The 71,131-nt window shown below is 53.4% G+C and overlaps 1 protein-coding gene across 2 annotated transcripts; it reads left to right on the top strand.

The window, feature by feature from the left end:
• Positions 1 to 19,540: 19,540 nt before the first annotated feature.
• LOC147086560 (Golgi phosphoprotein 3-like) lies at positions 19,541 to 65,734 on the top strand. Of its 2 annotated transcripts, XM_085978680.1 has the most exons (5): positions 19,541 to 19,884; positions 44,113 to 44,244; positions 46,123 to 46,237; positions 56,351 to 56,771; positions 63,953 to 65,734. In XM_085978680.1, the coding sequence occupies exons 1-5, from the start codon at positions 19,696 to 19,698 to the stop codon at positions 63,960 to 63,962; spliced, it is 867 nt and encodes a 288-aa protein (XP_085834806.1). In that variant the 5' UTR covers positions 19,541 to 19,695; the 3' UTR covers positions 63,963 to 65,734. The 2 variants fall into 2 exon arrangements, with proteins under 2 accessions (XP_085834806.1, XP_085834807.1); XM_085978681.1 differs by lacking the exon at positions 63,953 to 65,734 and having other exon boundaries at positions 19,545 to 19,884; positions 56,351 to 58,330.
• The last annotated feature ends 5,397 nt before the right edge of the window (positions 65,735 to 71,131 follow it).

Below are 71,131 nucleotides of genomic sequence, written 5' to 3'. Positions count from 1 at the left end.
GTGTAGAGGGAGCTTTACTCTGTATCTAAACCTGTGCTGTATCTGCCCTGGGAGTGTTTGATGGGATAGTGTAGAGGGAGCTTTACTCTGTATCTAACCCGTGCTGTACCTGCCCTGGGAGTGTTTGATGGGACAGTGTAGAGGGAGCTTTACTCTGTATCTAACCCGTGCTGTACCTGCCCTGGGAGTGTTTGATGGGACAGTGTAGAGGGAGCTTTACTCTGTATTTAACCCGTGCTGTACCTGCCCTGGGAGTGTTTGACGGGGACAGTGTAGAGGGAGCTTTACTCTGTATCTAACCCCTGCTGTACCTGCCCTGGGAGTGTTTGACAGGACAGTGTAGAGGTGTTCCTTTCCTCTGCACTATCATCCTTTACCTTGACGAGCACATAATTCACACAGGGTTTTTATAAAGAAGATTGGCTCAGTGAGGAGAGAGTTAAGCACTAAACCACGGCCTGTAATTTTACTTGTGCTGGTGGGGGCTGCATTTCCTATTTAATTACAACCCGGACCAAACCCTTTCCTTCAATTGTGCAAAGGCACTGGGTGGGAGGCACATGAGGGACGAGCCAAATCCAGATCAACAAAACACAGCCTGAGTGATGGATGGAGCGGTCTTGTTTTTCTCAGTTCAGCCAAGGCCCTTGCAGGTTAATGGAGCGGCAAGATCAGTAGCAACAACAACCTGCATTTATACAGCACCAGTACAGTAGTAAAACGTCCCAAGATGCTTCACGGGAGCGAATATCAGACAAAATTTTGACCCCGAGCCACATCAGGAGATATTCGGACAGGTGACCAAAAGCTTGGTCAAAGAGGTTGGTTTTAAGGAGCATCTTAAAGGAGGAGAGAGAGGCGGAGAGGTTTAGGGAGGGAATTCCAGAGCTCGGGGCCCAGGCGGCTGAAGGCACGGCCGCCAATGGTGGAGCGATGGAAATCGGGGGATGCTCAAGAGGCCAGAATTGGAGAAGCGCAGAGATCGCGGAGGGTTGTGGGGCTGGAGGAGGTTACAGAGATAGGGAGGGGGGCGAGGAGGACATGGAGGGGATTTGAAGACAAGGATAGAGAATTTTAAAATTGAGGCGTTGCCGGACTGGGAGCCAATGTAGGTCAGCGAGCACAGGGGGTGATGGGTGAACGGGACTGGGTGTGAGTTAGGACACGGGGCAGTGAGCACAGGGGGGGTGATGGGTGAACGGGACTCGGTGTGAGTTAGGACACGGGGCAGTGAGCACAGGGGGTGATGGGTGAACGGGACTGGGTGCGAGTTAGGACACGGGGCAGTGAGCACAGGGGGGTGATGGGTGAACGGGACTGGGTGTGAGTTAGGACACGGGGCAGCGAGCACAGGGGGTGATGGGTGAACGGGACTGGGTGTGAGTTAGGACACGGGGCAGTGAGCACAGGGGGTGATGGGTGAACGGGACTGGGTGTGAGTTAGGACACGGGGCAGGGAGCACAGGGGGTGATGGGTGAACGGGACTGGGTGTGAGTTAGGACACGGGGCAGTGAGCACGGGGTGATGGGTGAACGGGACTTGGTGCGAGTTAGGACACGGGGCAGTGAGCACAGGGGGGGTGATGGGTGAACGGGACTCGGTGCGAGTTAGGACACGGGGCAGTGAGCACAGGGGGTGATGGATGAACGGGACTTGGTGTGAGTTAGGACACGGGGCAGTGAGCACAGGGGGTGATGGGTGAACGGGACTGGGTGTGAGTTAGGACACGGGGCAGTGAGCACAGGGGGTGATGGGTGAACGGGACTGGGTGTGAGTTAGGACACGGGGCAGCGAGCACAGGGTGATGGGTGAACGGGACTGGGTGTGAGTTAGGACACGGGGCAGTGAGCACAGGGGGTGATGGGTGAACGGGACTGGGTGCGAGTTAGGACACGGGGCAGTGAGCACAGTGGGTGATGGGTGAACGGGACTGGGTGTGAGTTAGGACACGGGGCAGTGAGCACAGGGGGTGATGGGTGAACGGGACTGGGTGCGAGTTAGGACACAGGGCAGTAAGCACAGGGGGGTGATGGGTGAACGGGACTGGGTGTGAGTTAGGACACGGGGCAGTGAGCACAGGGGGTGATGGGTGAACGGGACTGGGTGTGAGTTAGGACACGGGGCAGTGAGCACGGGGTGATGGGTGAACGGGACTGGGTGTGAGTTAGGACATGGGGCAGCGAGCACAGGGGTGATGGGTGAACGGGACTGGGTGTGAGTTAGGACACGGGGCAGTGAGCACGGGGTGATGGGTGAACGGGACTGGGTGTGAGTTAGGACACGGGGCAGCGAGCACAGGGGGTGATGGGTGAACGGAACTCGGTGCGAGTTAGGACACGGGGCAGTGAGCACAGGGGGTGATGGGTGAACGGGACTGGGTGTGAGTTAGGACACGGGGCAGTGAGCACAGGGGGTGATGGGTGAACGGGACTCGGTGTGAGTTAGGACACGGGGCAGTGAGCACAGGGTGTGATGGGTGAACGGGACTGGGTGTGAGTTAGGACACGGGGCATGGAGCACAGGGGGTGATGGGTGAACGGGACTGGGTGTGAGTTAGGACACGGGGCAGTGAGCACAGAGGGTGATGGCTGAACGGGACTCGGTGCGAGTTAGGACACGGGGCAGTGAGCACAGGGGGGGTGATGGGTGAACGGGACTCGGTGCGAGTTAGGACACGGGGCAGTGAGCACGGGGTGATGGGTGAACGGGACTTGGTGTGAGTTAGGACACGGGGCAGTGAGCACAGGGGGTGATGGGTGAACGGGACTGGGTGTGAGTTAGGACACGGGGCAGCGAGCACAGGGGGTGATGGGTGAACGGGACTCGGTGTGAGTTAGGACACGGGGCAGTGAGCACAGTGGGTGATGGGTGAACGGGACTGGGTGTGAGTTAGGACACGGGGCAGTGAGCACAGGGGGTGATGGGTGAACGGGACTGGGTGTGAGTTAGGACACGGGGCAGTGAGCACAGGGGGTGATGGGTGAACGGGACTGGGTGCGAGTTAGGACACAGGGCAGTAAGCACAGGGGGGTGATGGGTGAACGGGACTGGGTGTGAGTTAGGACACGGGGCAGTGAGCACAGGGGGTGATGGGTGAACGGGACTGGGTGTGAGTTAGGACACGGGGCAGTGAGCACGGGGTGATGGGTGAACGGGACTGGGTGTGAGTTAGGACATGGGGCAGCGAGCACAGGGGGTGATGGGTGAACGGGACTCGGTGCGAGTTAGGACACGGGGCAGTGAGCACAGGGGGTGATGGGTGAACGGGACTGGGTGTGAGTTAGGACACGGGGCAGTGAGCACAGGGGGTGATGGGTGAACGGGACTGGGTGTGAGTTAGGACACGGGGCAGTGAGCACAGGGGGTGATGGGTGAACGGGACTCGGTGTGAGTTAGGACACGGGGCAGTGAGCACAGGGTGTGATGGGTGAACGGGACTGGGTGTGAGTTAGGACACGGGGCAGTGAGCACGGGGTGATGGCTGAACGGGACTCGGTGCGAGTTAGGACACGGGGCAGTGAGCACAGGGGGTGATGGGTGAACGGGACTGGGTGTGAGTTAGGACACGGGGCAGTGAGCACAGGGGGTGATGGGTGAACGGGACTGGGTGTGAGTTAGGACACGGGGCAGTGAGCACAGGGGGTGATGGGTGAACGGGACTGGGTGTGATTTAGGACACGGGGCAGTGAGCACAGGGGGCGATGGGTGAACGGGACTGGGTGTGAGTTAGGACACGGGGCAGTGAGCACAGGGGGCGATGGGTGAACGGGACTGGGTGTGAGTTAGGACACGGGGCAGTGAGCACAGGGGGTGATGGGTGAACGGGACTGGGTGCGAGTTAGGACACGGGGCAGTGAGCACAGGGGGTGATGGGTGAACGGGACTGGGTGTGAGTTAGGACACGGGGCAGTGAGCACTGGGGGTGATGGGTGAACGGGACTGGGTGTGAGTTAGGACACGGGGCAGTGAGCACAGGGGGTGATGGGTGAACGGGACTGGGTGTGAGTTAGGACACGGGGTAGTGAGCACGGGGTGATGGGTGAACGGGACTGGGTGTGAGTCAGGACACGGGGCAGTGAGCACAGGGTGCGATGGGTGAACGGGACGGTGTGAGTTAGGACACGGGGCAGTGAGCACAGGGGGTGATGGGTGAACGGGACTGGGTGTGAGTTAGGACACGGGGCAGTGAGCACAGGGGGTGATGGGTGAACGGGACTGGGTGTGAGTTAGGACACGGGGCAGTGAGCACAGTGGGTGATGGGTGAACGGGACTTGGTGCGAGTCAGGACACGGGGCAGCCGGAGTTTGGGATGAGCTGAAATTTACCGAGGCTGGAAGGTGGGAGGCCGGGCCGGGAGAGAATTGGAATAGTCAAGTCTGGAGGTAACAAAGGCATGGATAAGGGTTTCAGCCGCAGCATATCTACGTATCAACGCAATAAGGTCCTTGCTGCTGATACTGTAGTCAATTTAGTAAATGTGGTTTCTTGAGATGCCTAATCGTATTTGTCAGTCGCATCGAACACTACTTATCTCTCGAGGTTATAGTCCAACAGCTTTATTTGAAATCACAGGCTTTCGGAGCGCTGCTCCTTCGTCAGGTGAAGGTCAGGTCCTTCACCTGATGAAGGAGCAGCGCTCCAAAAGCTTGTGATTTCAGATAAAGCTGTTGGACTATAACCTGGTGTTGTGTGACTTCTCACATTTGTCCACCCCAGTCCAACACCGGCATCTCCACATCATATCTCTCAAGGGACAGCCTCTCCTAAACCCCGCGACCTCTTCCACCTAGAAGGACAAGGGCAGCAGGCGCGCGGGAACACCACCACCTCCCAAGTTCCCCTCCGAGTCACACATCATCCTGACTTGGAAATATTTTGGCCGTTCCTTCATCGTCGCTCGGTCAAAATCCTGGAACTCCCTCCCTAACAGCACTGTGGGAGCACCTTCGCCTCACGGACTGCAGCGGTTCAAGAAGGCGGCTCACCGCCACCTTCTCGAGGGCAATTAGGGATGGGCAATAAATGCTGGGCCTTGCCAGCGACGCCCACATCCCGAGAATGAATTTTTTTTAAATTATATTAATTTGCTGCGTGTGTCACATGGGCCTGATCACACTGACATGGTACTGCCTGCAGCTGCACACGTCTGCCACTAGATGGCGGTCAAAGGCTGCCGAGTCCCACCGTTATCCCGACAGCATCACCAGTGCTTACTCCTGACTTAGAATATCGGTGGAGCCTGTGCGTACAGTTTCCATGCTGTATGGTGTCAGCCGGGGGTAGCACTCTGTCTCTCGCTTCCGAGTCAGAAGGTCGTGGGTTCGAGTCCCACTCCAGAGGCTCGAGCACAAAATCCACGCCGACACTCCCAGTGCATTACTGAGGGAGCGCCGCACTGTCGGAGGGGCAGTACTGAGGGAGCGCCGCACTGTCGGAGGGGCAGTACTGAGGGAGTGCCGCACTGTCGGAGGGGCAGTACAGAGGGAGCGCCGCACTGTCGGAGGGGCAGTACTGAGGGAGCGCCGCACTGTCGGAGGGGCGGTACTGAGGGAGCGCCGCACCGTCAGAGGGGCAGTACTGAGGGAGCGCTGCACTGTCGGAGGGGCGGTACTGAGGGAGCGCCGCACTGTCGGAGGGGCAGTACTGAGGGAGCGCAGTACTGAGGGAGCGCCGCACTGTCGGAGGGGCGGTACTGAGGGAGCGCCACACTGTCGGAGGGGCGGTACTGGGAGCGCCGCACTGTCGGAGGGGCGGTACTGAGGGAGCGTCGGAGGGGCGGTACTGAGGGAGCGCCGCACTGTCGGAGGGGCGGTACTGAGGGAGCGCCGCACTGTCGGAGGGGCGGTACTGAGGGAGCGCCGCACTGTCGGAGGGGCGGTACCGAGGGAGCGCCGCACTGTCGGAGGGGCGGTACCGAGGGAGCGCCGCACTGTCGGAGGGGCGGTACTGAGGGAGCGCCGCACTGTCGGAGGGGCGGTACTGAGGGAGCGCCGCACTGTCGGAGGGGCGGTACTGAGGGAGCGCCGCACTGTCGGAGGGGCGGTACTGAGGGAGCGCCGCACTGTCGGAGGGGCGGTACTGAGGGAGCGCCACACTGTCGGAGGTGCCGTCTTTCGGATGAGACATTAAACCGAGGTTCTGGCTGCCACCTCAGATGGACGTAAAGGATCGCCACGGCCACAATTGGAAGAAGAGCAGGGGGAGTTCTCCCCGGTGTCCTGGGGCCAATATTTATCCCTCAACCAACATCACTAAAAAACAGATGATCTGGTCATTATCACATTGCTGTTTGTGGGAGCTTGCTGTGAGCAAATTGGCTGCTGCGTTTCCCACATTACAACAGTGACCACACTTTAAAGAAGTACTTCATTGGCTGTAAAGCGCTTTGGGACGTCCTGAGGTTATGAAATGCGCTGGAGAAATGCGAGTCTTTTTAAACGCTGGCCTTGCCTGCATTTCCTCACTCTCTAATTGATCGATTGTTACTTAATATGTTTTGAAAGACTTTCCGTCAGACCTTGCGAAGGTCGTCTACAGTGGGAGAGTTCGGGAGAGCGATGCCAGTCGTAAGCAGAGATGGCTCGTCGCAACCGGATCGAGAAATTGTTATGCTTTGGTATCTTAATGCTTCAATAAAATGTCTCAACCTCCAGCTCACCAACTTTCAGCCCATCGAGCCAAGCTTCACTGAGCCAGCAGCCCAGATGTTCCGGTAAGCCTTGGCCAGACCCCACCTGGAATACCGTACTTCAAGCGCTTTGGGAAGTCCCGGGGTCGTGCAAGGCCCGGTAGAAATGCGAGATCTTTATTTTACTGGGTTCAGTTCTGGGCCCCGCCCCTCAGGAAGGAGATCTTGTCCTCGGAGGGGGGGAGCAGCGCAGATTTACCAGAATGATACCCGGGGGGGGGGGGCTAAAAGGGTTAAACTCAGAGGACAGGTTGCACAGACTGGGCTTGTATTCCCTCGAGTTTAGAAGATTAAGGGGTGATCTAATCGAGGTGTTGAAGATGATTAAAGGAGTTGATTGGGTCGAGAGAGAGAGAAACTATTTCCTCTGGTGGGGGGAGTCCAGAACAAGGGGGGGCGTCACCTTAAAATTAGAGCCAGGCCGTTCAGGGGTGATGTCGGGAAGCACTTCTTCACACAAAGGGGGGTGGAAATCTGGAACTCTTCCCCCCCCCCCCCCAAAAAAAAAGCTGTTGATTCTGGGGGTCAATTGGAGCTTTGAAGATTGAGATCGACAGATTTTTGTTGGGTGAGGGGATTAAGGAATCATCGAATGGTACAGCACCGAAGGAGGCCATTTCAAAGAGCCAGCACAAGCACGATGGGCCGAATGGACTCCCATCTGTGCTGGGATTGATCTCCAGACTGAGGTCGATGGATTTTCGTTGGGTGAGGCTATTAAGGGATATGGGGCCAAGGCGGGTGGATGGAGTTAGGTCACAGATCAGCCGTGATCTCGTTGAATGGCGGAACGGGCTGAGAGGGGCTGAACGGCCTCCTCCTGTTCCTATGTGACCCCACCAAACACTAGAGCAAGCCAGTGTTCGGAACAGGAGGAGGCCGTTCAGCCCCTCGAGCCTGTTCTGCCATTCAATGAGATCAAGGCTGATCTGCCACCCAACTCCGCCCCAAAGCCCTTTGGCCAATAGGAATGGAGAGCAACAGTTGTAACTATGGCAACAGTGCTTTAGCCCCAGCCAATCATTTCAGTAGAAACCCCACCTTAAACGCGCTCACATAATACAGGCCAATGTTACTGGACTGGTAATCCAGAGAACGTGGGGGAAAAATTCCGTTGTTTGCGCCTCCCGTTAGCGCCGTAAGAGGGCGCTAATGTGGCGCAAAGCAACTAGCGCCCGGGCGCGGTGATGTTTGCGCCGCTCACGAAATTAACTAGACATTTTGCGGCGGCGCTAAACACTACCGTCACGATCTCCTGCGCTGGCAGATCGTGACGTCAGTCGAGTGCGCAACGCCCTGGACCGGATATTGAGTGGCGCTCCCTGCCTTACCGCCTGCCGCTAGCAACGACGGGTTGAGGGGAGCGTTATGCTGTCAGAAAGGGACTGGGGGAGCGCTATTTAAAGGCAACTGCTTCCTGCCTTTTTTTGTTGGAAACATTTTTGCACCACGCATTCTGAGAGAGAGAGAGAGAGACTTCTGGAGAGATTCAATGCTGTGTGAAGGAGTTTTGAGTACTGAGCAGCACTTTGCAGGTTCATTTTGATTTGACCTTCCTCGTTTCACCAGCGCTCTGAGGTAGCGCCTCGCTCCTCGGCCTTTGCGCCTTAAGACAGGTGTGAAGCGCCTGATTTAGCGCTCCAATCACCTCCAGGGGCGATAAAAGCCAAGTTTGCCGTTGGAGGCGATAATTAGCGCCAGGCGCTAAACTTTGCGCACGGCCGATAATGAATTTCTCCCCCCCCCCCCCCCCATGAGTTACAATCCCACCCTGGGCAGTTTGAGAATTTTAACTCCGTTTATAAAACCTGGAAATCAAAACCTGGTCTCAGTAAATAGTGACCCTGAAGCTGTTGGGTTGTCCCAACGGGGATCACTGATCTCCCTTTAGTGAAGGAAATCTGCCCTCCTTACCCGGTCCTGGGGCCTACACTCATTGAAACGTATAAAATTCTGACAGGGCGAGACAGACTGGATGCAGGGAGGATGTGTCCCCCTGGCTTTGGGGGGGGGGGGTCTAGAACGAGGGGTCACAGTCTCGGGATACAGGGCCTCGGTGAGACCACACCTTGAGTGTTGTGTGCAGTTTTGGTCGCCTTATCTGAGGAAGGATGTTCTTGCCATGGAGGGAGTGCAGCGAAGATTCACCAGACTGATACCTGGGATGGCAGGAATGACGTACGAGGAGAGATTGGGTCAATTGGGCTGATACTCGCTGGAGTTTAGAAGAATGAGAGGGGATCTCATTGAAACTTATAAAATTCTAACAGGACTAGACAGACTAGATGCAGGAAGGATGTTCCCGATGGTCGGGGAGTCCAGAACCAGGGGTTACAGTCTAAGGATAAGGGGTAAGCCATTTAGGACTGAGATGAGGAATTTCTTCACCCAGAGAGTGGTGAACCTGTGGAATTCTCTACCACAGAAGGCAGTGGAGGCCAATTCATTAAATATATTCAAGAAGGAGTTGGATATATTTCTTAAGGCTAAAGGGATCAAGGGATATGGGGAGAAAGCAGGGACAGGGTACTGAATTTGGATGATCAGCCATGATCGCATTGAATGGCGGAGCAGGCTCGAGGGGCCGAATGGCTACTCCTGCTCCTATCTTCTATGTTTCTATGATACGAGGTAGGACATTTAGGACTGAGATGAGGAGAAATTTCTTCACTCAGAGGGTGGTGAACCTGTGGAATTCTCTACCACAGAAGGCTGTGGAGGCCAAGTCACTGAATATATTTAACAAGGAGATAGATAGATTTCTAGACACCAAAGGCATCAAGGGGTATGGGGAGAGAGCGGGAATATGGTATTGAGAGAGAGGATCAGCCGCGATCGTGTTGAATGGTGGAGCAGGCTCGAGTGGCCGACTCCTGCTCCGATTTTTCTATGTTCTTATGTTTCTACACGTGACTCCAGTCCAGCACCAGACGCGGTTGACCCTTTAACGGCCGCTCCGAAGTGGGCCTAGCGAGCCGCACGGTCGTGTCAAACCCAAGAAGAAGACGGCCCACCACCACCGCCTTCTTGAGGTGGGCCGCTATGGGATGGGTGATGAGTGCCGGCCCTGTCAGCGAGGCCCACATCCCCAGAATGATCTCGCTCGTTGATGGTACAAGGACTAGGGGCACACAGATTTAAGGTTTTGGGCAAGAGATACAAGGGGGGGACGTGAGGAAAAACTTTTCTTTACGCAGCGAGCGGTGAGGACCTGGAACTCGCTGCCGACGGAAGCAGAGACACTCCATGTTTTCAAGGGGAGACTGGATAGGCAACTGAGGGAAATAAACTTACAGGGCTACGGGGATAGAGCGAGGGAATGGGACTGACTGGATCGCTCTACAGAGAGCCGGCACGGACTCGATGGGCCGAACGGCCTCCTTCTGTGCCGTTCTGACTCTGTGACATTCTACAAAACCCCACGTGACATATTTACTGAACAAACCTCTCGGAGCGCTCAGCGCGGAACTTTGCCATCTTTCTCAACGATTGGAATCCTGGCATGAATTTATCAAACATCTGAGTGTGGCTCATGAGCCAGCACGATCGTAGTGTCACACGGCACAGAAGGAGGCCGTTCGGCCCATCGTGCCTGTGCCGGCTCTTTGAACGAGCTCTCCAATTAGTCCCACTCCCCCCTGCTCTTTCCCCACAGCCCTGTGAATGTTTCCTTTACAAGTATTTATCCAATTCCCTTTTGAAAGTCACTATTGAATCTGCTTCCGCCGCCCTTTCAGGCAGCGCGTTCCAGATCACAACAACTCGCTGCGTAAAAAACATTCTCCTCATCTGCCCCCCGCTCCGACCCCGGTTCTGTTACCAATCACCTTCACTCTGCCTAGTTCGCTTATGAGTATCACCTGTCGCTCAGTAGGTAGCACACTCGCCTCTGAGTCAGAAGGTTGTGGGTTCAAGTCTCACTCCAGGGACTTGAGCACATAAAGCTAGACTGACACTCCCAGTGCAGTACTGAGGGAACGCCGCACTGTCGGAGGGGCGGCACTGAGGGAGCGCCGCACTGTCGTAGGGGCAGTACTGAGGGAACGCCGCACTGTCGGAGGAGCGGTACTGAGGGAGCGCCGCACTGTCGTAGGGGCAGTACTGAGGGAGCGCCGCACTGTCGGAGAGGCAGTACTGAGGGAGTGCCGCACTGTCGGGGAGACAGTACTGAGGGAGCGCCGCACTGTCGGAGGGGCGGTACTGAGGGAGCGCCGCACTGTCGTAGGGGCAGTACTGAGGGAGCGCCGCACTGTCGGAGGGGCAATACTGAGGGAGCGCCGCACTGTCGTAGGGGCAGTACTGAGGGAGCGCCGCACTGTCGGAGGGGCAGTACTGAGGGAGCGCCGTACTGTCGGAGGGGCAGTACTGAGGGAGCGCCACACTGTCGGAGAGGCAGTACTGAGGGAGTGCTGTACTGAGGGAGCGCCACACTGTCGGAGAGGCAGTACTGAGGGAGTGCCGCACTGTCGGGGAGGCAGTACTGAGGGAGAGCCGCACTGTCGGAGGGGCAGTACTGAGGGAGCGCCGCACTGTCGGAGGGGCAGTACTGAGGGGACGCCGCACTGTCGAAGTAACGGTACTGAGGGAGCGCCACACTGTCGGAGAGACAGTACTGAGGGAGCGCCGCACTGTCAGAGGGTCAGTACTGAGGGAGCGCCGCACTGGAAATATATCGGGCCGTTCCTTCATCGTCGCTGGGTCAAAATCCTGGAACTCCCTCCCTAACAGCACTGTGGGAGCACCTTCACCACACGGACTGCAATGGTTCAAGAAGGCGGCTCACCGCCACCTTCTCAAGGGCGATTAGGGATGGGCAATAAATGCCAGCCTTGCCAGCAACGCCTACTTCCCATAAACGAATTTAAAAAAAGGACTGTGCACCGTACTCCAGATATGGTCTAACCAGTGCTTTGTATAGCTGTAGCAAAACCACACCTTTTATATTCTAGCCCTCTAGATATACAGGCTGGAGTGCTGCGTACAGTTTTGGTCTCCATATTTAAGGAAGGATATACTTGCATTGGAGACAGTGCAGAGAAGGTTCACTAGATTGATTCCTGGGATGAAGGGGTTGACGTATGATGAAAGGTTGAGCAGGTTGGGCCTGATGTGGAGTATTTTAAACCAACACTCGACACAAGGTTTTCAGATCGATAGTCAAGTTGTCTTTATTACACCGGTGGGGAGACAGTCTGCTCTGTCTTTAGCCAGACTTCTCCGAATTGTTACAGCAAACGCTACATTTTTATACATTCAAATAAGCACGGCAGCCTCATGCACAATTCATTCCCGCAACCTGATTGGATCTTGGCCCACATGCACCTTCACGGATTGGTTACATGTCCTAAGGTAAACATGTGTAAGCTGCATACTCAATTATTAGCCCAAACTGATGAATGCTGATTAAAAGATAACTTGGAAGTATTGTGACCCAGATAATAAAACCATAAGGGCAGCTGAAGTGCCAGACATCATGGGCTGGATTTTCATTGAGGAGGCGGGTCGGAGGCGGGACTACAACTTTCGGGGTTGTAGTCCCGCCTCCATCGAGTTGTGGCCAACCCACGCGATTTTCCCTTGATTGACCTTGTTGAGCCAGCCCAGCAGGCTCAGCAGGCCAATTAAGGGCCACCCGGCAACAGGTGACGTCACAGATTGATATTTCATCTGTCAAGACCTTTTGACAGATGAAATATCAGCGTTTCACAGCTGTTTGAAGCTGTCAAACACTGACAATCTGTACTCCAGGTTAATTCCTTCTTCTCAGGATGATTTAGAGATCTCTCCAGAACAGAAAGCTGAATGCTGCAACTTTTGACAGATCGCAGTCATTCTGCTTTCTGTGCCGGTGAGATGAGGGACTCCTGAGACCTGAAGGAAGGAAAGCTGTAAAGGTAAGTAAAACTTCTTTAAACACTTTACACACACCAAACACACTTACCTCTGCACTCATGCACCCAGCACTCACCTGAACACCGGACATCGCGAACCCTTCATCCCAACGGCCCGCCTCGCTAACTTGGCGTGGTTTGGAGCCGTCGGGAATCCCACACTTCAGGGATAAAAATAGGGATTAGGCTAAAAACTGCCTGTTAACTACCTGTTAACAGGCAGCTAATTGGCACTAATCCCCTTCCCGCCTCGGGGACTCGGGTCCCAGTGCGGGGCGGGTACCCGCCTCCTTTGAAACTGGCATGGAGGCGGGTTGGGTGCGGGATGGGGTCGGCACACCCGATTTCGGGATTTTAACCCCCCACACGCCTCCAGTCCCGCCTCCACGGCCCGATGAAAATCCTGCCCCATGTCTCAACCGAGTTGTTTTTAGTCTCAAAGGTCGGTTATCTTGACCACACCTTATGGGTGTGGTCTTTCATGTTAGCAACTGTCTCTCTTGCACCATTCTGTGAGCGGCCGGAAATCTCTGTTAACCGGCAAAATCCAGGAGTAGGTTCAGGTTAAGTTTTACTTCATATTAGTGGCCGTTCCTGGATCTGTGGCCATGTAACCGGGGCTCCTACACTTGTTGCTAAGCAACAGGGACGCTTGGTCTGTGGCCGGAGTTCCTGCAGCTGTTGCTAAGCAACAGGGAAGCCTGGATTTGTTGCTGTGTACGGGGCTCTCGTACCTTTTACTATACCGCTCTGTAATCCGGACTTTTTGATAAACCGGCACCACGCCGGTCCCGTCGGTGCTGGATAAAAAAAGAGTTTCCTGTATTTTAACTCTTTCCCCACTTCAGGCCTATACTCATTGGAGTTTAGAAGAATGAGAGGTGATCTTATTGAAACATATAAGATTCTGAGGGGGATTGACAGGGTGGATGCAGAGAGGATGTTTCCCCCTCGTGGGGGAATCTAGAACGAGGGGCATAGTTTCAGAATAAGGGGGTCGCCCATTTAGGACTGAGATGAGGAGGAATTTCTTCTCTCGGGGTTGTGAACCTGTGGAATTCTCTTCCCCAGAGAGCTGTGGAGGCGGGGTCATTGAACATATTCAAGGCGGAAATAACAACAGAAAATGCTGGAAAAACTCAGCAGGTCAGGCAACATCCGTGGAGAGAAATTTGAGTTGACGTTTCGGGTCGAACCCTTCTTCAAAACTGGAAAGAAAAGAAAATAGATCGAAGGCAGGGCTGCGATCGGACAAAAGAAGTGAAAGAAACAAAAGGAGTAAAAGAGACGATGAAAGGTATTAGAAGCCAGACGAGATGGTAATAGGCTGAGATTAGGTGTGAAGTGTGCTGGCAGGGCAAGAGATAGCTGCCAGGTGTGAGAGAGAAATGAAAGGAAAGGGGGGTGGGGGGGGGGGGGAAAGGAGTGGAAAAATGACAAGAAAAAATGTAATAGGGGCCGAGGTTCTGATTTGAAATTGTTGAACTCGATATTGAGTCCGGAAGGCTGCAGAGTGCCTAATCGGAAGATGAGGTGCTGTTCCTCGAGTTTACGTTGAGCTTCCGTGGAACGATACAAGAGGCCAAGGACGGTGAGGTCCGAGTGGGAATGGAGCGGTGAATTAAAGTGACAGGCGACCGGAAGCTCGGGGTGGAGATTGGCGGACATTTGAACTACAAGGTGAGTCAAGGGGTATGGGGAGAGAGCGGGAAAGTGGCCAAAATCGGATCAGCCATGATCTTATTGAAATGGCGGAGCAGGCCCTGTTCTAAGATTCCATTTGCCCTTTGGGATTATATTTTTGTACCAGGCCGCTGCATTTTAGTGAACCTTGCCACTGTTCCCCTGGGGGAGAGGGTGGAGCTACGACAAACAACCGTCACGCCACCCTGTCAGACCGTCAATCAAACCCGCCAATCCGTCGACTACTGCAACACAATTCTCTAAGGGGGAAGAAAGGGGGCGAAGATGCGAAAACAACAACATTAGGGCCCAGGTTATTTCTGGATGAACCCAGGCAGGTTTTAGCAGTGACCTGGGGTTGCCAGGCAATGGTTGAACCCTTGGGCACCTGATGCTGCACCGTGTGGGTACGGAAACAATAATAATAAACCACACAACCCCGATTGGGAGTAAGCGCCCGTACCGAAAGCCAAATTGGAGCCATACCTTCTCCAGAAAATGGCGTCCGTGTCGTTGGTGTTGCAATGACAGAAAGACTTGCATTTCTCCAGCGCCTTTCACGACCTCAGGACGTCCCAAAGCGTAGTCAGCTGAGGCGCAGTTAGTAGCACTCTTGAGTCAGAAGGCTGTGGGTTCAAGTCTCACTCCCGGGACTTGAGCACATAATCCAGGCCGACACTCCCAGTGCCAGTGCTGAGGGAGCGCCGCACTGTCGGAGGGGCGGTACTGAGGGAGCGCCGCACTGTCGGAGGGGCGGTACTGAGGGAGCGCCGCACTGTCGGAGGGGCGGTACTGAGGGAGCGCCGCACTGTCGGAGGGGCGGTACTGAGGGAGCGCTGCACTGTCGGAGGGGCGGTACTGAGGGAGCGCCGCACTGTCGGAGGGGCAGTATTGAGGGAGCGCCGCAGTGTCGGAGGGGCGGTACTGAGGGAGCGCTGCGCTGTCGGAGGGGCAGTACTGAGGGAGCGCCGCACTGTCGGAGGGGCGGTACTGAGGGAGCGCCGCACTGTCGGAGGGGCAGTACTGAGGGAGCACCGCACTGTCGGAGGGGCGGTACTGAGGGAGCGCTGCACTGTTGGAGGGGCACTGTTGCAATGTGGAAACGCAGCAGCCAATTTGCGCATGGCAAGCTCCCACAAACAGCAATGTGATAATGACCAGATCAGCTGTTTTTGTTGGCTGAGCGATAAATATTGGCCCCAGGACACCGGGGAGAACTCCCCCTGCTCTTCTTCCAGTAGTGGCCGTGGGATCTTTTACGTCCATCTGAGGGGGCAGATGGGGCCTTGGTTTAACGTCTCATCCAAAAGACGGCACCTCCAACAGTGTGGCGCTCCCTCAGTACCGCCCCTCCGACAGTGCGGCGCTCCCTCAGTACCGCCCCTCCGACAGTGCGGCGCTCCCTCAGTACCGCCCCTCCGACAGTGCGGCGCTCCCTCAGTACCGCCCCTCCGACAGTGCGGCGCTCCCTCAGTACCGCCCCTCCGACAGTGCGGCGCTCCCTCAGTACCGCCCCTCCGACAGTGAGGCGCTCCCTCAGTACCGCCCCTCCGACAGTGCGGCGCTCCCTCAGTACCGCCCCTCCGACAGTGCGGCGCTCCCTCAGTACCGCCCCTCCGACAGTGCGGCGCTCCCTCAGTACCGCCCCTCCGACAGTGCGGCGCTCATTCAGTCCTGCCCCTCCGACAGTACGGCGCTCCCTCAGTGCCGCCCCTCCGACAGTGCGGTGCCCCCTCAGTACTGCCTCACCGACAGTGCGGCGCTCCCTCAGTACCGCCCCTCCGACAGTGCGGCGCTCCCTCAGTAATGCCCCTCCGACTGTGCGGCGCTCCCTCAGTACCGCCCCTCCGACAGTGCGGCGCTCCCTCAGTGCCGCCCCTCCGACAGTGCGGCGCTCCCTCAGTGCCGCCCCTCCGACAGTGCGGCGCCCCCTCAGTACTGCCCCACCGACAGTGCGGCGCTCCCTCAGTACTGCCCCTCCGACAGTGCGGCGCTCCCTCAGTACTCCCCCTCCGACAGTGCGGCGCTCCCTCAGTACCGCCCCTCCGACAGTGCGGCGCTCCCTCAGTACCGCCCCTCCGACACTGCGGCGCTCCCTCAGTACCGCCCCTCCGACACTGCGGCGCTCCCTCAGTACCGCCCCTCCGACAGTGCGGCGCTCCCTCAGTACCGCCCCTCCGACAGTGCGGCGCTCCCTCAGTACCGCCCCTCCGACAGTGCGGCGCTCCCTCGGTACTGCCCCTCCGACTGTGCGGCGCTCCCTCAGTACTGCCCCTCCGACAGTGCAGCGCTCCCTCAGTACTGCACTGGAATCGTCGGCCTGGATTATGGGCTCGAGTCTCGGGAGTGGGACTTGAACCCATGTCCTTCTGACTCAGAGGCGAGAGTGCTAGTGGAGGGGAGGCAAAACATGGCCAGAGAAATAGGGTTTTAAGGGGACTGAGAGCTTATACCTATCAGGAAAGACTGAACAGGCTGGGGCTCTTTTCTCTGGAAAAGAGAAGGCTGAGGGGCGACCTGATTGAGGTCTTTAAGATTATGAAGGTGTTTCGATAGGATAGACGTAGAGAAGATGTTTCCACTTGTGGGGGTGACCAGAACTAGGGGCCGTCAATATAAGAGAGTCTATAATATTTCTTTTCAACCCAACTCATCGAATCACACAGCACAGGAGGAGGCCATTCGGCCTGTCGTGCCTGTGCCGGCTCTTTGAAAGAGCTCTCCAATTGAGTTCCACGTCTCAAGCATCACAATTGGATAGACACTTGAAAAGTAAACGTCAGCGGGACTAAATTGGAGAGCTCTCTCAAAAGAGACGGCACTGGCCCGACTGGCTGAATGGCCTCCTCCCACGCTGTCAGATGAATTGGATTGGAATGAAATACTGAAGGGATTGGGGACTGGGGATCGAGCGGGAGCGTGGGAGTAGACGGGTTGGAATGCAGACATATATATTGAGCAACACCAATTTGTAAATGTCTCAAAGGAAGAACTTGCATTTCTGTAGCACCTCAGCATGTCCCAAAGCGCTTTACAGCCAATAAAGTACATTTTTGAAGTGTGGTCACTGTTGTAATGTAGGAAACGCGGCAGCTCAATTTGTGCACAGCAAGCTCCCACAAACAGCAATGTGATAAATGACCCAGATCGTCTGTTTTAGTGATGTCGGTTCAGAGGTTAACATGCTTCTCTCTAACATCTGTCTGAGGCTGAACCACACTGTTCGCAACCTTGGTGTCATATTTGACCCTGAAATGAGCTTCCGACCACATATCCGCAGCATAACTAAGACCGCCAGTTCCACCTCCGTAACATCGCCCGTCTCCGCCCCTGCCTCAGCTCATCCGCTGTTGAAACCCTCATCCATGCCTTTGTTACCTCTAGACTTGACTATTTCAACACACCCCTGGCTGGCCTCCCACATTCTACCCTACATAAACTTGAGGTCATCCAAAACTCAGCCGCCCCGTGTCCTAACTCGCACCAAGTCCCGTTCACCCATCTCTCCCTGTGCTCGCTGACCTACATTTGCTCCCGGACCAGCAATGCCTCGATTTCAAAATTCTCACCCTTGTGTTCAAATCCCTCCGTGGCCTCCTCGGCCCCTCTCCCTATCTCTGTAACCTCCTCCATCCCCACAAACCCCCTCCGAGATCTCTGCGCTCCTCCAATTCCGGCCTCTCGCGCATCCCCCGATTTCCATCGCTCCACCATTGGCGGCCGTGCCTTCAGCCGCCTGGGCCCCGAGCTCTGGAATTCCCTCCCTAAACCTCTCTGCCTCTCTCTCTCCTTTAAGACGCTCCTTAAAACCGACCTCTTTGACCAAGCTTTTTGTCACCTGCCCTAATTTATCCTTATGTGGCTCGGTGTCAAATTGTTTTTCTTACAATACTCCTGTGAAGCACCTTGTGACGTTTTATTGCGTAAAAGGCGCTATATAATTACACGTTGTTGTTGTTATGGTAATTTACCGGCACTAGGACCCTGCGGAAGCCGCTGTTCTTGGTCACGTGCCGCGCTCAGCGAATGCCCGCCCCCTTGCCCCGAGGCGATTGGCTGCCATGTTCGCCGGCTTGCTCACACTCGATTGGTTCTGGCGGCCGTCAGTCACCTATAGGCACGCTCCTACCCCCCCGCGCGCTCGGCGCACACAGCTGCGCGAGGCGATTGGCGGAGAGCGCGGTGGGGGGGCGGGACCCTCGTGTCTGATTGGTTGAAACGGTTTGTCAGTCATACAAAGCCGCCTGGCGCAGCAGTCCCGCCCAGCTCGAGTTGCGATTGGCGGAGCGGGCGGGAACCACGGTTATGATTGGTTGAAACGATTTGTCAGTCATGCAATGCCTGCGTTGCAGGCGTCGGAGTCCCGCCTTCCTCATGATATGATTGGCGAAAGAAGCAGCTACCCCGATTCTGATTAGTTAAAGTGCATGTTCAGTCATACTGAGCTGCCTTATATCACAAGTGTTGGAGTCCCGCCCCCCTGGCGATGTGATTGGCGGAGTGTGCGGAACGCACGGTTGTGATTGGTTAATTCGGAGTGTTTGTCGTATAAAGCTGCTTTGAGTGCAACCGTTGGAGTCCCGCCCCTTCGGGAATGGGATTGGCAGAGGGGGCGGGCCTCGCGGTTATTATTGGTTAAGTCGGAGTGTCAGTCAAAATAAGGTACCTTACGTCGCGATCGTTGGAGTCCCGCCCCCCTCGGGTTGCAATTGGCGGACTTGGCGAAATTCTCAGTTCTGATTGGTTAGAGCGGGTTGTCAGTCAGACAAAGGCTGCCGTGTGCCGCCTGCTGTCGTCCCGCCCACCTCGAGTGGTGATTGGTGGAGTGAACGGGATACCACGATTCTGATTGGTTAAGATGAAGTGTCAGTCATCCAAATCTGCCTGGCACCGCCGCGCTGTCGTCCCGCCCCCCCATTCTGGATGTGATTGGCGGAGCGGGCGGCAGCTGCGGCTGTGATTGGTTGAAGCGGAGTGTCAGTCAGACGAAAGTTAGCTTGCGCCGCGCTGTCGTCCCGCCCCCCCTCTGGATGTGATTGGCGGAGCGGGCGGCAGCCGCGGCTGTGATTGGCTGAAGCCCAGTGTCAGTCAGACGGAAGGTGGCTTGCGCCGCGTTGGTGTCCCGCCCCCCTTCCTCTAGATGTGATTGGCGGAGTGAGCGGAACGCCCGGCTGTGATTGGCTGAAGCCCAGTGTCAGTCAAACAAAAGCTGCCTTACGTCGCGTTGGTGTCCCGCTTCCTTCCGTCCTCGGGACGTGATTGGCGGAGGGGGCGGGAGGCGCGGCTGTGATTGGTTAAGGGAGCTGTCAGTCAGTTAGTCAGGAGCGGCGCAGCGGGGTTGGCGGAGTGAGTGAGTGAGCGAGCGAACGGCGTGTTGTCCGTCCGTGCGGAGGCAGGAGGCGGGAGGCCGGAGGAGGCCGGCGGAGGAGGAATGTCCACTCTCACCCACAGGGCCCGGCGGGCCGGGGCCGAGGCGGAGCGGCAGCGCCAGGAGCCCGGGCCCGAGGAGGAGGAAGAGGAGGAGCGGCGGCGGGAGGAGGAGGAGGCCGAGGGAGACGCCAAGGAGCTGCGGCTGACCCTGATGGAGGAGGTGCTGCTGCTCGGCATCAAGGACCGGGAGGTCAGGCCGGGCCCGGGGGGGCAGGTTATATAGAGCACCCTATAGTCCCCAAAAACCACCCCATCGATCACCCTATAGACTGCCCTATAGACCTGAAAGATCACCCTATAGACCCCAAAGATCACCCCATAGACTACCCTATAGATCACCCTATAGACCCCAAAGATCACCCATAGACTACCCTATAGATCACCCTATAGACCCCAAAGATCACCCCATAGACTACCCTATAGATCACCCTATAGACCCCAAAGACCGCCCTATAGATCACCCCATAGACTACCCTATAGACCCCAAAGGCCGCCCTATAGATCACCCTATAGACCCCAAAGACCACCCCATAGACTACCCTATAGACCACCCTATAGACCCCAAAGACCGCCCTATAGACCCCAAAGATCACCCCATAGACTACCCTATAGATCACCCCATAGACCCCAAAGACCGCCCTATAGATCGCCGCATAGACTGCCATATAGATCGCTGTATAGACTGCCCTATAGGTCACTGTATAGACAGCCCTATAGGTCACCGTATAGACAGCCCTATAGGTCACCGTATAGACAGCCCTATAGGTCACCGTATAGACAGCCCTATAGGTCACCGTATAGACCACCCTATAGATCACCGCATAGAGCGCACTATAGACCTCAAAGACTGCCCTATAGCTCGCCCTATAGACCACCTATAGCTCACCCTATAGACACCAAAGACAGCCTTATAGATCACCCTATAGACCTCAAAGACCACCTTATAGATCACCCCATAGACCACCCTATAGACCCCAAAGACCGCCCCATAGACCACCCTATAGCCCCCAAAGACCGCCCCACAGATCACCCTGTAGACCCCAAAGACCACCCCACAGATCGCTCTATAGACCGCCCTACAGATCACCTATAGACTCCATACATTGCCCCGTAGGCCGCCCCATAGATCATCCCGTAGGCTGCCCATAGATCACCCCATAGACCCCATAGATTGCCCTATAGGTCACCCCATAGTGCACCCTATAGATCACACTCTAGACCCTATTGATCACCCCCATAGATCACCCTGTAGAGCACCCCATAGAGTGTCCTACAGATCGCCCCATAGACCACCCTGTAGGATTTACGTATAAGAGTTAAGACGTCTTACTGCAATTATATAGGGCCTTGGTGAGACGACACCTGGAGTATTGTGTACAGCTTTGGTCTCCTTACCCAAGGAAGGATATACTTGTCACAGAGGGAGTGCAACGAAGGTTCACCAGACTGGTTCCTGGGATGGGGGGATTGTCCTATGAGGAGAGATTGAGTAGACTCTAACAGGACTAGACAGACTAGATGCAGGAAGGATGTTCCCGATGGTCGGGGAGTCCAGAACCAGGGGTCACAGTCTAAGGATAAGGGGTAAGCCATTTAGGACAGAGATGAAGAGGAATTTCTTCACCCAGGGAGTGGTGAACCTGTGGAATTCTCTACCACAGAAGGCAGTAGAGGCCAATTCATTAAATATATTCAAGAAGGAGTTAGATATATTTCTTAAGGCTAAAGGGATATGGGGAGAAGGCAGGGACAGGGTGCTGAGTTTGGATGATCAGCCATGATCGCATTGAATGGCGGAGCAGGCTCGAGGGGCCGAATGGCCTAATCTCGCTCCTATCTTCTATGTATCTATGTACTAGGCCTATATTCTCTCGAGTTTAGAAGAATGAGAGGTGATCTCATTGATTCATGCAAAATTCTTACAGGGTTTGACAGGGTAGCTGCTGAGAGGCTGTTTTCCCCTGGCTGGAGAGGAATTTCTTCACTCCGAGGGCGGTGAATCTTTGGAATTCTCTACCCCAGTGGGCTGTGGAGGCTCAGTCGTTGAGTATATTCAAGGCTGAGATCGAGAGATTTTTGGATACTAAGGGAATCGAGGGATATGGGGATCGGGCGGGAAAGTGGAGTTGAGGTCGATGATCAGCCATGATCTTACTGAATGGTGGAGCAGGCTCGAGGGGCCGAATGGCCGACTCCTGCTCCTAATTCTTATGTTCTTATTGACCACCCTATAGAGTTGGCCCGTGGATCAGCGTCTATAGGGGCCTGTAGATCACCGTGTCTGTATACAGTGGACATAAAGGTACAGCATATAAATACAAACACTATGGCCCATAATTTCCGATAGGGGGCTTCCTGCGTGCGGAGGACTCCTAGCGGGGAAAAAAATCTGCGCTCTTACCCGAGGGCTCCCGAGGTCCGGGCACTTCCGTTCTTGGGCCTCTCCCCAGTCGAAATGCGCAGGGCCCAGGTATCCCAGAGGCGCAGGCGGTTTGCAAGCGTCCCTGGGATCACGTGGGCTGGGCCGGGCCAGCCAATGAAAGAAGGGAATCTCCCTTCATACCTTTGACAGATAGACCTGTCAAAAGTATCAATGGAGATCACCCCAAAAAGACACTAAAACATTAAATACATTAAAAAAAAAACCATCAACAGTTTTTTAAGGGGCTAAAAATAAACTTACAATTTTAAAATTATAAATTAGTTTTTTTTTAACTTTTTTAAACTCTTACACTGGTAACAGCAGGCCTTGCGCCTGCTTTTGCCAGGCGTACGATTTCTAAGGGCTTTCAGCGGGCGGAGGGTTCTCCAGAAAGTGGAATTCCCCCCCCTCTTCCCCCTGCAGAGGCCCTTCTCCAGGGCAGGTGTGCGATCTGTCAAGAGTTCTTGACAGATCGGAAATGCCGGTTTTCAGCGCCTGCGCTCCGCGTGCCTGAAACCGGCATTTCCGATGTCCCTACGGGTGTGTACACAGCTCGTACCCACCTGTAGGCATCGGAATACCTGGGCCAATGTCTACATACAGTGGGCCTATAGATACTATAATGTCACTGTTTATTTGTCTACATAGTGTTTATATAATTAAGATATATAGATATAATCACTGCCTATATAATTATCTATATAAACACTATTTAATACCTAATATAATGAGCATAAATTGATAGAATATGGTCATTACTTATATTCATAAACATTACATTTTCTATAATACATAATTAATTAATACATGAACAGATAAATGTATGGATAGGTTTCATCTACTGGGAGCAGTTCTGGGCCCCACACCTTAGGAAGGATAGATTGGCCCTGGAGGGAGTGCAGCGCAGGTTTACCAGAATGATACCCGGACTCCAAGGGTTAAGTTACGAGGAGAGATTACACAAACTAGGATTGCAGTCCCTGGAATTTAGAAGGTTAAGGGGTGATCTGATCGAAGTTTTCAGGATATTAAGGGGAACAGATAGGATAGAGAGAGAGAAACTATTTCCGCTGGTTGGGGAGTCTAGGACTAGGGGGCAGAGTCTAAAAATTAGAGCCAGACCTTTCAGGAGTGAAGTTAGGAAACACTTCTACACACAAAGGGTGGTAGAAGTTTGGAACTCTCTTCCGCAAACATGCTCGATCAGTTGTTAATTTTAAATCTGAGATTGATAGATTTTTGTTAACCAATGGTATTGAGGGATATGGGCCAAAGGCGGGTAGATGGAGTTAGGTCGCAGACCAGCCATGATCTCATTGAATGGTGGAGCAGGCTCGAGGGGCTGAATGGCCGACTCCTGCTCCTATTGCTCATGTTCTTGCATATATCTAACGCACATATGCATATATTAATGTACTATACTTTTCTGGCTACAATCTACATGTATATTAACATTATATTTGAACTATTTATCCATATAGGAGAAAGCCATATAGATAACATTTATATAAAGTAATAGGGAAACAATTTAAATAATTGATTTATATAGTTCTCGACGACAGAAATGTCACATTCTTTATCTGTTAATGGATTCCCAGATCGTTAGCACAGATTTATATTCACTTGATCTGGCTCAGTGGGCAGCTCGGAGTCAGAAGGTTGTGGGTTCGCACCAGAGACTCGAGCCCCTTTCATTTTTAAAAAATTCGCTTATGGGATGTGGGCGTCACTGGCAACGCCAGCATTTATTGCCCATCCCCTAGTTTCCCTTGAGAAGGTGGTGGTGAGCCGCCTTCTTGAACCGCTGCAGTCCCGTGTGGTGAAGGTGCTCCCACAGTGCTGTTAGGGAGGGAGTTCCAGGATTTTGACCCAGCGACGATGAAGGATCGGCCGATATATTTCCAAGTCAGGATGGTGTGTGTGACTCGGAGGGGAACTTGGAGGTGGTGGTGTTCCCACGCGCCTGCTGCCCTTGTCCTTCTAGGTGGAAGAGGTCGCGGGTTTGGGAGGTGCTGCCGAAGAAGCCTTGGCGAGTTGCTGCAGTGCATCTTGTAGGTGGTACACACTGCAGCCACGGTGCGCCGGTGGTGGAGGGAGTGAATGTTTAAGGCGGTGGATGGGGTGCCAATCAAGCGGGCTGCTTTGTCCTGGATGGTGTCGAGCTTCTTGAGTGTTGTTGGAGCTGCACTCATCCAGGCAAGTGGAGAGTATTCCATCACACGCCTGACTGGTGCCTTGTAGATGGTGGAAAGGCTTTGGGGGAGTCAGGAGGTGAGACACTCGCTGCAGAATACCCAGCCTGTGACCTGTTCTTGTTGCCACAGTATTTACGTTACAGTATTTAATCTTACTGAGAAAGTGTATAATAGAGGAAGCAAATAAATCGAGGTCTTTTTAAAAAAACTACGAAAGGGTTTGATAGGGTAGACGTAGAGGAGATGGTTTCCCTTGTGGGAGAGACCAGAACTAGGGGCCGTCAATATAAGATAGTCACCAATAAATCCAATGGGGAATTCAGGAGAAACTTCTTTACCCAGAGAGTGGTGAGAATGTGGAACTCGCTACCACAGGGAGTGGTTGAGGCGAAGAGCGTCGATGCATTTAAGGGGAAGCTGGATAAACACATGAGGGAGAAAGGAATAGAAGGATATGTTAAATAACAACAGAAAACGCTGGAAAAACTCAGCAGGACAGGCAGCACCTGTGGAGAGAGAAACCGAGTTAACGTTATGTGTATTATATGTATACGTATCTTTCGATTAGGCACTCTACAGCCCTCTGGACTCAACATAGAGTTCAACAATTTCAGACCATAACCTCGGCCTCTATCATATCGGGGAAAATCGATTTGCCGGCACCTAAATAACCAGAAACCTCTGTTAACCGGCAAAATTCAGGAGTAGGTTCAGGTAAGTTTTACTTCATATTAGTGGCCGTTCCTGGACCTGTGGCCGTGTAACCGGGGTTCCTGCACCTGTTGCTAAGCAACAGGGACGCTCGGTCTGTGGCCGGAGTTGCTGCAGCTGTTGCTAAGCAACAGGGAAGCCTGGATCTGTTGCTGTGTACGGAGCTCTCGTACCTTTTTACTGTACCTCTCTGTAATCCGGACTTTTTGATAAACCGGCACCACGCCGGTCCCAGATAATAGAGTTTCCTGTATATATCTGCCAGCACAATTCACACCCCATCTAGAGCCAGCCTTTGTTCCTTGACCTGTTTCATTACCACCTCCTCTCGCCTTGAATATCTCTTAATGTCTCTTTAACCTCTCCTGCTTTCTCTCCTATCACTGACCTTCCCTTTTTGTTCTTTCATCCCCCTCCCCCTTTTCCCAGCCCCTAAACCTGCTTTCCATTTCCTGCTTTTTTTCTCAGTTCTGACGAAAGGTCTTCGACCCGAAACGTTGACCCTGTTTCTCTCTCCGCGGATGATGCCCCCTGGCCTGCTGAGTTTTCCCAGCGTATTCTGTTGTTATATGGTGATGTGGTGAGATGAAGAGGGGTGGGAGGAGGCTGGTGTGGAACTTAAACATGAGCAGGTGGGCTGTGTCCAAATTCTATGCAAATTCAAAAGTGCTTTTGCATTTATTTTATATTTAAATAGATCGTGAGTAGATAAAATATCTTTAAAAAAAATATATAGACATCAAGGAAAAATGAATATTTTTGTATCCATTTTATTCATCTGCATGTTCGAGGGGGGTCTGTTCTGTTTGGGAGTTTGTCCCAAATTATTATTTGCCCCACCATCCCACTCCTCCCGCATTTCAGGTTAGAAAGAAGTAACTTAAAGACTCGCATTTCTCCAGCACCTTTCACAACCTCAGGACGTCCCAAAGCGCTTTACTGCCAATGAAGTACTTTTTGAAGTGTAGTCTCCTGCTCTTCTTCCAATAGTGGCCGTGGGATCTTTACGTCGACCTGAGAGGGCAGACGGGGCCTTGGTTTAATGTCTCATCCAAAAGTCGGCCCCTCCGACGGTGCGGCGCTCCCTCGGTACCGCCCCTCCGACGGTGCGGCGCTCCCTCGGTACCGCCCCTCCGACGGTGCGGCGCTCCCTCGGTACCGCCCCTCCGACGGTGCGGCGCTCCCTCGGTACCGCCCCTCCGACGGTGCGGCGCTCCCTCGGTACCGCCCCTCCGACGGTGCGGCGCTCCCTCGGTACCGCCCCTCCGACGGTGCGGCGCTCCCTCGGTACCGCCCCTCCGACGGTGCGGCGCTCCCTCGGTACCGCCCCTCCGACGGTGCGGCGCTCCCTCGGTACCGCCCCTCCGACGGTGCGGCGCTCCCTCGGTACCGCCCCTCCGACGGTGCGGCGCTCCCTCGGTACCGCCCTGGGAGTGTTGACCTGGATTATGGGCTCGAATCTCTGGAGTGGGACTCGAACCCACGACCTTCTGACTGAAATAGCGAGAGTGCTTGAGCCACGACTGACCGAACCAGTTAAATCTGCATCTTCTGCAGTTTCCCTGAACCCTGTCGTCGAACCTCCGCTCTCTTCCCCTCCACACCTCCTATTTCTTGAAGGCGTCGTTGCTGTGTGCTTTCAAATACCCCTCCGTGGCCTCGCTCCCCTCCCTGTCTCTCTAACATCCCCCAGTCCTACAACCCTCTGACCTCAGGATGTCCCAAAGCTCTTTACAGCCAATGACATATGATGGCCTCGTCCCCCTCTCCCTATCTCTGTAACCTCCTCCAGCTCTGCAACCCTCCGAGATCTCGGCGCTCCTCCAATTCTGGCCTCTTGAGCATCCCCCGATTTCCATTGCTCCACCTTTGGTGGCTGTGCCTTCAGCCGCCTGGGCCCCGAGCTCTGGAATTCCCTCCCTAAACCTCCCCACCTCTCTCTTCCTTTTAAGCCACTGCTTAAAACCGACCTCTTTGACCAAGCTTTTGGTCACCTGGCCTCATACAAGAAACTTCGCGATATCCGGCATCGACGGGACCGAGCTGCTGCCGATCTATCAAAACTTCCGGATAGACCAGCGCTAATGTTGTCGGATACGGAGGTTTTCATCTCCGTATCTGACAACAAACACGGCTGCTTAGCAACAGCTTGTAAACACTCGGCCCGTACCTTGGAAGCGTCTCTGAAGCTGTTGCTAAGCTACAGAGATGCTTTCCAGAGCCTGAATGCTTTTTTAAAAAAAATGCTGGGAGAAGAAAAAAAACCTAACCAAAACGGCTGCTGATTTCTGCCGTTAGATCGAGGTTTACGGACATACAACCTCCGGATAAACCAAAGTTTCCTGTATCTCCTTCTGTGACCCGGTGTCAAATGATGTCTGATTGCGCGCCTGTGAAGCACCTTGGGACGTTTTACTACATTAACAGCGCTGTATAAATGCACGTTGTGTTTTTCGACCCTCTCCTGAGACCCGGTCAAGCAGGAAATGCTGAAAATAATAAACTGGAGGTCAGATGTTTGCAGGAGTGAGGCGTTTGGTGGGGGGGGAGAGAGGACAGTCGCAGTGAGAGTGAGCTCGATTCACTCTCCGGGGCTCGCAAAGTAGAATCCTAGAAATTTTACGGCCGGCCGACAAAGTGATATGGCAGATGCAGTATAATGTGGATAAATGCGAGGTTATCCGCTTTGGTGGCAAAAACAGGAAGGCAGGTTATTATCTGAACGGTAATAGATTGGGTGAAGGGGAAGTGCAACGAGACCTGGGTGTCCTTGTGCACCAGTCGCTGAAGGTAAGCATGCAGGTGCAGCAGGCGGCTAAGAAGGCAAATGGTATGTTGGCCATCGTAGCGAGAGGGTTCGAGTACAGGAACAAGGATGTCTTGCTGCAGTTGTACAGGGCCTTGGTGAAACCACACCTTGAGTATTGTGTGCAGTTTTGGTCGCCTTATCTGAGGAAGGATGTTCTTGCCATGGAGGGAGTGCAGCGAAGATTCACCAGGCTGATACCTGGGATGGCAGGAATGGCGTATGAGGAGAGATTGGGTCGATTGGGCTTATACTCACTGGAGTTTAGAAGAATGAGAGGGGATCTCATTGAAACTTATAAAATTCTAACAGGACTAGACAGACTAGATGCAGGAAGGATGTTCCCGATGGTCGGGGAGTCCAGAACCAGGGGTCACAGTCTAAGGATAAGGGGTAAGCCATTTAGGACAGAGATGAGGAGGAATTTCTTCACCCAGAGAGTGGTGAACCTGTGGAATTCTCTACCACAGAAGGCGGTGGAGGCCAATTCATTAAATATATTCAAGAAAGAGTTGGATATATTTCTTGAGGCTAAGGGGATCAAGGGATATGGGGAGAAAGCAGGGACAGGGTACTGAATTTGGATGATCAGCCATGATCTCATTGAATGGCGGAGCAGGCTAGAGGGGCCGAATGGCCGACTCCTGCCCCCATCGTCTGTTTCTAATCCCACTTTCCAGCTCTTGGTCCATAGCCCTGGAGGTTACGGCACTTCAAGTGCATATCCAAGTACTTTTTAAATGTGATGAGGGTTTCTGCCTCGACCACCCTTTCAGGCAGTGAGTTCCAGACCCCCACCACCCTCTGGGTGGAAAAAGTTCTCCTCAACTCCCCTCTAATCCTTCTCCCAATTACTTTCAATCTCTGCCCCCCTGGTTATTGACCCCTCTGTTAAGGGAAATAAGTCCTTCCTATCCGCTCTATCCAGGCCCCCTCATAATTTTATGCACCTCAATTAAATCTCCTCTCCGCCTCCTCTGTTCCAAAGAAAACAACCCCAGCCTCTCCAATCTTTCCTCATCGCTAAAATTCTCCCGTCCTGGGGAGCAACATCCTGGTAAATCTCCTCTGTACCCTCTCCAGTGCGACCACCTTTTCCCTGCAATGTGGCGAGCAGAACTGCACGCCGTGCTCGAGCTGTGGCCTCACTCGTGTTTTATACCGTTCGAGCAACAGAGGCCCCCGAGCAGGCCGCATTGGGGCAAATAAACGTTACCCTCTTAAACATGGCGGGGGGCAAACGCCACTGAGAAGCTGGAACCACCTGCTTCCTGTAAGCAGATGCCTTCTCGGCCTCTCCTGGCCGTAGGTATGCCTGTAATTCTCCCCAGGAAGGTGTACACACACTGCTTTAACTATCCGCTTCTGCTTACCCAGCGAGTTGGCCCTACCCTCGGTTGCCGTGGCAACTGTCTGGCCCGGTTCCCAGGCTGTGTTTTCCAAAACCGCCCCATACCCTTCGAGGGGGGCCAAGTTCTGAACGAGGCTTAAATTTCAAGGAAAGAAAAAAAAAAAGAAAGGTTTGACCTCGATTGCAGGCGTGCTGTTTACTTATGAAAAGCGCCCAGAATTCGCTGAGAGTCTCCTTGGCTCAGCAGGTAATGCTCTCGCCTCCTTGAGTCTGAAGGTCGGGGGTTCAAGTCCCGCTCCAGGACTTGAGAGCTCCTGAATCGAGACCGCAGTCCAGTGCCGCATTGCCGGAGGTGCCATCTTTCGGATGAGACATTAAACCGAGGTCCCGTCTGCCCTCTCAGGTGGACGTAAAAGATCCCACGGCCACTATTGGAAGAAGAGCAGGGGGAGTTCTCCCCGGTGTCCTGGGCCAATATTTATCCCACAACCAACATCACTAAAAATAATTAACTGGTCATTGGTGCTGTATAACACGGGTACAGTACTGGTGGGTACAGGCCTGTCACTGTATAACACTGGGGTACAGTACTGGTGGGTACAGGTCTGTTGCTGTATAACACTGGGGTACAGTACTGGTGGGTACAGGTCTGTTGCTGTATAACACTGGGGTACAGTACTGGTGGGTACAGGTCTGTCACTGTATAACACGGGTACAGTACTGGTGGGTACAGGTCTGTCACTGTATAACACTCGGGTACAGTACTGGTGGGTACAGGTCTGTTGCTGTATAACACTGGGGTACAGTACTGGTGGGTACAGGTCTGTCACTGTATAACACTGGGGTACAGTACTGGTGGGTACAGGTCTGTTGCTGTACAACACTGGGGTACAGTACTGGTGGGTTCAGGTCTGTCACTGTATAACACTGGGGTACAGTACTGGTGGGTACAGGTCTGTCACTGTATAACACTGGGGTACAGTACTGGTGGGTACAGGTCTGTCACTAACACTGGGGTACAATACTGGTGGGTACAGGTCTGTCACTGTATAACACTAGGGTACAGTACTGGTGGGTACAGGTCTGTCTCTGTATAACACGGGTACAGTACTGGTGGGTACAGGTCTGTCACTGTATAACACTGGGATACAGTACTGGTGGGTACAGGTCTGTCACTGTATAACACTAGGGTACACTACTGGTGGGTACAGGTCTGTCTCTGTATAACACGGGTACAGTACTGGTGGGTACAGGTCTGTCACTGTATAACACTGGAGTACACTACTGGTGGGTACAGGTCTGTCTCTGTATAACACGGGTACAGTACTGGTGGGTACAGGTCTGTCACTGTATAACACTGGACTACACTACTGGTGGGTACAGGTCTGTCTCTGTATAACACGGGTACAGTACTGGTGGGTACAGGTCTGTCACTGTATAACACTGGGGTACAGTACTGGTGGGTACAGGTCTGTCACTGTATAACACTAGGGTACAGTACTGGTGGGTACAGGTCTGTTACTATAACACGGGTACAGTACTGGTGGGTACAGGTCTGTCGCTGTATAACACTGGGGTACAGTGCTGGTGGGTACAGGTCTGTCACTGTATAACACTGGGGTACAGTACTGGTGGGTACAGGTCTGTCAGTGCTGGTGGGTACAGGTCTGTCACTATAACACGGGTACAGTACTGGTGGGTACAGGTCTGTCGCTGTATAACACTGGGGTACAGTGCTGGTGGGTACAGGTCTGTCACTGTATAACACTGGGGTACAGTACTGGTGGGTACAGGTCTGTCACTGTGTAACACTGGGGTACAGTACTGGTGGGATCAGGTCTGTCGCTGTATAACACTGGGGTACAGTGCTGTTGGGTACAGGTCTGTCACTGTATAACACTGGGGTACAGTACTGGTGGGTACAGGTCTGTCACTGTGTAACACTGGGGTACAGTACTGGTGGGTACAGGTCTGTCACTGTATAACACTGCGGTACAGTACTGGTGGGTACAGGTCTGTCGCTGTATAACACTGGGGTACAGTACTGGTGGGTACAGGTCTGTCACTGTATAACACTGGGGTACAGTGCTGGTGGGTACAGGTCTGTCGCTGTATAACACTGGGGTACAGTGCTGGTGGGTACAGGTCTGTCACTGTATAACACTGGGGTACAGTACTGGTGGGTACAGGTCTGTCACTATAACACTGGGGTACAGGTCTGTCACTGTATAACACTGGGGTACAGTACAGGTGGGTACAGGTCTGTCGCTGTATAACACTGGGGTACAGTACTGGTGGGTACAGGTCTGTCAGTGTATAACACTGGGATACAGTACTGGTGGGTACAGGTCTGTCACTGTATAACACTGGGGTACAGTACTGGTGGGTACAGGCCTGTCGCTGTATAACACTGGGTTACAGTACTGGTGGGTACAGGTCTGTCGCTGTATAACACTGGGTTACAGTACTGGTGGGTACAGGTCTGTCACTGTATAACTCTGGGGTACAGTACTGGTGGGTACAGGTCTGTCACTGTATAACACTGGGGTACAGTACTGGTGGGTACAGGTCTGTCGCTGTATAACACTGGGGTACAGTACTGGTGGGTACAGGCCTGTCGCTGTATAACACTGGGTTACAGTACTGGTGGGTACAGGTCTGTCACTGTATAACACTGGGGTACAGTACTGGTGGGTACAGGTCTGTCACTGTATAACACTGGGGTACAGTACTGGTGGGATCAGGTCTGTCACTGTATAACACTGGGGTACAGTACTGGTGGGTACAGGTCTGTCACTATAACACGGGTACAGTACTGGTGGGTACAGGTCTGTCACTGTATAACACTGGGGTACAGTACTGGTGGGTACAGGTCTGTCACTGTGTAACACTGGGGTACAGTACTGGTGGGTACAGGCCTGTCACTGTATAACACTGGGGTACAGTACTGGTGGGTACAGGCCTGTCACTGTATAACACTGGGGTACAGTACAGGTGGGTACAGGTCTGTCACTGTATAACACTGGGGTACAGTACTGGTTGGTTCAGGTCTGTCACTGTATAACTGGGGTACAGTACTGGTGGGTACAGGTCTGTCACTGTATAACACTGGGGTACAGTACTGGTGGGTACAGGCCTGTCACTGTATAACACTGGGGTACAGTACTGGTGGGTACAGGCCTGTCACTGTATAACACTGGGGTACAGTACTGGTGGGTACAGGTCTGTCACTGTATAACACTGGGGTACAGTACTGGTGGGTACAGGCCTGTCACTGTATAACACTGGGGTACAGTACTGGTGGGTACAGGCCTGTCACTGTATAACACTGGGGTACAGTACTGGTGGGTACAGGCCTGTCACTGTATAACACTGGGGTACAGTACTGGTGGGTACAGGTCTGTCACTGTATAACACTGGGGTACAGTACTGGTGGGTACAGGTCTGTCACTGTATAACACTGGGGTACAGTACTGGTGGGTACAGGCCTGTCACTGTATAACACTGGGGTACAGTACCGGTGGGTACAGGCCTGTCACTGTATAACACTGGGGTACAGTACCGGTGGGTACAGGTCTGTCACTGTATAACACTGGGGTACAGTGCTGGTGGGTACAGGTCTGTCACTGTATAACACTGGGGTACAGTACTGGTGGGTACAGGTCTGTCACTGTATAACACTGGGGTACAGTACTGGTGGGTACAGGTCTGTCACTGTATAACACTGGGGTACAGGTCTGTCACTGTATAACACTGGGGTACAGTACTGGTGGGTACAGGTCTGCCACTGTATAACACTGGGGTACAGTACTGGTGGGTACAGGTCTGTCACTGTATAACACTGGGGTACAGTTCTGTCACTGTATAACACTGGGGTACAGTACTGGTGGGTACAGGTCTGCCACTGTATAACACTGGGGTACAGTACTGGTGGGTACAGGTCTGTCACTGTATAACACTGGGGTACAGTACTGGTGGGTACAGGTCTGTCACTGTATAACACTGGGGTACAGTACTGGTGGGTACAGGCCTGTCACTGTATAACACGGGTACAGTACTGGTGGGTACAGGTCTGTGACTGTATAACACTGGGGTACAGTACTGGTGGGTACAGGTCTATCGCTGTATATAACTGGGATACAGTACTGGTGGGTACAGGTCTGTCACTATAACACTGGGGTACAGTACTGGTGGGTACAGGTCTGTCACTGTATAACACTGGGGTACAGTACTGGTGGGTACAGGTCTGTCACTGTATAACACTGGGGTACAGTACTGGTGGGTACAGGCCTGTCACTGTATAACACTGGGATATCGTTCCCCAAAGACTGGATGCTGGGGGTTAGTTGGAGTGTTCAAGACCAAGAGGGATAGCTTGTTATTCGGTAAAGGGTGTTCAGGAATATGGTGCAGATGTGGGGAAAATGGGGTTGAGCTGCCGGCCAGCCATGCTCTAATTAAATGGCAGAACTGGCTGGCGGGGCTGAATGGCCCTGTAGCCATGTTTCTTGGAGTGTGCTAAATGCGTATGTGGTTACAAAGTGCATCGAAAGGGTTAACTCCAAAAGAGCCCTCTACTTCCTTATTCTGTCTGGTTACCTGGTAATGAATTAATTGCAGAGCACATCGAGCAAGTTGTTTGCTCGGCCCACTGTTGTGCCATTCTAATGACTAGTTCCTGGTGGCAAACTGTCCAGCAACGGCTGAATCCGGGTGCTCTGGGGAACCGCCAAGCTGCAAAGGGGACCCACGTAGCAAAAAATGATGATTGTTTTTAAAAAAAAACACCTTTTTAATTGGCACAATTTCAAAATGTGCAGATGACACAAAACTTGGAAGTGTAGTGAACAGTGAGGAGGATAGTGAGACTTCAAGAGGACAGAGACAGGCTGGTGGAATGGGCGGACATGTAGCAGATGAAATTTAACACAGAAAAGTGTGACGTGCTGCATTTTGTAGGGAGGACGAGGAGAGGCAATATAAACTGAAGGGTACAATTCTAAAGCGGGTGCATGAACAGAGAGACCTGGGGGTATATGTGCACAAATGTTGAAGGTGGCAGGGCAGGTTGAGAAAGCAGTTAAAAAAGCTTACGGGATCCTGGGCTTCATAAATAGAGGTACAGAGCACAAAAGCAAGGGAGTTATGATGAACCTGTATAAAACACTGGTTCGGCCTCAACTGGAGTATTGTGTCCAATTCTGGGCACCGCACTTTAGGAAGGATGTGAAGGCCTTGGAGAGGGTGCAGAAGAGATTGACCAGAATGGTTCCAGGGATGAGGGACTTCAGTTACGTGGATAGACTGGAGAAGCTGGGGTTGTTCTCCTTGGAGCAGAGAAGGTTGAGAGGAGATTTGATCGAAGTGTTCAAAATCATGAGGGGCCTGGACAGAGTAGATGGGGAGAAACTGTTCCCATTGGCGGAAGGGTCGAGAACCAGAGGACACAGATTTAAGGTGATTGGCAGAAGAACCAAAGGCGACGTGAGGGAAAACTATTTTACGCAGCGAGTGGTTAGGATCTGGAATGCGCTACCTGAAAGGGTGGTGGAGGCAGACTCGATCGTGGCTTTCAAAAGGGAGTTGGATAAGTACCTGAAGGAAGACAATTTGCAGGGTTACGGGGAAAGGGCGGGGGAGTGGGACGAGCTGAAGTGTTCTTGCAGAGAGCTGGCACGGGCCGAATGGCCTCCTTCTGTGCTCTAACCATTCTATGATTCTATAATATTCCCCCCCCCCCCCCCACCCCGAAATCTCTCGAAGTCGCTGGTGCTCGATGGGAGACCAGTCTTGCATCTCCGTGCCCGAGTTGACTCTCGCTGTGTGCCAGGGCTGAGCCGCTGCATTCCGCCACATGTCATTAAATAATCGGGCTGAGTTCCTTTTTGCGAGAGCTGCTGACGATAGGAGCTGCTGAAGGCCGCCAAAGGATAGCGCCTGCTTCCCGTCACCAGCTGCTCCGACCAGCTGAACCAGCCGGTCAGGTTTCTCCGCAGTTCCACCGATAACAAGGCTTCGGGGCCACACCCAGTCACCAGTTCTTGCAGCCAGGGACTTAAGAGTACTTGAAATAACAACAGTAAACGCTGGGAAAAGCTGAGCAGGCCCGGGCAACATCCGTGGAGAGAGAAACAGAGTTAACGTTTCAGGTCGAAGACCCTTCGTCAGAACTGGGAAAAAAAGCAGGAAATGAAACAGATTAAAAAGCAGGTTTTAGGGGCTGGGAAAGGGGGGAGGGGATGTGAGAACAAAAGGGGGAAGGTCTGTGATAGGATGGAAGGCAGGAGAAGTAAAGAGACATTGAGAGATATTCAAGGCGGGAGGAGGTGGTAATGGGGCAGGTTAAGACACAAAGGATGGCTCTAGATGAAGTGTGAATTGCGCCGGCGGAATGAAGGACAGCTGCCAAGTGGGAGAGAACACAAACAAAAAGTGTGGATAAAAAATATATATAACTATGATAGGGGCCGAGGTTAGGGTCTGAAATTGTTGAACTCGATGTTGAGCCCTGAAGGCTGTAAAGTGCCTAATCGAAAGATGAGGTGCTGTTCCTCGAGCTTACGCTGGGTTTCCGTGGAACAATGCAAGAGGCCGCGGACGGTGAGGTCCGAGTGGGAATGGGGCGGTGAATTAAAATGACAGGCCACCGGAAGCTCGGGGTCACCCTTACGGACTGAACGGAGGTGTTCCGCAAAGCGGTCGCCCAATCTGCGTTTGGTCTCCCCAATGTAGAGGAGACCACATCGTGAGCAACGAATACAGTATACTGGATTGCAAGACGTACAAGTAAATCGCTGTTTCACCTGGAAGGGGTGTTTGGGGCCCTGGATAGTGGGAAGGGGGGAGGTATAGGGGCAGGTGTTGCATTTCCTGTGCTTGCACGGGACGGTGCCGGGCGAAGGGGTGCTAGGGGTAATAGATGAGTGGACCAGGGTGTCGCGGAGGGAGCGGTCCCTTCGGAATGCTGAAAGGGGAGGTGAGGGGAAGATGCGTTTGGTGGTGGGATCACATTGGGAGGTGGCGGAAATGGCGGAGGATGATCCGTTGAATGTGGAGGCTGGTGGGGTGAAAGGTGAGGACAAGGGGAACCCTGTCGTGGTTCTGGGAGGGAGGGGCAGGGGTGAGGGCAGAAATGCGGGAGATAGAACGGATATGGTCGAGGTTTTTTTTATATAAGAGTACTTGCCTTAGTTGGGTGCGACGAAGGTTCACTAGATCAATCCCTGGGATGGGGGGATTGTCCTATGAGGAGAGATTGAGTAGATTGGGCCGATACTCTCTGGAGTTTAGAAGAATGAGAGGTGATCTCATTGAAACGTATAAGATTTTGAGGGGGATTGGCTGGAGAGTCTAGAACCAGGGGTCACAGTCTCAGGATAAGGGGTCGGCCATTGAGGACTGAGATGAGGAGGAATTTCTTCACTCAGAGGGCGGTGAATCTTTGGAATTCTCTGCCCCAGAGGGCTGTGGAGGCTCAGTCGTTGAGTATATTCAAGGCTGAGATCGATAGATTTTTGGACTTTAGGGGAATTGAGGGATCGGGCGGGAAAGTGGAGTTGAGGTCGAAGATCAGCCATGATCTTATTAAATGGCGGAGCAGGCTCAAGGGACCGCATGGCCGACTCCTGCTCCTATTTATTATGTTCTTAGTACTGTGCACAGTGCTGGTCTTTGTTGCAAAATAAAAGGCACTGGAGAAGGTGCAGAAAGGATTCACAAGGCTGATACCAGGACTGAGTGGCTGGAATGATCAAGAAAGACTTGAGACCGGGTCTCTCTCTCTCTAGAGAACAGAAGGCCGAAAGGTGACCTGATGGCGGTCTTTAAAGTTATGAAAGGGTTTGATCTCTGCGCTCTTCCAATTCCGGCCTCTTGCGCATCCCCGCATTTCATCACTCCACCATTGGCGGCCGTGCCTTCAGCTGAACTAGGCTCTAACCTCTGGAATTCCCTCCCTAAACCCCTCCTGAAGATTACATCGGATATACAGCACAGAAACAGGCCATTCGGCCCAACCAGTCCGTGCCGGTGTTTATGCTCCACTCGAGCATCCTCCCGTCTTTCCTCATCTAACTCTATCAATGTAACCCTCTATTCCCTTCTCCCTCATATGCTTGTTCAGCTTCCCCTTAAATGCATCTATACTGTTCGCTTCAACCACTCCCTGTGGTAGCGAGTTCCACATTCTCACCACTCTCTGGGTAAAGAAGTTTCTCCTGAATTCCCAATTGGATTTCTTGGTGACTATCTTCTATTGATGGCCTCTAGTTCTGGTCTTCCCCACAAGTGGAAACATTCTCTCTGTATCCAGTCTATCAAAACCTTTCATCATTTTAAAGACCTCTATTAGGTCACCCCTCAGCCTTTTTTCAAGAGAAAAGAGACCCAGCCTGTTCATCCTTTCCTGATATGTATACCCTCGCATTTCTGGTATCATCCTTGTAAATCTTCTCTGCACCCTCTCCAGTGCCTCTATATCCTTTTTATAATATGGCGACCAGAACTGTGCGCAGTGCTCCAAGTGTGGTCTAACCAAGGTTCGATACAGGTTTAGCATAACTTCCCTACTTTTCAATTCTATCCCTCTAGAAATAAACCCGAGTGCTCGGTTTGCTTTTTTCATGGTCTTGCTAACCTGTGTCGCAACTTTCAGTGATTTGTGTATTTGTACTCGGAGATCCCTTTGTTCCTCTACCCCACCTAGACTCGCACCCTCCAAGTAATAAGTGACCTCCCTATTCTTCCGACCAAAATGTAATACCTCACATTTATCTGTGTTGAACTTCATTTGCCAATTATATGCTCATTCCGCAAGTTTATTAATGTTCTCCTGTAACTTGTTGCAGTCCTCCTCCGTATTGGTAGCATCCGCAAATTTAGAAATTGTGTTTTTGATTTCAAAGTCTAAATTGTTAATGTAAATTGTGAACCGCAGTGATCCTTGTGGAACACCACTACCCACCTGCTGCCACTGTGAATAGCTACCCTTTACCCCCACTCTCTGCTTTCAGTCCTGAAGCCAGCCAGCAATCCATCCTGCTAGTTGTCCCCTGACTCCGCATTCTCTGACCTTGTTCATCACTATTATGGGTTACCTTACCGAAGGCCTTCTGAAAATCTAGATAAATTACATCTACTGCATTACCATGGCCCATGCCGGTGTTTCTGCTCCACACCAGCCTCCTCCCACCCCTCTTCATCTCACCCTATCACCGTATCCTTCTATTCCTTTCTCCCTTGTGTGTTTATCCAGCTTCCCCTTAAGTGCATCTATGCGATTCACCTCATGCACTCCGTGTGGACCGGGAGCCAATGTAGGTCAGCGAGCACGGAGAGGGCGATGGGTGAACAGGACTTGGTGCGAGTTAGGATACGGGCCAGCAGTTTGCCATATATTGTGCACACAAAATAAAATGAGACATGCAATTGGAACCGAAAACCAGTTAGCCTAATTAAGATTGTAGGTTCAAGTCCCCACTCCAGAGACTTGAGTCCATAATATAGGCCGACATTCCCAGTGCAGTACTGAGGGAGCGCCGCACTGTCTGAGGGCCAGTACTGGGGGTGCGCCGCACTGTCGGAGGGGCAGTACTGAGGGAGCGCCGCACTGTCGGAGGGGCAGTACTGAGGGAGCGCCGCACTGTCGGAGGGGCGGTACTGAGGGTGCGCCGCACTGTCGGAGGGGCAGTACTGAGGGAGCGCCGCACTGTCGGAGGGGCAGTACTGAGGGAGCGCCGCACTGTCGGAGGGGCAGTACTGAGGGAGCGCCGCACTGTCGGAGGGGCAGTACTGAGGGAGCGCCGCACTGTCGGAGGGGCAGTACTGAGGGAGCGCCGCACTGTCGGAGGGGCGGTACTGAGGGAGCGCCGCACTGTCGGAGGGGCAGTACTGAGGGTGCGCCGCACTGTCGGAGGGGCGGTACTGAGGGAGCGCCGCACTGTCGGAGGGGCAGTACTGAGGGTGCGCCGCACTGTCGGAGGGGCGGTACTGAGGGAGCGCCGCACTGTCGGAGGGGCAGTACTGAGGGAGCGCCGCACTGTCGGAGGGGCGGTACTGAGGGAGCGCCGCACTGTCGGAGGGGCAGTACTGAGGGAGCGCCGCACTGTCGGAGGGGCAGTACTGAGGGAGCGCCGCACTGTCGGAGGGGCAGTACTGAGGGAGCGCCGCAGTGTCGGAGGGGCAGTACTGAGGGAGCGCCGCACTGTCGGAGGGTCAGCACTGAGGGTGCGCCGCACTGTCGGAGGGGCAGTACTGAGGGAGTGTCGGAGGGGCGGTACTGAGGGAGCGCCGCACTGTCGGAGGGGCGGTACTGAGGGTGCGCCGCACTGTCGGAGGGGCGGTACTGAGGGAGCGCCGCACTGTCGGAGGGGCAGTACTGAGGGTGCGCCGCACTGTCGGAGGGGCAGTACTGAGGGAGCGCCGCACTGTCGGAGGGGCGGTACTGAGGGAGCGCTGCACTGTTGGAGGTGCCGTCTTTCGGATGAGACGTTAAACCGAGGCCCCGTCTGCCCTCTCAGGTGGATGTAAAAGATCCCACGGCCACTATTGGAAGAAGAGCAGGGGGGAGTTCTCCCCGGTGTCCTGGGGCCAATATTTATCCCTCAACCAACATCACTAAAAACAGATGATCTGGTCATTTGTCACATTGCTGTTTGTGGGAGCTTGCTGTGCACAAATTAGCTGCCGCGTTTCCTACATTACAACAGTGACCACACTTCAAAAAAAGTACTTCATTGGCTGTGAAGCGCCTTGGGACGCCCTGAGGTTGTGAAAGGTGTGATAGAAATGCAGGTTCTTTCCCTCTCGCTCGCGCTCTCTCGCTACCTCTCTCATTCTTGCAAGAATGTGGTAACTGGTGACGTTAACCACACCCGCTGTGTCGAAGCGAGTAGACTGAGGGCATCGACCAGCTTGCGGCCCTTCGCTGCTTGTGATGTGGGCTGGGCCCCGCCGATCTCTGAACGAGCGGGACCTTTGTGCACACCTCTGTGCTTTCATCACAGCAATACCAACAACTGGCTTGATCAAATCTGTTTGCTTTTGGCTCTTAAATGGGTAGCGAAGCACAGTAAAAGGGCTCACACCCACACAGTAGGCGTTTAGCAAATATTTAATGAGCACACATTTAAAGTTCACTCCAAAGGAATTTAAAGGGGAGGCGGGGTTAAGATTTGTAACATATAGAGACCGAGAAATGGTCCATTCGGTTCATATAAATAATCCCCTTTTATGATCCTCACCTGCTTTAACCTTGCCAATAATTATATCCAGCTCACCTTTTAGTACAAAAACCTTGGCCGACGCTCCCAGTGCCAGTACTGAGGGAGCGCCGCACTGTCGGAGGGGCAGTACTGAGGGAGCGTCGCACTGTCGGAGGGGCAGTACCGAGGGAGCGCCGCACTGTCGGAGGGGCAGTACCGAGGGAGCGTCGCACTGTCGGAGGGGGCGGTACCGAGGGAGCGTCGCACTGTCGGAGGGGGCGGTACTGAGGGAGCGCCGCACTGTCGGAGGGGCGGTACCGATGGAGCGCCGCACTGTCGGAGGGGCGGTACCGATGGAGCGCCGCACTGTCGGAGGGGCGGTACCGAGGGAGCGCCGCACTGTCGGAGGGGCGGTACCGAGGGAGCGCCGCACTGTCGGAGGGGCGGTACCGAGGGAGCGCCGCACTGTCGGAGGTGCCGTCTTTCAGATGAGACATTAAACTGAGGCCCCGTCTGCCCCCTCAGGTGGATGTAAAAGATCCCACGGCCACTATTGGAAGAAGAGCAGGGGGAGTTCTCCCTGGTGTCCTGGGGCCAATATTTATCCCTCAACCAACATCACTAAAAAACAGATGATCTGGTCATTATCACATTGCTGTTTGTGGGAGCTTGCTGTGCGCAAATTGGCTGCCGTGTTTCCTACATTACAACAGTGACTACACTCCAAAAAAAGTACTTCATTGGTTGTAAAGCGCTTTGGGACGACCTGAGGTGGTGAAAGGTGCTGGAGAAATGCAAGTCTGTCTTTTTCTGAGCAGAGACGTTTCTCTTTGTAGCCAGCGGTCAGGAGTATACCCAGTAACTTCCCTGTACGTGGGTGAGTGACGAGGCTTGTGTCAGCATGGTTCAGTTGGTAACACGCCTCCTCCACTGAGTCAGAGTTTGTTGCTTCGAGCCCCACCTCGGTGCCGCTCCGAGGGAGCGCCGCACCGTCGGAGGCCTCTTGGCTGAGACATTAAACTGAGGCCCCATCTGCCTGTTTGCATTGGTGTGCAAGATGCCATGGCGCGATTTGGAAGAAGAGCGGGGGACTTCTCCCCGGAGTCCTGGCCAACATGCGTCCCTCAACCAACGCTACCAGAAATGCATTAATTAGTCATTCATAAGAACATAAGTATTCGGAGCAGGAGTTGGCCATTCGGCCCCTCGAGCCTGCTCCGCCATTCAGTAAGATCATGGCTGATCTTTGACCTCAACTCCACTTTCCCGCCCTATCCTAGAGTCCCAAAAATCAATCGATCTCGGATATACTCAACGACTGAGCCGCCACAGCCCTGTAGGACAGAGAATTCCACAGGTTCACCACTCTCTGGGTGAAGAAATTCCTCCTCATCTCAGTCCTAAATGGCCGACCCCTTATCCTTAGACTGTGACCCCTGGTTCTGGACTCCCCGGCCATCGGGAACATCCTTCCTGCATCTAGTCCGTCCAGTCCTGTTAGAATTTTATAAGTTTCAATGAGATCCCCTCTCATTCTTCTGAACTCCAGCGAGTATAAGCCCAATCGACTCAATCTCCCCTCATACGTCATTCCTGCCATCACAGGTATCAGTCTGGTGAATCTTCGCTGCACTCCCTCCATGGCAAGAACATCCTTCCTCAGATAAGGCGACCAAAACTGCACACAATACTCAAGGTGTGGTCTCACCAAGGCCCTGTACAGTGCGGCGCTCCCTCGGTACCGCCCCTCCGACAGTGTGGCGCTACCGCCCCTCCGACAGTGCGGCGCTCCCTCGCTACCGCCCCTCCGACAGTGCGGCGCTCCCTCGCTACCGCCCCTCCGACAGTGCGGCGCTCCCTCGCTACCGCCCCTCCGACAGTGCGGCGCTCCCTCGCTACCGCCCCTCCGACAGTGCGGCGCTCCCTCGCTACCGCCCCTCCGACAGTGCGGCGCTCCCTCGCTACCCGCCCCTCCGACAGTGCGGCGCTCCCTCGCTACCGCCCCTCCGACAGTGCGGCGCTCCCTCGCTACCGCCCCTCCGACAGTGCGGCGCTCCCTCGGTACCGCCCCTCCGACAGTGCGGCGCTCCCTCGGTACCGCCCCTCCGACAGTGCGGCGCTCCCTCGCTACCGCCCCTCCGACAGTGCGGCGCTCCCTCGCTACCGCCCCCTCCGACAGTGCGGCGCTCCCTCGGTACCGCCCCTCCGACAGTGCGGCGCTCCCTCGCTACCGCCCCTCCGACAGTGCGGCGCTCCCTCGGTACCGCCCCTCCGACAGTGCGGCGCTCCCTCGGTACCGCCCCTCCGACAGTGCGGCGCTCCCTCGGTACCGCCCCCTCCGACAGTGCGGCGCTCCCTCGGTACCGCCCCTCCGACAGTGCGGCGCTCCCTCGGTACCGCCCCTCCGACAGTGCGGCGCTCCCTCGGTACCGCCCCTCCGACAGTGCGGCGCTCCCTCGGTACCGCCCCTCCGACAGTGCGGCGCTCCCTCGGTACCGCCCCTCCGACAGTGCGGCGCTCCCTCGGTACCGCCCCTCCGACAGTGCGGCGCTCCCTCGGTACCGCCCCTCCGACAGTGCGGCGCTCCCTCGGTACCGCCCCCTCCGACAGTGCGGCGCTCCCTCGCTACCGCCCCTCCGACAGTGCGGCGCTCCCTCGCTACCGCCCCTCCGACAGTGCGGCGCTCCCTCGCTACCGCCCCTCCGACAGTGCGGCGATCCCTCGGTACCGCCCCTCCGACAGTGCGGCGATCCCTCGGTACCGCCCCTCCGACAGTGCGGCGATCCCTCGGTACCGCCCCTCCGACAGTGCGGCGATCCCTCGGTACCGCCCCTCCGACAGTGCGGCGATCCCTCGGTACCGCCCCTCCGACAGTGCGGCGATCCCTCGGTACCGCCCCTCCGACAGTGCGGCGATCCCTCGGTACCGCCCCTCCGACAGTGCGGCGATCCCTCGGTACCGCCCCTCCGACAGTGCGGCGATCCCTCGGTACCGCCCCTCCGACAGTGCGGCGATCCCTCGGTACCGCCCCTCCGACAGTGCGGCGATCCCTCGGTACCGCCCCTCCGACAGTGCGGCGATCCCTCGGTACCGCCCCTCCGACAGTGCGGCGATCCCTCGGTACCGCCCCTCCGACAGTGCGGCGCTCCCTCAGTACTGGCAGTGGGAGTGTCGGCCTAGATTTCCGTGCTCAAGTCTCTGGAGTGGGACTCGAACCCACGACCTCCTGACTCGGAGGGGAGAGTCAGTGCTACCCGCTGAGCCATGGCTGCCACATCAATTGTATGCAAAGTACGTTGGAGATGTCGTGACATGAAAGGTGCTTTATAAATGCTTCTGTGTTTATCATCTTTTGCCTGAAGCATGGTGAAAGTGTTTTGCAATCCTCTCTGCAAGTGCATTATCTCAAATGAGTTGTGATCTGGAACGCGCAGCCTGAAAGGGCGGTGGAAGCAGATTCAATAGTGACTTTCAAAAGGGGAATTGGATAAATGCTTGACGGGGAAAAATTCACAGGGCTGTGGGGAAAGAGCGAGGGGGGAGTGGGACTAATTGGAGAGCTCGTTCAAAGAGCCGGCACAGGCACGGTGGGCCGAATGGCCTCCTTCCGTGCTGTGAGATTCTATAAAGTGACCCAGCACCACCTTCACTCTCGCTTCTCTTTTTTTCTCCTGTCTGTGTGTGCTGGTTTCTGCGACTGATTCCGTTCTCTCTCTGTGAACTCCCTCGTAGGGCTACACCTCGTTCTGGAATGACTGCATCTCTGCAGGGCTGCGAGGGTGCATCCTGGTGGAGCTGGCACTGAGGGGCCGGATACAGCTGGAGCCGGCCACCATGCGCCGGAAGAGCCTGCTCAATCGGAAGGTGGGTCTCTGCGGGCGGGGTGCGGCCGGGGTACGCAGGGCGGCCTCTGAACGTGGGGGTGGGAGACCCGGCGTGAGGGCTGAGTTGGGGGGGGGTGTTAGCAGGGGAGGGAAGGGCTCAACGCAAACCTTCAAGTTCCCCTCCCAAGTCGCACACTATCCTGACTTAGAAATATATCGGCCGATCCTTCATCGTCGCTGGGTCAAAATCCTGGAACTCCCTCCCTAACAGCACTGTGGGAGCACCTTCACCACACGGACTGCAGCGGTTCAAGGCGGCGGCTCACCACCACCTTCTCAAGGGGTATTAGGGATGGCCAATAAATGCCAGCCTTGCCAGCGACGCCCACAACCCAGGAACGAATTAAAACAAGTATTCGGCCAGGTGACCAAAAGCTTGGTCAAAGAGGTCGGTTTTAAGGAGCGTCTTAAAGGAGGAGAGAGAGGCGGAGAGGTTTAGGGAGGGAATTCCAGAGCTCGGGGGCCCAGGCGGCTGAAGGCACGGCCGCCAATGGTGGAGCGATGGAAATCGGGGGATGCTCAAGAGGGCAGAATTGGAGGAGCGCAGAGATCTCGGAGGGTTGTGGGGCTGGAGGAGGTGACAGAGATAGGGAGGGGGGCGAGGGCCATGGAGGGATTTGAAAACAAGGATGTGAATTTTAAAATCGTGTTGCCGCCGGACTGGGAGCCAATGTAAGTCAGCGAGCGCAGGGGAGGGTGATGGGTGAACGGGACTCGGCGAGAGTTCGGACCCGGGGAGGCGGTGGGCAGCAGAGTTTGGGATGAGCTGAAGTTTACCGAGGGAGTCGCGAGCGCAGTTGCCGACTCTCGTACGATCCGGGCCTGCGATATAAACGAAGGTCCTGTCAGGGTTAAGTGGCGATCAGCTGCTTCTGACAGGCCAGGCAGGGCCTGGAGCTGACAGCTCTCAAGAAATTACAACCCAACGTTTCCTTGACTCTGTATGACTGAGCAGGAGGGGCAGATTCCAGTTGACTTTGTTGACTGATGGTTCACAATTGTTTTTAATTTATTGATTTCTGTGATGTGGGCGTCGCTGGCAAGGCCGGCATTTATTGCCCATCCCCTAGTCACCCTTGAGAAGGTGGTGGTGAGCCGCCGCCTTGAACCGCTGCAGTCCGTGTGGTGAAGGTGCTCCCACAGTGCTGTTAGGGAGGGAGTTCCAGGATTTTGACCCAGCGACGATGAAGGAACGGCTGATATATTTCCAAGTCAGGATGATGTGTGACTCGGAGGGGAACTTGGGAGGTGGTGGTGTTCCCATGCGCCTGCTGCCCTTGTCCTTCTAGGTGGAAGAGGTCACGGGTTTGGGCGGTGCTGTCGCAGAAGCCTCGGTTAGTCTTCACGCTGGAGCCTCGTGAGTGGTATCTGGCTGTTCAGCTGTGGAGTGCATCACAGCGGAGCCCGCTCCTGATGTCCCCATTTTGTGAGGGGGCGGGAGGGTGGTCACTGGGCAGAAATAAGGAACACGAGCCACGGCGATCATCTGCATTAGGTGATCCCAGGCAAGGAGTGTGGTCTGGTTACCCGGCCATTAGCGCTAGTTACGATGCCTGTCTTCACCTGGGGCGCCCTCCCAGCAGGAATCGCGGGGGGGGTGGGGGTGAGAGGCCTGGATAATTTCCACCCCCCCCACTTCCTCAAGCGGGGTACTGAGGCCAACTCCAGCCCTGGCTTGGGAATCAGCTACCTCAGTGGGAACTGGGTGGCCCAGTCGCAACCGCGCGCTTCAGCGCCAAGCCGGGAGCGCGCCCGCCAACCGAGCTGTCCACTCGGACTTTTACGGTGAATAGATCGCGGATGAAAGTGATTCCCTCCTCCGCCCCCCCACCCCGCTCCCGACCTCTTGTTGTTCCAGGTTCTCTTCAAGTCTGAGGCCCCGACCGGCGACGTCCTCCTGGATGAAGCCCTGAAGCACATCAAAGCCACTGAGCCTACCGAGACCGTCCAGAACTGGATTGAGCTGCTCACAGGTAAAGGATGCCGACGCCAAACCGCGGGGGGGGGTTTCGGGCAGCGGGGGTTCGGGCAGTGCGGCGCGACGGGAGGGGCTGGGCTGACGAACTGGGTTTCACGTCATCCTGTGCGTTCCCTCCAGTGTGGGAGTAGATACTGATCGGGCTGTGTTTCCTTCGACGTCCGCGATTGTTCAGGCGCGTGAGACCGGCTGTGGCGTAAAACAAGAAAGACTCACATTTCTACAACGCCTTTCACGATCACCGGACGTCCCAAAGCGCTTCACAGCCAATGAAGTACTTTTTTTGAACTGCGGTCACTGTTGTAATGTGGGAAACGCAGCAGCCAATTTGCGCACAGCAAGCTCCCACAAACAGCAATGTGATAATGACCAGATCATCTGTTTTTAGTGATGTTGGTTGAGGGATAAATATTGGCCCCGGGACACCGGGGAGAACTCCCCCTGCTCTTCTTCCAATAGTGGCCGTGGGATCTTTTACATCCACCCGAGAGGGCAGACAGGGCCTCGGTTTAACGTCTCATCCGAAAGACGGCACCTCCGACAGTGCGGCGCTCCCTCAGTACTGCCCCTCCGACAGTGCAGAGCTCCCTCAGTACCGCCCCTCCGACAGTGCGGCGCTCCCTCGGCACCGCCCCTCCGACAGTGCGGCGCTCCCTCAGTACCGCCCCTCCGACAGTGCGACGCTCCCTCAGTACCGCCCCTCCGACAGTGTGGTGCTCCCTTGGCACTGCAATGCGAGTGTCAACCTAGATTTCTGTGCTCAAGTCTCTGGAGTGGGACTTGAACCCACGACCTTCTGACTCAGAGGAGAGAGAGACAGACAGAGCGTTACCCACTGAGCCACAGCTGACAGTGCTGCTGTTGACGTTGACATAATGTCAATGCCACCATGGTGTAAAGAGCCTTTCTGTGCTGTCCCAACGCTGTGACATAGTTGACTGCACCATCCTGCTCCAACTCCTCCTATGTTGTCCAGCTGCCCTTGCCTGGTTCCACGCTTGCCTAGGCAGAGAATCTCCTGCAATGGCTTCTCTTCCTGCTCCCGCACCATTGCCTCGAGTTCCCCCACCTCCCCCCCCCCCCCCCCCAAAGAGTCTATCCTTGGCCCCCTCCTATTTCTCACCTACATGCTGCCCCTAGGGCGACATCATCCGAAAATACAATGTCGGGCTCCACATGTACGCCGACGACACCCAGCTCTACCTCGCCACCACCTCTCCCGACCCCTCCACCGCCTCTTGGTAGAGCGCTTGTCTGATGTCCAGTCCTGGATTCGCTGACGTTTCCTCCAATTAAACACTGAGAAGACCCTCATGGAACTCTGCGTTCCTCTAACTGTGGCCTCTTGTCCGTCCCCCGATTTCCATCGCTCCACCATTGGCGGCCGTGCCTTCAGCCGCCTGGGCCCCGAGCTCTGGAATTCCCTCCCTAAACCTCTCCGCCTCTCTCTCTCCTCCTTTAAGACGCTCCTTAAATCCGACCTCTGTGACCCCTGTCCTAATATCTCCTTATGTAGCTCAGTGTCAACTTTTGTGTGATAACGCTCCTGTGAAGTGCCTTGGGACATTTTACTACGTTAAAGGCGCTATATAAATGCAAGTTGATCTTGTGTAAGGAAGCAGCTTCACATTATGAGTACTGTGCACAGCTCTGGTCTGGGTAGACCACACTTGGAGCACTGTGCACAGTTCTGGTCTCCATATACCTTGGGTAGACCACACTTGGAGCACTGTGCACAGCTCTGGTCTCCATATACCTTGGGTAGACCACATTTGGAGCACTGTGCGCAGCTCTGGTCTCCATATACCTTGGGCAGACCATACTTGGAGCACTGTGCACAGCTCTGGTCTCCATATACCTTGGGTAGACCACATTTGGAGCACTGTGCACAGTTCTGGTCTCCATATACTTTGGGTAAACCACACTTGGAGCACTGTGCACAGTTCTGGTCTCCATATACCTTGGGTAGACCACACTTGGAGCACTGTGCACAGTTCTGGTCTCCATATACCTTGGGCAGACCACATTTGGAGCACTGTGCACAGTTCTGGTCTCCATATACTTTGGGTAAACCACACTTGGAGCACTGTGCACAGTTCTGGTCTCCATATACCTTGGGTAAACCACACTTGGAGCACTGTGCACAGTTCTGGTCTCCATATACCTTGGGTAGACCACACTTGGAGCACTGTGCACAGCTCTGGTCTCCATATACCTTGGGTAGACCACATTTGGAGCACTGTGCACAGTTCTGGTCTCCATATACTTTGGGTAAACCACACTTGGAGCACTGTGCACAGCTCTGGTCTCCATATACTGTACCTTGGGCAGACCACACTTGGAGCACTGTGCACAGTTCTGGTCTCCATATACTTTGGGTAAACCACACTTGGAGCACTGTGCACAGTTCTGGTCTCCATATACCTTGGGTAGACCACACTTGGAGCACTGTGCACAGTTCTGGTCTCCATATACCTTGGGCAGACCACACTTGGAGCACTGTGCACAGTTCTGGTCTCCATATACTTTGGGTAAACCACACTTGGAGCACTGTGCACAGTTCTGGTCTCCATATACCTTGGGTAGACCACACTTGGAGCACTGTGCACAGTTCTGGTCTCCATATACCTTGGGTAGACCACACTTGGAGCACTGTGCACAGTTCTGATCTCCATATACCTTGGGTAAACCACACTTGGAGCACTGTGCACAGTTCTGGTCTCCATATACCTTGGGTAGACTACACCTGGAGCACTGTGCACAGTTCTGGTCTCCATATACCTTGGGTAGACCACACTTGGAGCACTGGGCACAGTTCTGGTCTCCATATACCTTGGGTAGACCACACTTGGAGCACTGGGCACAGTTCTGGTCTCCATATTACAAAAAGGATATAGAGGCACTGGAGAAGGTGCAAAAAGTTTCACAAGGATGATACCAGAACTGAGAGGTTACAACAAAGTTTCACAAGGTTACAACAATCAGGAAAGATTGAACAGGCTGGGGCTCTTTTCTCTAGAAAAGAGAAGGCTGAGGGGTGACCTGATCGAGGTCTTTACATAGAAACATAGAAGATAGGAGCAGGAGTAGGCCATTCGGCCCCTCGAGCCTGCTCCGCCATTCAATGAGATCATGGCTGATCATCCAAATTCAGTACCCGGTCCCTGCTTTCTCCCCATATCCCTTGATCCCTTTAGCCTTAAGAAATATATCCAACTCCTTCTTGAATATATTTAATGAATTGGCCTCTACTGCCTTCTGTGGTAGAGAATTCCACAGGTTCACCACTCTCTGGGTGAAGAAATTCCTCCTCATCTCTGTCCTAAATGGCTTACCCCTTATCCTTAGACTGTGACCCCTGGTTCTGGACTCCCCGACCATCGGGAACATCCTTCCTGCATCTAGTCTGTCTAGTCCTGTTAGAATTTTATAAGTTTCAATGAGATCCCCTCTCATTCTTCTAAACTCCAGCCTAATTTAAGATTATGAAGGGGGTTCGATAGGGTCGACGTAGAGAAGATGTTTCCACTTGTGGGGGAGACCAGAACTAGGGGGCCGTCAATATAAGAGAGTCACTAATAAATCCAATGGGGAATTGAGGAGAAACTTCTTTACCCAGAGAGTGGTGAGAATGTGGAACTCGCTCCCACAGGACCTGTTGATCTGTTTTAATGATGTTGGTTGAGGGATAACTATCGAAGAGCTGTCCAGTCAGTCCCACTCCCCTGCTCTTTCCCCATAGCCCTGTAATTTTTTCCCCTTCCAGTATTTATCCAATTCCCTTTGGAAGGCTGGTGTTGAATCTGCCTCCGCCGCCCTATCAGGCAGCGCGTTCCAAATCCTGACCACTCGCTGCGTAAAAAAGGTTTTCCTCATGTCGCCTCTGGTTACCGATCCTTCAGCGATTGGAAACAGCTTCTCCTTATTTACTCTGTCTAAACCCCTCATGATTTTGAACACCTCTATCAAATCTCCTCTCGACCTTCTCTGCTCCAAGGAGAACCACCCCCGGCTTCTCCAGTCTCTGCACGTCACTGTAATCCCTCATCCCTGGAACCGTTCTGGTAAATCTCCTCTGCACCCTCTCCAAAGCCCTTCATGTCCTTCCTAAAAGTGCGATGCCCAGAAATGGACACTGTACTCCAGCTGGGGCCGAACTAGTGTTTTCAGGAGGATTTGGCGGGCCTTGTACACAAATCACAGAAAGTTAACATGTATGTACAGCAAGCAATTAGGAAGGCAAATGGTATGTTCGCCTTTATTGCAAGGGGTTAGAGTACTTGCCTTAGAGTGGAGTGCGATTGATCCCTGGGATGAGCGGGTTGTCCTATGAGGAGAGATTGTGTAGATTGGGCCGATACTTTCTGGAGTTTAGAAGAATGAGAGGTGATCTCATTGAAACATACAAGATTCTGAGGGGGATTTGTTAAGTATGTGTATTGTATTGAACAATTAACACAAAGACTTAAACGTATAACTCAAACAGGCCTTTACTGGTTGGAGGTAGGGACTGCACGTAGGTCTTTACTTCATGCCCACAGGCGGGAACTGAGGGGAGATCAGTACCCACAGTACTATTTATACCCCTATGGCCAGGAGTGGTACTGCGTATCACTACGCCCTACAAGTAGTGCAGTCCTGTCCATAGGTTCAAGTAGCACACATATTACATACACAACATTCCTCCCTTCTTAGCTTTACAGTCATCTCCCCATTTAACATAACGTAATAACATATATACATATATAACTTCAGGTTTACATAACAGAATAACATAGATACATAGATAACTTCATGTCAAAACAGATCACAGATTCAGTCTCTGCGGGAAACAGTTCACAGATTCAATCTCTGTGGTGTAGTCGGTTCACGTTGCTGGAGTGACTCATTCAATAGTCCTTCCATGGATTTAACAGTTTGAACTTCCGAACTGAATTGGCTCCGTTCGGAGGGACCACGTGTGTGATCTGGTAGAGGTAATAATGGTTCAGATGGGTCATCTTCTGTTTCGACTTTTCCTTTTCTGCTTCTTGGAGACTCTCTGGGCTCCATTGTCAGCTGCCACAGCTGCCAGCTGCATGCGCAGTTCCTCCTTCTCTTCCTCCTGTTTCCGTCGTAGAGCCAGCTTCTCCCGATGTTCCGTAGACTTTTGGTGCTCCTCCATGATTTCTGCACTTTGGGAGTCGAAGTTACAAGCTGGGCAGGACAGGACATCGTAATATTCGGTGTCGTCCACCAGGTCATGGTAATATTCGGTGTCGTCCTGAGCTAGACCAGTGAGAGGGTCGTCTATTTCCTCCATACCCAGCTGGACGTTAGCCAGCTCTTGTTCCAAATCCAGACATCTTTCCTGAAGAGACTTCTTCATGTGTACCTCTGCATCCAGCTTTTTCTGGGCTTTCAGCAAGTCGTTTACTAATGACCTCATTTGTGATTTTAATACTTCAACTTCCTTTGGAGATTGATTGATCGGACTATGCAATCCCTCTACCGGAGCAGCTGTTTCAGTGGTCTGTTGTTCTACGTTGACGTGAGTCAGCGTACTTTTGGCATCCAAGGGCTGCTCTGTTGCAGTCATCTCAGTCTGTGTTGCCACCTCAGCTCTTCCAATAACCTTTGAGAGCTCCGAACCCCTTTCGTTTGAATATTGAAGTTCATGTTCAAGTTTTTCCCATTTCAGAGTCCTGTCCTTCAGCATATGCAGGAGTTGGCTGACCGTTAACTCCTCTGACATCAGACGTTTTGTGTGCTCCTGCTCCATTTTCTCCATCAGCTGCTTCTGTTGTCTTTCCAGATTCTCCAACTCTATATCAAAGAACTCTTTCGCTGCATTCAACTCTTGCTCAAAACGGCGAAGCATTTGTTCTAATTGCTGTTGTAGTTTGAAATGGAGTTGAGTTCGAGCCCGGTGTCCCTCAGAAATGGGCACATCAGTAGACTTGCCAGACTCAGAATCCACAGTTAAACTATGTTGTTGTTGCTCAGTGGAATTCTGTGCTGAAACTTTGTCTTTTGCACCTGAGTTGGGCTTACCATCATCCGTTCCAGAGTCTGGGCCGACTATCTTCACCGAGTTCTCACTCGTTATTGTTTGTAGGAAATGCCAGTCCATATTCATTTTCCTAATCCACTCCCGTCCTAGTAGTGGAGGACCTCCTTCAGATATCACATATAAGTCCATTATTTGACTGTCTTCGCCCTTGTGGACCACTGCAACCTCTATTTTCCCGATGGGGTACACTCTTTGCCCCGTGTATGTTTTCAATATAATCCCCGTATCCTGTAGGGGAATATGTTGGAATAACTTTCCGTAATCTTTCTTATTTATGACCGTCAATGCCGATCCAGTGTCCAATTCCAGTTTTACTTGGACTCCTTCTATCTGAAGAGTGACCCAAATTGTCTGGAGGTCTGCACCCTTACCAGCGTTGAGTACTCTTAAGCTAGCCAGTTCATTACAGCTTAAGCTAGCCAGTTCATTACTGCTAGCGTCTGAATCGGACTCCTGTTCGGTCACCTTGTGTACCTTTGCGTATTTTCCTTGCGGTGACTTCTTGTTGCTGGTCTTCTTCCCTGACCTGCATACTCTAGCTATATGTCCAAGCCTACCACAAGTTCTACATTCTTGGTTTTTAAACCAACACTGGTTCTGATCATGCGTTGTCTTTCCACAACGATAACATTTGCCAGAACTCACACCCAATTTGTGTGCACTGAGCTCCGGTGACCGTAGCTGCATTACTGCCGTGCCTCTCGCTGCGGCTTCGTGTGCTGCTGCCATAGTGACCGCCTTCTCAAGCGTCAGCTCATTCTCCTCGAGCAGTCGCTTTTGTGTATCCTGTTTAAATAAACCACACACAAATTTGTCTCGTAGTGCATCTGTCAGTCCCGTTCCAAACTGGCAATATTTCGCTAATTTACGCAATTCCAGCAAATATTCAGCATTGCTTTCATGCTGTAGCTGCCTTCTGTCGTAAAATTTAAATCGTTCCGCTAGCATCAGCGGCGTGGGGTTTAGATGATCTTTCAGGACAGTAACAATCTCATCGAACGTCTTATCCGCCGGTTCATCTGGTGATAACAGGTGTTTCAATTGCCCGTATGTCTTCGCACCCATTAAATTTAATAATGTTAGAGCTTTATCTTGGTCACGAATTTTATTGGCCTTACAATAATTTTTTACTCTTTCAACATATATGGCCCAATCTTCGAGATCACTATCAAAGGTGCTAATATTCCCGTGTTTAGGCATTGTAGATTTGCAATTTCTCAGATTTTCTTTTCTTTACTTGTTATCAAAGATGGCGGCTTCCCGCTCTTGCCGTCGTCCTCCGCCCACAAAATGGCGGTTTTCCCGCGCTTGGCGGTCTTCACCCGTCCCCCGACGCCGTCTCCCTTCAGCCCCCGAGTGCGGCCCTTATCAGCGGATGCGATCGCTGGATCGTGAAGTGGCTCCCGACCGAAGCGGCTCTCGCACCTTGAGCTTCTGCAGCCGCCGCGCCTTTCAGTCCGAGTGCGGCCCTTATCTTTGGTCCCGATCGCTGGCCCGCGCTGCGCCTCGCACTTGAAGCGGCTCCCGGCCTCTGGCTCACCCGCTCGCGCGGCTCTTGCTCGCTCCCTCCCGGGCTCTGGCTTACCCACGAGGTTATGGAGGCTTCAGGGTCCTAATGCCTGTCGCTTCCAGTCGCTGGAAGCTGTCAGGATTTCTGCTGCCCTTCAGTTTTGAGTGGGGTGTTGAGGATTGAAACCTCTCTTCAACGTCCTGTCTTTGGACGAAGCCGCCGTGGAATAACTGCCGCAGGGTTCGAACCGACTCGTCGCCAGTGTTAAGTATGTGTATTGTATTGAACAATTAACACAAAGACTTAAACGTATAACTCAAACAGGTCTTTACTGGTTGGAGGTAGGGACTGCACGTAGGTCTTTACTTCATGCCCACAGGCGGGAACTGAGGGGAGATCAGCACCCACAGTACTATTTATACCCCTATGGCCAGGAGTGGTACTGCGTATCACTACGCCCTACAAGTAGTGCAGTCCTGTCCATAGGTTCAAGTAGCACACATATTACATACACAACAGGATTGACAGGGTAGATGCTGAGAGGCTGTTTCCCCCTGGCTGGAGAGTCTAGAACCAGGGGTCACAGTCTCAGGATAAGGGGTCGGCCATTGAGGACTGAGATGAGGAGGAATTTCTTCACTCAGAGGGCGGTGAATCTTTGGAATTCTCTGCCCCAGAGGGCTGTGGAGGCTCAGTCATTGAGTATATTCAAGACTGAGATCGATAGGTTTTTGGACTCTAGGGGAATCGAGGGATATGGAGATTGGGCGGGAAACATAGAAACATAGAAGATAGGAGCAGGAGTCGGCCATTCGGCCCCTCGAGCCTGCTCCGCCATTCAATGAGATCATGGCTGATCATCCAAATTCAGTGCCCTGTCCCTGCCTTCTCCCCATATCCCTTGATCCCTTTAGCCTTAAGAAATATATCTAACTCCTTCTTGAATATATCTAATAAGTTGGCCTCAACTGCCTTCTGTGGTAGAGAATTACACTGGTTCACCACTCTCTGGGTGAAGAAATTCCTCCTCATCTCAGTCCTAAATTATGCTAACAAGGGAAATTAAGGATAGCATAAGATCCAAGGAGAGGACGTATAAATTGGCCAGAAAAAGCAGCAAACCTGAGGATTGGGAGCAGTTTAGGATTCAGCAAAGGAGGACAAAGGGATTAATTAAGAGGGGGAAAATAGAGTATGAGAGTAAGCTTGCAGGGAACATAAAAACTGACTGTAAAAGCTTCTATAGATATGTGAAGAGAAAAAGATTGGTGAAGTCAAGCGTAGGTCCCTTGCAGTCAGAATCGGGGGAATTTATAATGGGGAACAAAGAAATGGCAGACCAACTAAATTCATACTTTGGTTCTGTCTTCACAAAGGAGGACACAAATAACCTCCCAGAGATGCCGGGGAACATAGGGTCTGATGAATGGGAGGAACTGAATGAAATCAGTATTTGTAGGGAAATGGTGTTGGGGAAATTGACGGGATTGAAGGCCGATAAATCCCCAGGGCCTGATAATCTACATCCCAGGGTACTTAAGGAAGTGGCCCTAGAAATAGTAGATGCATTGCTGGTCATCTTCCAAAATTCGATAGACTCTGGAACAGTACCCATGGATTGGAGGGTAGCTAATGTTACCACACTATTTAAAAAAGGTGGTAGAGAGAAAACGGGGAATTACAGACCGGTAAGCCTGACATCGGTAGTGGGGAAAATGCTAGAGTCCATTATAAAAGATGTAATAACTGAGCACTTGGAAAACAGTGACAGGATCGGAAAAAGTCAACATGGATTTACAAAAGGTAAATCGTGCTTGACTAATCTACTGGAATTTTTTGAGGATGTAACTGGTAGAATAGATAAGGAAGAACCAGTGGATGTGGTGTATTTGAACTTTCAGAAGGCTTTCAATAAGGTCCCGCATAAGAGACTAGCGTGTAAAGTTAAAGCACATGGGATTGGGGGTAAGGTATTGACTTGGATAGAGAACTGGCTGGCAGACAGGAAGCAAAGAGTTGGAATAAACGGGTCTTTTTCCGAGTGGCAGGCAGTGACTAGTGGGGTACCGCAGGGATCGGTGCTAGGACCCCAGCTATTCATAAGATATATTAATGGTCTAGATGAGGGAACTAGATGTAACATCTCCAAATTTGCAGACGATACAAAGCTGGGTGGGAGATACCGAGAAACTCCAGGATGATTTGGACAGGTTGGGTGATTGGGCAGAAGTATGGCAGATGCAGTATAATGTGGATAAATGTGAGGTTATCCACTTTGGTGGCAAAAACGGGAAGGCAGATTATTATCTGCACCTGCATGCTTACCTTCAGCGACTGGTGCACAAGGACACCCAGGTCTCGTTGCACTTCCCCTTCTCCCAATCTATTGCCATTCAGATAATAATCTGCCTTCCTGTTTTTGCCACCGAAGTGGATAACCTCGCATTTATCCACACTATACTGCATCTGCGGCCTCCTGCTCCTATTTCTGACGTTCATTTCACACTTTTTCTTTTTCCCCCTCACCCCCAACCCCCTAAAACCAGGCGAGACGTGGAACCCGCTGAAGCTGAACTACCAGATCCGCAACGTGCGCGAGCGGCTGGCCAAGAGCCTAGTGGAGAAGGGGGTCCTGACCACCGAGAAGCAGAACTTCCTGCTCTTCGACATGACCACCCACCCGGTCACCAACGACACGCTGAAGCAGCGGCTGATCAAGAAGCTGCAGGACGCCTTCCTGGACCGCTGGGCCAAGGAGCCCCAGCGCATGGACAAGCGGCTGCTGGCCCTGGTCCTACTGGCCCACAGCGCCGACGTCCTGGAGAACGCTTTCGTCCCGCTCCTGGACGAGCAGTACGAGCTGGCCACCAGCCGCTCGCGGGAGCTGCTGGACCTCAACCCGGACGTGGAGTGCGCCAAACCGAATGCCAACGAGATGATCTGGGCCGTCATGGCGGCTTTTACTAAGTAAACGGCCAACACCGTTTGATTGGATGGAAATTTTCACTGGTTGATGGGGGGTGGGGGGGGGTGTCTAATTAGTACATGAACCTAACCTGCAGTCCTTCACTCCCGTCCCTCTCTATTAGATGTATCATTCCATTTCTCCTCTTCTCCCCGTAAGGCATTGCCCCCTGGGGTGCAGTATCATGGGTGCTGGTAGCCCTCGGTGGCAGGGTGGGAGAATCACTTGACGGCAATTGGGAGTCATTCTCTGCCCCACTTTCCCCCAACTTTTCTAGGCTAGAGGCGCTGAGGCCATTGGTGCACCCCCATTGCTACCTAAACTGAGATTAACGCTGGGGGGTGGGGAGCATAGTTGTGCATCTGCCCGACGAGCCACGCAGGCGCGGTTAAGCTGCTTGCATTCCCTTGCCGACTGTTCCGCGGTTAAAACGCAAGGCCGGTGGCGGTTGCGGTTAACGAAGGCGCTGCCGCCGCAGCACTTTGTTCCGGCCACGAGGTGGCGCCGGTGTTCACCCAGCGCCACGCCGCCCCCTCGTGGCGAGAATCCAGTACTGCCACCGCGGTAAATTGGGCCCTTTTTCCCCCCCCCCCCCCGCCTCCCCAGGCAGCAAGGCTCATGAGGGAGGGAGGAGATAATTGTTGAACTCTTACACTTAAAAAGCAAATCCTAACCTAATGCCTTATGCTAATCGTTACCGTTTGCGAGGCACGATTTCTTTTAAATCCAGTTTTTTTTTTTTTAAGTGTTGAAACCCTGAGTTGAGGTCCATTTTATTTTAAGTTGCGCTCTCCCCCCCCCCCCCCCCCCAATTGTTCTCCATAGACTCTTCCGCTTTATGATGTCGTCGACTTTCAGCTAATGGGAGGCCACCTACGGCATCGTCATTGGGCGGCTCCACTGTTGAGGGGGTGGGTGGGTGGGGGAGGGAGAGAGCAGACTTAAAACTTTGCCAATAAATCGACGGTTGATGTGGTGCTCGAGGTCCAGGCTTCCCTCACCCGCTCGTTCAGGATCTGACACCCATCGGGATTTTTTCCTTTTTTGGTTTCCCTGATGACGACGACTTTTTTTCTCTCCCTGCGAGCGAGAGTTCTGGCTGATTTTTTTTTTTAAATTCCCCCTACCCCAGGGGTCACTTGAGGGCAGTTGACACTTCCTCAGCAGAGCTGGCGCTAATTCGGCACTGATTGAAGGGGAATCGGAACCCCCCCCCCCCCCCACTTCCAACCCCAGGTGAGGGAAACGGAGATCGGGTATCGCCATCTCCCACCGCCCCCCAAACAGCCCCTGTACGGGTCAATCCGGGGACGGCGGGCCATCCCCACTCCCTCGCCTGCTCTCGCACTGGCGCCAGGCTAGTTGGTGGGCCGGCTGTCCCCACGGCCGAGTCCGGCTCCCACATACCGGCGGCGGAATCGTAGGCCCACTGAGAGACATCTCTCGCTTAGCTTTGAGGTGCTTAGTGGCCACTTGGCCTCTTGTACAGAGCAATCCGGAGATACACAGACTCCCTTTCCCCCGTTCCCTCGCCCCCCCCCCCCCCTCTTCTCTCCCTCCCTAGCCTCTTTCCTTCCCAGTGTTTGATTTCAATACACTTCTGGTGTTGGTGGGCCTGTCTCCTGCTCTGTGACACCTCAACCGATCTCGAGTGGCTTTTCAAAGTTAAGCCACTCTGAGATCAAACGCGTTTCTCATTTACAAACCTCTCCCGAGAGGAGCTGTGGGTGGGAGGGGCTATTCGACTGGGGGGAGGAATCACGGCCCAGTCTGATCCTGTCCTAATGTGAGATGTAAAGGGGGTTTTGGGGTTGTCGGATTCCGATCAGGAGTTTGTGGCTGGTGGTGGGGAAACCCTGGATAATTTATCCTCCCACCACCCCCCCCCCCCCCCAACGTTTCTCTGCCCAGGCTTATCGTGGCCTCCAGCTCTGGGGTCCGCACAGTCGGCACGGACTGGGTAGGGAGTACCTTGCCATCTGATAGCGGAGGGAGGGGTACCTTGCCATCTGATAGTGGAGGGAGGGCCTTTAAAACATTTTACTCCCCCACCCCCCGCCCCCCCCTCTGTTTTTCCTCGCATGAAACATTCCGATTAACAACAGCATCCAACAGATTCTACAAGGCGCTAGGCTGGGGCTCCTCTGTGACCTCATAAGCGGGCGGAGAAACAGAGAATTTAAAATGGAGCCTTGTTAACAAAGCCTGCCCATTTTGACCAGGGATCTGCTGATCGCTGGAACTTTAAAAGAGTTTGATGTTAGTAATTTGTTAAGTTGACGATTCAGACGGAAGTTATTTTTTTTTTCCTTTTCGGTACAGTATGTAATCAATGAGACTGTAAAATAAATTTAAACTAGTTTAACAAAAATTTCGCCAACTCTTGGCCAGAGGGGCGATTTTAATTTTTTTATTTTTTGCTGGATCCTGTTTTGCGAAGGTTGCGGCTCCCAATTCGGAGATATCTTCTGCCCCCGCAGGGTGCCGACTGTTATTAGACTCGATCCCCGGGAGTTGCCTTGAGGTCAGTTGTAGCCGCCCCCACACACACCCCGGCTTGGATCGGTCAACTCTGGTAACGGGCGCGGAATCAAACCTGGGATCTTCCCCCGCTCAACCTAGCTCAACAACCACCTGCATTTATATAGCGCCTTTAATGCAGTAAAATGTTCACGGCACCGTAAATCAGACAAAATTTGACTCCGAGCCACATAAGGAGATACTGGGGCAGGTGACCAAAAGCTTGGTCAAAGAGGTCGGTTTTAAGGAGCGTCTTAAAGGAGGAGAGAGATGCGGAGAGGTTTAGGGAGGGAATTCCAGAGCTCGGGGCCCAGGCGGCTGAAGGCACGGCCGCCAATGGTGGAGCGATGGAAATCGGGGGATGTGCGAGAGGCCAGAATTGGAGGAGCGCAGAGATCGTGGAGGGTCGTAGGGCTGGAGGAGGTGACAGAGATAGGGAGGGGGGGGCGAGGCCGTTGTATTTCATTGGCTGTAAAGAGCTTTGGGACATCCTGAGGTTGTGAAAGGCGCTATAGAAATGCACGTGTTTTTTCCTGTTCTATTGAAGTAGCTATTCCTGCCAATCTTCCTGGGTGGGGATGGTGGTGGGGGTGTAATGGGGATAGGGTAGGTGTGTCACATTCGCTCCCCCTGACGCCATCATTGAGACTCAGATTGAAGGTAAAGTGGGGATCAAACCAGTGAGTTACAGAAATTATAACCCTTTGTCGAAGCACCCACAGATTTAGGTTTAAGCAGACTGTCAGTGACTACCTGCACGCTGCCCATCACCTTGGTTTCCCCATTGCCGCACTGTCGGGGGGCCGTACTGAGGGAACACCGCACTGTCGGAGGGGCGGTACTGAGGGAGTGCTGCACTGTCGGAGGGGCAGTACTGAGGGAGTGCCGCACTGTCGGAGGGGCGGTACTGAGGGAGCTCCGCACTGTCGGAGGGGCAGTACTGAGGGAGTGCCGCACTGTCGGAGGGGCGGTACTGAGGGAGTGCTGCACTGTCGGAGGGGCAGTACTGAGGGAGTGCCGCACTGTCGGAGGGGCGGTACTGAGGGAGCTCCGCACTGTCGGAGGGGCGGTACTGAGGGAGTGCTGCACTGTCGGAGGGGCGGTACTGAGGGAGCGCCGCACTGTCGGAGGGGCGGTACTGAGGGAGCGCGGTACTGAGGGAGCGCCGCACTGTCGGAGGGGCGGTACTGAGGGAGCTCCGCACTGTCGGAGGGGCGGTACTGAGGGAGCGCTGCACTGTCGGAGGGGCAGTACTGAGGGAGCGCTGCACTGTCGGAGGGGCAGTACTGAGGGAGCACCGCACTGTCGAAGGTGCCGTCTTTAGGATGAGACCTTAAACCCGAGGCCCCGTCTGCTCTCTCGGGTGGACGTAAAAGATCCCACGGCCACTATTGGAAGAAGAGCAGGGGGAGTTCTCCCCGGTGTCCTGGGGCCAATATTTATCCCTCAACCACCATCACTAAAAACAGATGATCTGGTCATTATCACATTGCTGTTTGTGGGAGCTTGCTGTGCGCAAATTGGCTGCTGCGTTTCCTACATTACAACAGTGACCACACTTCAAAAAAAGTACTTCATTGGCTGTAAAGTGCTTTGGGACGTCCTGAGGTCATGAAAGGCGCTGGAGAAATGCAAGTCTTTTCTACAAAAGGCAACACCTCCTACACCGGGGAGAACTCTCCCTGCTCTTCTTCCAATAGTGGCGGTGAGATCTTTTACATCCACCCGAGAGGGCAGACGGGGCCTCGGCTTAACGAAACGACAGCACCTCCGACAGTGCGGCGCTCCCTCGGTACCGCCCCTCCGACAGTGCGGCGCTCCCTCAGTACTCGCACCGGGAGCGTCAGCCTAGATTATGGGCTCAAGTCTCTGAAGTGGGACTTAAACTTACAAACTTCTGATTCTGGTGAAAGTGCCACCCACTGATTTTAAGAAAAAAGTTGATTAAATGCCAGCAACTCCACTGCAGTAGTGGACAAGTTAAATGGCATTTTGTCAAGTGTTTTAAAGTGATGAAGTTGCAGTTCCTCTACACCTCCATGCAGTGGTGCTGACGAGCTATTAACTCTCTATAGTCTCTCAGCTGCGCCACCAACTGGAATGTTGTGGTGCTGCAGCCCTGACACGCGCGCGCACACACACACTAATACAGGTAGACTATCCTTTATCCGAAAACCTCGGGACCAGCCGTGTTTCTGTTTTTTGGAAAATTTCGGATTTCAGAAGGTATTTTATAAGACTGGGAAATTTGGCGGGGGGGGGTCGGGATCGGCGGGGGGTCGGGGTCGTGCGCACGACTTACGCTGACCCTCTGCTCAGTGTAAGTCGTGCGCCACTCTGGTCATGTCGTGCGCACGATTTATGCTGAACGAGAAAACCTTCGGTTTTTAGAGGGTTTCGGTTTTCGGAAGTTCGGATAAAAGGTAGCCTACCTGTACATAGAAACATAGAAGATAGGAGCAGGAGTAGGCCATTCGGCCCCTCGAGCCTGCTCCGCCATTCAATGCGATCATGGCTGATCATCCAAATTCAGTACCCGGTCCCTGCCTTCTCCCCATATCCCTTGATCCCTTTAGCCTTAAGAAATATATCTAACTCCTTGAATATATTTATAGAATACATAGAGATATCAGGCCCAACCAGTTCCTGTTGGTAGTTATCCGCCACACGAACAAATAGCCCCAATCACATTTACCCACCCTGTTCCCCTATCCTTTCATCCACCTAGCCAAACTAATGTTCTGCCTCGACTCACGAACCCTGGGAGTGAATTCCACAGCTCTCTCTCTGTGTGTGTGTGTGTGTGTGTGTGTGTGTGTGTGTGTAGAAAATATCTCTTGCCCGCTGCTCTTAATCTTTCGCATTTAATCCTGTATCTTCACACTCGCTCCCCTCTCCCTTAACTACTTGGGGAAACCGTGCAGTGCTTCCCCCAGTACTGCGCTGGGGCGTGTCGGCCGAGATTCTGCGCTCGAGTCTTCTGGAGCGGGATTCGAACCCATGACTTGCTGTCTCCGAGCCGGCAGTGCGGCCCACTGTGCCACAGCTGACATGGCGGAGGGCAAGGATGTCTACGCCACAAAGCCTGCGGTAGCCTCCCCTCCCCTCCCCTCCTGTTTCGACATCAGCTGAGGGATTGCTAAACATTCCAGGTGGCGTCTGAAAGGATGAAATCATGGGAATGGGAGGAGGCCATTCAGCCCCTCGAGCCTGTTCCGCCATTCAGTGAGTTCATGGCTGGCCTGTACCTCAACCTCCATTTTACCCGCCTTATCCCTTACCGTGACACAAATCTATCCTACAATCGTGCAACACCGAAAGAGCTGTCCAATTACTACACCGAACGATGCAAGGAAGTTAGAGTGACAACCATTCCTGGCCAGAATGGCGATGATCGGCTGATTTCCCGCCCCCACCCTGTCAATCACGCCTGGATCCCGCACTGCTGTAAGTGACCGGGATTGATTTTACGCAATCTTTCGTCTTATGTAACGATCCTCCACTCAACTGCATTGTGCTGGAGAAATAACCCTGCTATTATCGGGAGAAGTTGCTGCAGTTTCCGTCATGAGTTCTGTTTTTGCTCTCGTTCGCAGAGACTCTTTTAAACTAGACTCTGTAGACTGCTGTCGAATAGACTTATTTGCTGTGAATCCTACCTTCGGTGTCCCCCATTACAACTCACAAGATCAACTGTCTCCAATTGGGTGGGGGGGTGGTGCTGTGGGACGATGGTGCTCTGCACCTTTCAGAGATTTCGAATCACTGCTCCTCCCTTTTAAGTTCCTTACAGGTGACATAAAATAATTCACCACAGTGCAATCTAAAACGAAAGAAAGGTTTGCATTTATATGGCATCTTTCAGGAGGTCTCAAAGCGCCTCCCAGCCAATGAAGTACTTTTTCTTTGAAGTGTAGTCACTGTAGGAAATGCGGCAGCCAATTTGCGCACAGCAAGCTCCCACAAACAGCAATGTGATAATGACCCAGATCAACTTTCAGCGATAGAAACAGAAAACGCTGGGATCGCTCAGCAGGTCAGGCAGCATCTGTGGAGAGAGAGAAACGGAGTCAACGGTTCAGGTCCATGACCTTTCCTCAGCGTTTCCTACATTACAACGGTGACTACACCTGAAAAGTACTTCATTGGCTGTGGTTCAGTGATGTTGGTTGAGGGATAAATATTGACCCAGGAGAACTCCCCCCTGCTCTTCTTCCAATAGTGGCTGTGGGATCTTTTATGTCCCCAAGAGGGCAGATGGAGCCTCAGTTTAACGTCTCATCCGAAACACCGCCCCTCCGACAGTGCGGCGCTCCCTCGGCACCGCCCCTCCGACAGTGCGGCGCTCCCTCGGCACCGCCCCTCCGACAGTGCGGCGCTCCCTCAGCACTGGCACTGGGAGAGTCGGCCTGGATTATGGGCTCAAGTCTCTGGAGTGGGGGGATCGAACTCACGCCCTTCTGACCTAATGGCAAGAGTGCTGCCCACTGAACCACCTACTTTGTTGAGCTTCAGCATTCAGCTCCTTGACCAGCCAGTTTGAACTGCCACAATAATGGGATGTCTAGCCTATTGAATAGAAAGCTTTTGTTGTTGAGGGTAATTGGATGTCTTGTCTTGCATAGTGATTTTAGTTTTCTCTCTCCCTCCCGCCCCCTTCCAGCTTTGATTAAAGCCTGCAAGTCGGTGGAAAATTACTGGTTTGTTTGTGCCACGGTTTCGACATCAGCCGAGGGATTGCTAAACATTCCAGGTGGCGTCTCAAAGGATGAAAGCATGGGAACGGGAGGAGGCCATTCAGCCCCTCGAGCCTGTTCCGCCATTCAGTTAGTTCATGGCTGATCTGTACCTCAACCTCCATTTTACCCGCCTTATCCCTTACCGTGACAAAAATCTATCGTGCAACACCGAAAGAGCTGTCCAATTACTACACCGAACGATGCAAGGAAGTTAGAGTGACAACCATTCCTGGCCAGAATGGCGATGATTGGCTGATTTCCCGCCCCACCCCATCAATCACGCCTGGATCCCGCACTGCTGTAAGTGACCGGGATTGATTTTACGCAATCATTTGTCTTCTGTAACGATCCTCCGCTCAACTGCATTGTGCTGGAGAAATAACCCTGCTATTATCGGGAGATGTTGCTGCAGTTTCCGTCGTGAGTTCTGTTTTTGCTCTCGTGCGCAGAGACTCTTTTAAACTAGACTCTGTAGACTGCTGTCAAATAGACTTATTTGCTGTGACTCCTGCCTTCAGTCCTGCTCACCTCCAGTTCATTGGCTGACACAGTAATGTGTGAATAGACACTGAGGAAGGTTACGCTAAACCCTTTATAAATCACTGGTTAGGCCTCAGCTGGAGTATTGTGTCCAATTCTGGGCACCGCACTTTAGGAAGGATGTCAAGGCCTTGGAGAGGGTGCGGAGGAGATTTACCAGAATGGCACCAGGGATGAGGGACTTCAGTTATTCTGGAGAAGCTGGGGTTGTTCTCCTTGGAGCAGAGAAGGCTAAGGAGAGATTTAATAGAGGCGTTCAAAATTCTGAGGGGTTTTGACAGAGTAGATGGGAAGAAACTGTTTCCAGTGGCAGGAGGGTCGGTAACCAGAGGCCACAGATTTAAGATAATTGGCTAAAGCAGAGGGGGGGCGATGAGGAGAATTTGTTTAACGCAGCGAGTTGTTGTGATCTGGAATGCGTGGCCTGAAAAGGCGGTGGAAGCAGATTAAATCGTGACTTAAAATGTGAAATTTTTAAAAATGTTGCAGGGCTGTGGGGAAAGAGCAGCGGAGTGTGATAGCTCTTAAAGAGCCAGCACCGTTACGATGGACTGTATGGCCTCCGCATGTGCTGTCAGATACGAGGAACTGAGTTCTCACCTCCTCCTCACCTTCCTGTCACATTATCTTTGGATGTTGGATTCTGCTTTCAAGGTGTGTGTGGTGGGGAGGAGGTCGGGACCTGTTTGTTAAACCAGCGAGAGGGTCACCCTCCCTTTCCTCTTTAAATGCTGAAGCCCTCCACTTCCTCTGAGTCCTTGTTTGCAGCCTCCCAATAACACCACGCACATCAACGTTGGCGCTGCGTTTGAATGTCAGGTTAAAAGCCTGAAGTTAAGAACTGGCCTACTCCCAGGTTCTGCTCAAGGTCAAGATCAAATGAGAAGTGAATAGACTGATATTTTAAAAATAAATCTGCCATAGGTCGTCAGTAGAAATCTGCCCTGTCCAAATCACACCAGCTCGTAAAGTGTCTGCATCGAAAAATCCTTGCAACCTCCTCAGGTAGTCAAAAGATTTGCGGCGATAATTATTGTTAGAGGGCCAGCAGAGTAAGGAATTGGAACAGTTCTCAAACCGAAAACTGCTCCCAGGGCAGGTACAGCAGGGGTTAGATAGAGAGTAAAGCTCCCTCTACACTGTCCCGTCAAACACTCCCAGGGCAGGTACAGCACGGGTTAGATACAGAGTAAAGCTGCCTCTACACTGTCCCATCAAACACTCCCAGGGCAGGTACAGCACGGGTTAGATACAGAGTAAAGCTCCCTCTACACTGTCCCATCAAACACTCCCAGGGCAGGTACAGCACGGGTTAGATACAGAGTAAAGCTCCCTCTACACTGTCCCGTCAAACACTCCCAGGGCAGGTACAGCACGGGTTAGATACAGAGTAAATTCCCTCTACACTGTCCCATCAAACACTCCCAGGGCAGGTACAGCACGGGTTAGATACAGAGTAATGCTCCCTCTACACTGTCCCGTCAAACATTCCCAGGGCAGGTACAGCACGGGTTAGATACAGAGTAAAGCTCCCTCTACACTGTCCCGTCAAACACTCCCAGGGCAGGTACAGCACGGGTTAGATACAGAGTAAAGCTGCCTCTACACTGTCCCATCAAACACTCCCAGGGCAGGTACAGCACGGGTTAGATACAGAGTAAAGCTCCCTCTACACTGTCCCATCAAACACTCCCAGGGCAGGTACAGCACGGGTTAGATACAGAGTAAAGCTCCCTTGACACTGTCCCATCAAACACTCCCAGGGCAGGTACAGCACGGGGTTAGATAGAGTAAAGCTGCCTCTACACTGTCCCATCAAACACTCCCAGGGCAGGTACAGCACGGGTTAGATACAGAGTAATGCTCCCTCTACACTGTCCCATCAAACACTCCCAGGGCAGGTACAGCACGGGTTAGATACAGAGTAAAGCTCCCTCTACACTGTCCCATCAAACACTCCCAGGGCAGGTACAGCACAGGTTAGATACAGAGTAAAGCTCCCTCTACACTGTCCCCATCAAACACTCCCAGGGCAGGTACAGCACAGGTTAGATACAGAGTAAAGCTCCCTCTACACTGTCCCCATCAAACACTCCCAGGACAGGTACAGCACGGGTTAGATACAGAGTAAAGCTCCCTCTACACTGTCCCATCAAACACTCCCAGGGCAGGTACAGCACGGGTTAGATACAGAGTAAAGCTCCCTCTACACTGTCCCATCAAACACTCCCAGGGCAGGTACAGCACGGGTTAGATACAGAGTAAAGCTCCTTCTACACTGTCCCATCAAACACTCCCAGGGCAGGTACAGCACGGGTTAGATACAGAGTAAAGCTCCCTCTACACTGTCCCATCAAACACTCCCAGGGCAGGTACAGCACGGGTTAGATACAGAGTAAAGCTCCCTGAGGGAGCGCCGCACTGTCAGAGGGGCAGTACTGAGGGAGCGCTGCACTGTCGGAGGTGCCGTCTTTCGGATGAGACGTTAAACCGAGGCCCCGTCTGCCCTCTCAGGTGGATGTAAAAGATCCCACGGCCACTATTGGAAGAAGAGCAGGGGGAGTTCTCCCCGGTGTCCTGGGGCCAATATTTATCCCTCAACCAACATCACTAAAAACCGATGATCTGGTCATTATCACATTGCTGTTTGTGGGAGCTTGCTGTGCAAATTGGCTGCCAAGTTTCTCTACATTACAACAGTGAGCACACTTCAAAAAGTACTTGTCCGCTCCCGTCTGATGATGTCTGATGGACGGGGCACGTGTGGTGTGCTGGATTTTGCGTGTGGCAAAAACGGTGGCCGATTCTTGCGCTGCCTCCCATGGCCAAATGGCTGGCTGCCCCTCCCTACCTGCGCCACCTACAGAGAGAGTGGTCACCGGGATGAGCTCCCGGGAGGCAAACCCAGCCTCTGAATCCCCAGCGAGAGTCAAGCAGGGGGTGGGGGCGGCAGAATTGGTCCTGGAAAAAGAAGCTTCAAAGGCTCTTCACTGTTTGATTGTGCGCCCTATTTTCGATGTGACAATCAGCGGACCTGACCTTGACTCTCGGCTCTCCAACACGACCCTTGGTTTGACAAGACACTGCATTCACACACACACAATCCATTATTGTTGAAGTGTTTGGCCTGCCGTGACACTTTCCGCCTCTTTAAACAGAATCTTTTAAATCCACATTGTTAGTGTCCAGTCTGCTGAGTAAAGTGCGCTCTCACAACCTCTCGCTCGCTTTCTCCCTCTGTCTTTCTTTCCTACTTTGTTTCTATTCTCTTTCTCTCTCTCTCTCTCGCTCTGTCTCTCTCTCTCTCTCTCTGTCTCTCTGTCTTTCTCTCTCGCTCTCTGTCTCTCTGTCTCTCTCTGCCTCTCTCTCTCTCTCTCCGTCTCTCTGTCTCTTTCTCTCTGTCTTTCTCTCTGTCTTTCTCTCTGTCTCTCTCTCTGTGTCTCTCTCTGTCTCTCTCTCTGTCTCTCTCTCTCTCTCCCTCTCTGTCTCCCTCTCTGTCTCTCGCTCTCTCTCTCTCTCTGTCTCTCTCTCTGCCTCTTTCTCTCTGTCTCTCTCTCTCTCTCTCTCTCTCTCTCTGTCTCTCTCTCTCTCTCTGTCTCTCTCTCTGTCTTTCTGTCTCTCTGTCTCTCTCTCTGTCTTTCTGTCTCTCTGTCTCTCTCTCTGTCTCTGTCTCTCTCTCTCTCTCTATCTATCTACCTCTCTGTCTCACAACCACTCAATCCTTTAAAGATTTGGGGGCACCGGTTTCCCTGGAAACGCTGGAGCTTCGTTGCTGTGGCAACTACCTTTATACTCAATCCCCCCCAAAAAAAATTGGAGAAAAAAAAGCATGTTATTGATCCTAAGACATGAAGAGATATAAATGAGTCATGAAAATGGGGGCGGGGGGAGGGGAAGCTGCTCTCAATACACCAAAGGTGGCGGGTCAGAGTTCATAGGTCACCAAAACGTCAAAGAATTGGAAAAGGTCCTGTCACCCTGTAGATCATGTTCTGAGACAAATATATTGACCCTCTCGGTCGCCTTCATCGTCGTGGGTGTCTCTGCAATAGCTTCAAGGTGCTTTTTTATGAAGAAGGAGTCCTTCAATCTGGGTTCAAGAATTCGTCTGTTTTTGTCCATTTTCGCCCGTTTGATCGGTGTGGGCCAAGGGCATTTGCCCAAATCTGACCCCCCCCCCGTTCACCCATGACCTCCGATTGGTTGCCATTGAGTATTATGCTGTATTGTTGGGTTGGGGCGGGGGATCTCGACTAAAATGTCAGCTGTGGCTCCGTGGGTAAGCACTCTTGCCTTAGAAGGTCATGGGGTTCGAACCCCCCACTCCAGAGACTCGAGCCCTATAATCCAAGCCGATGCCCCCCCAGTGCCGAGGGAGCGCCGCACTGTCGGAGGGACAGTACTGAGTGAGCGCCGCACTGTCGGAGGGGCAGTACTGGGGGGCGGTACTGAGGGAGTGCCGCACTGTCGGAGGGGCAGTACTGAGGGAGTGCCGCACTGTCGGAGGGGCAGTACTGAGGGAGCGCCGCACTGTCGGAGGGGCAGTACTGAGGGAGCGCCGCACTGTCGGAGGGACAGTACTGAGGGAGCGCCGTACTGTCGGAGGGGCAGTACTGAGGGAGCGCTGTACTGTCGGAGGGGCAGTACTGAGTGAGCGCCGCACTGTCGGAGGGGCGGTACTGAGGGAGCGCCGCACTGTCGGAGGGGCAGTACTGAGGGAGCGCCGCACTGTCGGAGGGGCGGTACTGAGGGAGCGCCGCACTGTCGGAGGGGCGGTACTGAGGGAGCGCCGCACTGTCGGAGGGGCGGTACTGAGGGAGCGCCGCACTGTCAGAGGGGCAGTACTGAGGGAGCGCCACACTGCCATCTTTCGGACGAGACGTTAAACCGAGGCCCCGTCTGCCCTCTCAGGTGGACGTAAAAAGATCCCACGGCCACTATTGGAAGAAGAGCAGGGGGAGTTCTCCCCGGTGTCCTGGGCCCATATTTATCCCTCAACCAACATCACTGAAAACAGATTATCTGCTCATTATCACATTGTGGGATCTTGCTGTGCACAAATTGGCTGCCGCGTTTCCTACATTACAACAGTGACTGCACTTCCAAAAAAAGTACTTCATTGGCTGTGAAGCGCTTTGGGACATTTTTTGAGGTGTGTGATTTTACACTCCCACGGGTGCCCCGATTTGGACGGGCGGTTTAGGGTAAATTCGGGGCTTTAAGGTTATAAATGGTTACTGGGGGCACTCCTGCAGGCAATGCAAGGGGGCAGCTGTGCGTACCTTGCCCTTTGACCTACCCCCCACCCCATTGTCCTCCGGCCCCATCTTGAACCAATTAAGTTTGGATCGCACGGAACTTCGTGACGTTCGATTCTCGCCCAACTTGTGACCCCCTTTCCTCTCCTGAAGGTGCTGGTTCCTCGCGATGCCAACCCTCGCCCTCCCGCCTCTCCGGTCCCCTCACCCAACTGGCCAATCATTATGCATGAATCGAGACCTTAAGCGCCAACAATCTACTCAACAGCAGATCCATGTCCGGTTTCCTCCTCACCCAACGTCTGGACACATGCACTGTCTGGCGGGAGTCATTGGACAAGGATCCACAGTTGGAACTGATTCCCTGCCCCCGCCCCCACCCCCCCCCCCCGCATCTCCCTAGCCCAGAAGGCACTGAGGACAACTACCCAACAACTCACCCCCCTTTAACGTCCCAGGGCGCTTCACAGGAGCGATTATCAAAGACAATTTGACACCGAGCCACATAAGGAGATGTCGGGACAGGCCTGGTCAAAGAGGTCGGTTTTAAGGAGCGCCTTAAAGGAGGAGAGAGAGAGAGGCGGAGAGGTTTAGGGAGGGAATTCCAGAGCTTTAGGGCCCTAGGCGGCTGAAGGCACGGCCGCCAATGGTGGAGCGATGGGAGTTGGGGGGGGGGGTGGATGCGCAAGAGGGCAGAATTGGAGGAGCACAGAGAAGGAGCAGGACTAATTGGAGAGCTCTTTCAAAGAGCCGTCACAGGCACATTGGGCCGAATGGCCTCCTCCTGTGGCTTTTAGTGGTGTGTTTTCCTGGTACTGTCAATCCTGAGTGCAGGAAAATCAGGATAAACGGGGTGGGGGGTCGGGGGCAGGAGCGTGGGCTGGTCCCTTATAAGCAGTCCCATTTTCTAGCAGTCACTGCACCTAGCTTATCATTAAGCCCAGGCACAATTCTTCTTAGGCAGTCCCTCGGAACCGAGGATGACTTGCTTCCACACTAAAAATGAGTTCTCAGGTGACTGATGAGTCCAATGCGGGACCTACAGTCTCTGTCACAGGTGGGGCAGACGGTGGTTGAAGGGGCGGGTGGGGTGGGGTGCTTGGGTTGACGTGCGCTCCTTGCGCTTGGCTTCCGCTTGCTCCCGGCGAAGAGACTCGAGGTGTTCGGCGCCTTCCCGGATGCTTCTCCTCCACTTTGTGCGGTCTTGGGCCAGGGATTCCCAGGTGTCGGTGTTGGATGTTGCACTATTTTCAAGGAGGCTTTGAGGGTGTCCTTGAAGCGTTTCCTCTGCCCACCTGGGGCTCT

The sequence above is a fragment of the Somniosus microcephalus genome, unplaced genomic scaffold (assembly GCF_052327205.1).
Source record: "Somniosus microcephalus isolate GS21.2 unplaced genomic scaffold, FLI_Smic_1.0 unresolved_chr7, whole genome shotgun sequence".
NCBI lineage: Eukaryota > Metazoa > Chordata > Chondrichthyes > Squaliformes > Somniosidae > Somniosus > Somniosus microcephalus.
This window is presented reverse-complemented; position numbering and strand designations above follow the sequence as displayed.

Bases quoted from the DNA above. Each gene is read 5' to 3' on its own strand.
- LOC147086560 (XM_085978680.1), top strand. From the start codon at position 19,696: ATGTCCACTCTCACCCACAGGGCCCGGCGGGCCGGGGCCGAGGCGGAG. The intron at 44,245-46,122 runs GTGGGTCTCTGC...TTGTTGTTCCAG, and splicing joins AGAGCCTGCTCAATCGGAAG to GTTCTCTTCAAGTCTGAGGC. The intron at 46,238-56,350 runs GTAAAGGATGCC...CCCTAAAACCAG, and splicing joins CTGGATTGAGCTGCTCACAG to GCGAGACGTGGAACCCGCTG.